The sequence below is a fragment of the Bidens hawaiensis genome, unplaced genomic scaffold, assembly GCF_021521415.1.
Source record: "Bidens hawaiensis isolate Kalapana, Puna unplaced genomic scaffold, B.hawaiensis_p1.1 tig00005796_1, whole genome shotgun sequence".
NCBI lineage: Eukaryota > Viridiplantae > Streptophyta > Magnoliopsida > Asterales > Asteraceae > Bidens > Bidens hawaiensis.
The window spans coordinates 1,103,223-1,175,311 of NW_027491380.1; the positions used below are offsets into that span (position 1 = coordinate 1,103,223).

Here is a 72,089-nt window from a genome sequence, read left to right on the forward strand (position 1 = left end):
CGAGAACAGTCAGGATGTACAGACCCATGATGTGCTCTAAAACGTGGTTCCCATTTGGCAAATCACTGAAATTCATCATACGCGGACATTTCGAATGTGATCCAATTTTCGCATCAAGATGTAACATTTGTTGCATGAATACATTTTGAGAAGCCAAAGCATAATAACCAACCATTTTAAGTAAATAAAAGTTCAACCTTAACAAATTCAAACTTAAGGGTTTTAAATGAAAATTCAGTAACGAATAAGAATGAGAATTGTTAGTACACGGTTTTGCGTCTCGAGTCTTTGTAATTATCGTTTTGTATTTATCGTTTATTAATGTAAAAGTTATTTATATTAAGTTAAGTTAGTTCGTTAGAAGAACAGTCTAATTCGTTAAGGATGTTGAACGAACTAGACCTTAAGTTATGTTTCCTCCTGATTCGTTAAGGATGCTTAACGAATCAGGGGGTGGTTCGTTATTTAATGTAATGTAACGAATTGTAAGGCTAGTTCGTTTCGGAATATGTAACAAACTAGATTCCATCGTCTATTTATAGTGGGTTCCTCCTGCGTTAATAAAAATATTGGAGTTAATGTATTGAATTGTTGTCCAAGTTTTCTCTCAATCAAAGCTTCACATCCTTAATCTATTACTTATAATATAAACACACCTAATACAAGTAATACTAATATATATAATCGATAATTGATAAGAGTAATCATGAACTAGATCCGTTAATTGTTTATTAAGCTTTAGATCTGAGATCCGAGGCTTTCAAAAGTTGTATCAGAGCTTTCGGGGATTCGATTGCTCTGGAATTGTATGTTAATTCGTTAATTTAAGGACTGATTAGTATAACTTTGGTATTATTTTATTTTCGGTTTGAGTTTGATCAAATTCATTGTGAATTTAGTGAAATATGGATTGAGTTTGGTTGATTTGTGATTCGTTAAGGTACTGGGAAGGATTGGTGGTTTGAAATTGTGAATTAGATTGGATTTGTAGACTTTTGGTTTGGATCTGAATCTTAGCCGAAACAGGGTTTTGTTTTTGTTTAAATTGGATTCGAGTTAAGGTAAATTGGTTTACGGGATGATTTGATCTGGATTCGTGTTAAGTTTCCGAGTAATTCGGTAGGTTATTTAGACGATTTTGGAAAGTATTGGACGTGTATTACAGAATTGGGATTTGGTTTGGTTTTCTTAATTTTTCCAGAAATCTGGAAAATGGTGATGAAGATTTGAAGATCTTCATCACCTGTTGAAGACTCTTCTACGTTAAACTAATTCGTTAACGAGATTTGTTAATTAGTTACTTGGTTCGTTACTTAGTTCGTTGTCTTTCTGATTCGTATTCTCCAATTCGTGAGACACGTGGTTGATTCGTTAACCTCAGATCTAACAAACTTATGCAACGTGGAAATAGTTGTTAGAGTTTGTTATAACCGTTATAACTAACTAATTCGTTATAGTTGATTCGTTATCAACTGTATCAAGTTCGTTATCTTAATTCGTTACTTTGAATCAGAGACTCGTAATTTGATTCGTTAAGTTGACATTGTGATTCGCTAAGATTTCACTTAGTGATTCGTTAAGTAAACTTAGTGATTCGCTACCTTGATTCATTACCTTGAATTTGGTTTCCTTAACCTGATTCGTTAATCTAATTCGTCAAACTGATTTGTCAATTTGACATGATTCGTTGACTCAGTTCGTGTGACACTGTTCCAGATTCGTTACAGAAACAATTTTTAATTCGTCATAACTGATTCGTTAAACAATGTTCACAATTCGTTAACCTTACTATTCCCAGTTCGTTTAAGATATTTTCAAATTCAAACCTTGAAGTTTGATTGTCTTGTTACTTATCAAAATGGCTGGTATGTATGCATTATCTTCCAAAAATATGCTTATGCTGCAAATGTTACAACTGGACACCGAGATCGGTTCACATTCAAAGTGTCCTCATTTAATGAAATTTTGTGACTTCGTTAAGTGGGAACCCCGTTTCCGTGCTCATCTATGTTTGGTTCACCCTGATTGTTCGTATTTCTTGGATGAAATATATACAGTTCCAATGATTGGAGATGAAACAACTGGCTTCACACCTAAATCCATCTCACAATACTCTCAAGAAGAAAAGAAAGCATCGGAAATTGAAACGAAAGCGTACTCAACTCTTACAATGGCATTACCTAAAAACATCTTTCATCAAGTTGGTAGCATCAAGATTTGTGCTTCGTTATTCCAACACATTCGTATGAGGAGTATGGGTAACATCGTTGAAAGCAAGAAGCTGATGTTAAAGTTTCAATTTAGAAACTTTAACTTATTTAAAGGTGAGACTGTCAAAGAGATGAAAACACGGTTTAACCATCTGATAGCCGAAATGGACAAGATGAAGTTGGAACCTACTGAGATTGATAAGATTGATACACTCAAGAGTGCATTACCTAGTTCTTATTCGACTTTCTTATGGTTTTGAAAGAAAATAACTACTTAAGTAATGAAGATCTGACTGCAACTGGGTTCATACAGAAGATCGAAGCTTGTGAATATGACTTTAGATGTCAGAAATCATCTAAGGATAGCCAAGATCCGGCTTTTTATGGTGGAAGTATGCCTCTGAGTTCGACAATTTCACCGATCACCGCATTTCTTAAACAAAATACAAGTGAAAATGCGACAACTATCTACAATGATCCACGAGCATGTTTCTTCACTGCTGGAATTCTAGGGGTATGATTACACAATAAGGTGAAGTTTCAAATGGGCATATCACGTATTGTGATAAAGTTGATCATAACTTATTGAGTGTGTCGCAAATCTGTGACAAGAAGTACACAACATATTTACTGATAAAGAATGTCTGATATTAAAACCGGGATACGTCATTCCCGTGGACATGGTTGTCATGCGATCCTCTGGATCGAATGATATTTATGTCTTAATATGTCTTCAAAGGCGTCAACGTGTGTGGAAACGTGTTTCGTTTCTAAAGCAACTAAAAAAGACTCTATTCTATGGCATCGTAAGATGGGTCATATTCATGTGAGGAAGATGAACTATTTAATGGCAAATGACTTCGTCGAAGGTGTTTCTTTGAAGAATCTTAAATTATCCGACCACTGTGTTGCTTGCAAGAAAGGCAAACAGAAGAAAAAGTCACATCTGGCTAAGTTATTGAAATCCATTGATACTCCTCTTGAACGACTTCATATGGATCTTTTTGGTCTTGTGAATCGTGCTAGTATCGCTGGAGATTGGTATTGTTTTATAGTTACCAATGACTATTCAAGATATCATGGGGTTTATTTATGAGTTCAAAAGATCAAACGCCTGTTCTGGTACAAAATTTAATCACTAAGATCGATCACTACACAAGCAAAGAGTGAGGAGAATTCGAAGTGATAATGGTACTGAATTTAAAAACACTATATTGGATTTCTTTTGTGTTCAAAAAGGAATTCACTGAGAATATAGTGCCCCTTATGTACCACAACAGAACAATGTTGCTGAAAGGAAAAACATAACTTTGATTGAAGCAGCTAGAGCTATGCTAGCCGATTCTATGCTTCCGGTCCAATTTTGGAACAAGGCTGTGAATACTGCTTATTATATGCTTAATAGAGTTCTAACTTTTAAGAAACTCCAAAAGACTAGTTATGAGCTTTTGAACAAACGGAAACCTAATTTAAAGTACTTGGAACCATTTGGGTGTCCCTGTACGATGTTGAAAAGAGATGTGGGTAAATTTGAAGAAAAAGTCGTTGAGGGTTATTTCTTAGGACACGCATCTCCAAAGAAAAGGGTATTTAAGGTTATTTCTGGTTGTGTGGAGGAATGGTACCATGTGGATTGTCAAAAGTACACCACGCCTCCTCAAGGAAAAGGTCCCGACTGGAATTTTGATTATAATGGTTTTTAACTCGTTTACTCCATCAACTGAGCAACCAGATGAAGACCTGGTTCGTGCATATTTTGAAGATCAATTGGTAATTCTGAGGTTTTCAAGTTCTAATGATGTTGAAGCTCCAGCTGAAGATCCATGTGATGATCCTCCAGCTTCTTTTGATAATGTGTCTACTTCTTCTGATGATACCTTGTGATGTTGCTGATGCAGTTGAAAGTGATGATTCATATCATCTAGGAGAACATTACACTAATTTATTCGACAATGTTGTTGTTCCTGAGAATCCCACTCTTAAGATTCATAATTATCATCTAACGGAAAATATCATCGGGGAACATGATGTGGGAGTACAAACGCATCATCAAGTTGCCTCTTCGAGTGAAGATAATGTATTGCGCACTTATGCGGATTTACATTCATCCGAAATCGTAAATCATGCCTAAGACACTTGCTTTCTATCCCAAGTTGAGCCGAAAACTCTTCGTAAGGCACTTGAAGATCTTTCTTGGGTAGAGGCAATGCAAGAGGATTTACAACAGATTAACAGACTGGGTGTGTGGGATCTTATTGATAAACCTGCTAGAGTCAAGAAGCCTATTCCCGCTAAGTGGGTATTTAAATGTAAAAAGGACGATCGTGGTGTGATAGTAAGAAACAAAGCACGGCTAGTGGTGCAAGGTTTCCATCAGCAAGAGGGTATAGACTACACTGAGGTATATGCTCTGGTTGCAAGACTGGAAGCTATACGAATCTTTCTGGCTTATACAGCGTACAAGAATATCAAAGTCTATCAAATAGATGTGAAAAGTGTTTTTCTCAATGGTAAATTACACCAGGAAGTGTTTGATTTACAGCTCCTGGCTTTGAAGATCCTAATTATCCGGACCGAGTTACCGTTTAAACAAGGCCTTGTATGGTCTACATCATGACCCGAGAGCTTCGTATGGCACGTGCCGACCATCTGATTGATAACGGCTTCAAGCTAGGGACTGTCGACTGCACTTTATTTTATAAGAATATTGGTGATGATCTTCTCCCCGTTCAGATATATGTTGGTGACATTATCTTTGAGTCAACAAACGACACGTTATGTAAGGAATTCGAGAAGTCTATGCAAACAAAGTTCTAGATAAGCTCGATGGGAGAGATGAACTTCTTTCTAGGGTTGCAAGTACACCAGTCTGCAAAAGGAATTTTTATTCATCAGACTAAGTATGTGAACGATGTCTTGAGCCGATTCAAGATATTTGCCAGCAAAATCCCTTCAACTCCTCTCCCTGTGGGTCACAATTTAACACCGGATGAATTGGAGGACACCGTCGATCCTACCCTCTATCGTGCTATGATTGGATCTTTGATGTTTCTTACTATTTCTCGACTTGACATTATGTTTGCTGTTTGTTTATGTGCTAGGTACCAAGCTAGTCCCCGAGTGGAAGTCCAAACATCGTGTTATGGTACCCCAAGGACGATAACTTTTAACTTACCCCTTTTCTGACTCTAAGTACAGAGGGTGCAAGATTAATTTCAAATCGACTACGACAGGGTGTTAATTCTTAGGAAACCGGCAGTGTAAGAAGCAGACGATGGTCTCTAGTTCAACCGCTGAGGAAGAATATGTTGCAGCCTCGAGTTGCTGTTCCCTGGTTTTGTGGATCCAACAACATCTGCGCGACAACGGTTTGAAGTTTCTTACTACTTCAATTTTAATTGATAACTCTGCTGCCATTAGCATCAACAAAAATCCCGTACAACACTCTAAAACGAAACATATCGAAATTCGATATCATTTCATATGGGATTGTTTTGAAAAGAAATTAACTGACCTCGAGAAAGTACATACCGATATTCGAAAAGCCGATCTATTTACCAAAGCCTTTGACAAAACTAGATTTAAATTTTTTGCTTGGTTTAAATGGATTGAAGACCCTAGCTGATATCCTGAAACAAAGATAACTATCTTTATTTTCGATTTAATTTTTTAAAATTTTATTTTGGTTTTGGATTTTAGGGGGTGAAAAATAGAAAATACAAAAAGATTGTGCTTTCAGTTTATATAGATAAAACCCAAAACTATAGAAAATTTTGAAAAATCAAAAATATTGTGTTTTCTTGTTTTTAATGTCTTTAAAAATTATTTTGAAAATTCAAAAACAGTTTAAAATCTTGAAAAACCAAAAATATTGTGTTTTCAGTTTCTATAGAAAAATCAGAAAATCCAAAAAGATTGTGAAGTTTTTATGTTTATAAGAAAATTGAAAAAGACAAAAATATTGTATTAAGTATGTAAAGAGAAAAACCAAAAAAGTAATAATAATTTTTGCATACGTTCGCTGAAAAGTATGTCAATTACTCATATTTGAAGGACATATACTTGTATATGTTCGGTCCTGAGATTTACCTATAAATGTTCTGGATAGCCATTTACCTGACAATGGAAAGCAGTTGGGGAGTTTGTTACGCGTTTTACTTTATTTTCTCACTGAAAATTATGTCGGTTATTTAAGTTTGTGGAGCATGCTTGCATGTCTTGGTCCTATTATTCTCTTGTGAATTGATAGAATAGCCATTAATCTATAGACTGAATGTAACTGGTGAAATTAAATTCATTTTGTTTTTTGCTCCTCAAAATTTTGTGTTTTTGAAGCAAAATAAGAAAATGATAGTACATTGATCATTTGACCCCATATCCAGCAAGAAATAAGCTTAAAAGACTGTGTGCTTAATTGCATTGGTGCATTGGTAGATTTTAAACAAGCAGTTAGAGTAAAGTATGTGATATAAACTTAAAGAAATGCCAAACTGAAAGATGTGTTAGTCTCTAACCAAAATCTCGGTGAGGATGGCAGAAATGTATTAACCTGTCATACTCAACCCTTATATTTGTTTGATCACCAAAAATAAAATAAAGCAAATAACAAGCGTGAGGTTCTGGACACTATGAGTCTTTATGCGGCTTAATCATCTGGGTATTCATATGCATGAATATTTCATCCGCTTTTAGAGTAAACCCGAAGTCATTAAACTTGATCACTGTTATACATTTGTTCCTCCCTTGCGCGCGTCTAATTACCAGTAAGAAACTGAAGGGGATACAGTGTATGTAATCCAACTGATGGATTCGTGCATACTCACTCATAGTAAAGGAAAATCAATGCATTGCTCATAAATTTTATAAAATTCAAATTTTAATCAGCAATATAATGGTTTAAGTCAAGTTGGGGTGATACGGCAAAAATCAAATTAAGTTTGAACAGAGATTAGAGGCTGATAATTTCTGATATTTTGTGCTCTAATTGAACAATTAATCATATCACAAAAAAGCTTGAAAGTTTGTTATATGATTTAAGTGGACAACAATATCAATGACTGACTTAACGCCAGTCACAATATCGCTGAAATATAAAACTGTGATGGAAGGGAAATTTGGTCAATATGATTCTCTACTCAAACTCAACAAAAAATCCAAAAATATGTACTGCTTTTGAATACTCTTACAAAAACACAAAAATATTTTCCTGCTTTACATTTTAATTTTCGGATATTTTTCTGGCAAATATTTTTCCTTAAAAAAAATACAAAAAATAATAATTCAAAATACCAAAAAGATTTTGCCTTTTCATTTACATATTATTTAATTTTTTTTAGTGTTTTCAGCATGAAACACGTTAACGTATTTGATCATCGAGATGCGGGATTTCGTTGATTGGCTTATTTACAATAATTGGTATCAATATTTAATTATTATTTTTAATTGATTTAATTTTAATTAATAAATTTAATTATTTAATTTAAAATTACATAAAGGTAATTAGTTATGTATTACGAATTAGGTCATTCTTAACGAATTGCATTCTAATTCGTTAATTTAATTCGCTTCCGCCACTCTGTAATGAATGACTTCTAATTCATTGAACATAACTTAACGAATTAAACACGAATTTCAGCTAATTGTTATTGTTCTCCATTTGTATGAAAATCAAATGTCTGCTGACCGAATGATTCAAGAACGTATGATGGAGAACCAAAAGAAACTGGTGAGTTATGTCTCTTTCTGCCAAAAAGAGACCAAAGCCCTCCGTGAGATTGTTCAGTCTCAGGGAGTGAAAATAAAAGAACAAGAGAATCTTATCTTGCAGCTAAGATGCAAGGACAATGCACTTAAGAAGCTTAAAAACGATGCTGAAGATCCAGATGCTTCGGGTACTGGAGGAAGTGATCCTAAACAAACTCACGGCTCTTCTTCTGGTGCTGGTACAAGTGCATTTGGTGATTCGGGAAAGCAGATAATTGTTCATCATGATTATACAGCTGCTAAACCCATTGAGATGATCAAGGCTAATGCCGTTATCTTTGTTGATGGCACGAGGTTGGTTAAAAGTATTGTTAATGTAGATGAGATTGAAGTGGGACAGTTTGTTGAGGGGTCCCTAACACGAGAGCAGATTTCTATACTGCTAGGTTTGAATGATGATGAGTTAACCGTGTTAGAGGCTGAGGACGATGTGGAGGTCGAGAACTATGAAGAGATCTTAAATGATCCAACTATTCAGATGAATACATAGTTTATTTATAAAGATGAGGAGGTGGAGATTAAGGATGTCACGGCTGAGGAATACCCTGATATGTTTCAACGAACAAATGTTGATCAGGGTGCTCCTATATTTACAGAATAAAACGTTAAAGCTGTTGAAGACCATCTGGATAAATATCAAAGGGCAAGAATGTTGTTGATACAAGATTTGATTCAAAGACTGATCCGTCTGTTGAAGATATTCGAAGCTGGTTCGCTTACATAGATAAGAAAGCTCGTAAAATTATTGATGCTTTCAGATACGTTGATCAAGAATTGAAAGTGGAAGCCATTGCACGTGCCAAAGCCAATCAGATGACTTCTTTCAAGGCCATGTCTAAAGTTAGAGGTGATATTATTTCGTGGCTTTTCGATTATGAATTAAAATTTTTTATTATCAAATGGGAGAACGGTGTTCAGTGTTACGAAAGGATGACTAATGTTCTCTCATTGCCAAGATGGGATGTACGTACTCTTGCGTATCGTCCGTTTATTAACCGTGGTGGGGATCACCGAGCAAGTTGGTTTCACCAACATATGTTGTTCGAGGTGAACCACGGATTTAAATACTTTAAGCCGCAGATCCCAATCCGTAAGTGTATTGATGAGATCGATCCAAGGATGGGATGGAGAAAGCTGGTGCTTAAGGTAAAGCCTCCAAAGACAATGAAGTGTACCGGTCAAGACGTTGAATCAGCATATGTATTTATCTTTCAACCGCTGGTATTGTGTTGGGTAAACGCTTAAAGACCGAGCTAATAAAGATTATTGATCCGATGTGGCTCGTGAACTTGACAGAGACCGAAAATAACGTGCTGTTCAAGAATAAGATATTAATAGAGTGTCGTGAAGACTATGACCGAGGAATGCAATTTCAACGCGTTGTTCGTGTGTGTCATGAACATGATATTCACAGCTGCAGAGACTGGCAGACCAAATGCTTCAAGTAATTTAAAGACAAAGAGCTCAAGACGAGGGGGTGTCTGTTAGTACACAGTTTTGCGTCTCGAGTCTTTGGTAATTATCGTTGTGTATTTATAGTTTATTAATATAAAAGATATTTATATTAAGTTAAGTTAGTTCATTACAAGAACAGTCTAGTTCGTTAAGGATGTTGAACTAACTAGACCTTAAGTTAATTTTCCTCCTGATTTGTGAAGGATGTTTAACGAATCAGGGGGTGGTTCGTTATTTAATGTAATGTAACGAATTGGAAGGCTAGTTCGTTACGAAATGTATAACGAACTAGATTCCATCGTCTATTTATAGTGGGTTCCTCCTCTGTTAGTAAAAAGTTTTGGAGTTAATGTATTGAATTGTTGTCCAAGTTTTCTCTCAAACAAAACTTCACATCCTTAATCTATTACTTATAATATATACACACCTAATACAACTAATACTAATATATATAATAGATAATTGATAAGAGTAATCATGAACTAGAACCGTTAATTGTTATTTAAGCTTTAGATATGAGATCCGAGGCTTTCACAAGAATGAAGATGATAGTTAACGAATGAAGAATAGTAACTTAACGAATGTCATGTCATCAGTGACGAATGACAAACACGAACATCTTAACGAATGAAGTAGTGGATGGATGACGAATGAGTATACGAATGAAGTAGTGTATAGATAACGAATGAGTGAACGAATAAGTGAACCATTGAGTTGATGAATGAGGTGATGAATGAGTTGACGAATGAGTAACAAATGGTTGACGAATGAGGAAGAAGAATTGTTGACGAATGATTAACGAATGGTTGACGAATGAACTTATAACGAATTAACTACAGTGACGAATGAGTTTGTTATTCTGTTCTAACAAACTTAACTCCTGTCACGTATTAGTTAAGGCTCGATAGCGAATGAATATCACATGTGTAATGAATGAGTGAATTCAATATAACGAATGAACTATGTATCTTTAAATCTTCAAGTTATGATTTCTAGATCTGGAAATTTTCTATATCCAAACTATGATTCGGACGAACACAAATCAACGGATTAAACACTCGATTCTCAACCAAATCCAGCAAATTAATAATCAAATCATTCGTCTTAGTCTCACGGACAAACCCAAATCAATACGAACATATAATTTCAAACCAAACCCACAAATATCAACCAAAATCAATCCTCTATTTCCACACCATAAAAACTCAATCCAAAATCATATCCAACAATCCCAATAACTCAATTACTCAATCACAACGAGCACAAACTCAATTCCGAATCCAATTCCACTCAGATCAGCCTCCAATTAACATCTCAGCAGGTTAATTCATCTAAATTCGATAAACATAAACTCAGATCTAAAATTAACTATTACTCTGTGTGCTATCAATCAAATCATACGAATTACCTGAACACATACAATATCTAACCTCTGAGCTCTAATACCATGTGTAAATACGATCTGATAGAGCATTGATTACTAATTGATCATAACTAACCAATAGGATCTAGTTTTCTGACATGTATATGTGTGTAATAGATTAAGAGGACACAATGGTTGAGTAAATAATTCAGCAGAGTAATGGCTTGGAGAAAAATACTTTTAGAACTACTAAATTAAGTAAGATATGAACAACCTTATATAGAAAACGAGATGCCATTCTACACATCCTCTAACGAATGACCTTCATTCGTCTTCCTTTACATACGTAATTTCTATGGTATAGCGAATTACTCATTCTCTATACTCCATTAGTCAACATTCCATGATGAATGGGTCTAATACTTAATGACTCAGGTCCATTCATTAAACATTCTTAACGAATGAACATACCTATAATGATTAAGGTTCATTCGTTAAACATCCTTAATGAATGAACCATAATTAACAACGAATGTGCTCATTCGTTAAACATACCTAACGAATGAGACATAACTAGCGAATGGGTCATAATTACATAAATGCCCTTTTACATTAAATTAATAAAAAAAAGTACACAAGACTATTAAAAGACTCGATACGACAAAACCATGCATTAACATCAAGCTTGTATACCCTTCAAGCTTCCAACAAACACCCTTGTTATGCTAGGACTTTCACTCAACAACACCCACTTGTTCTTGCTTCCCTTGGCCGATATTAAAGAGAGGATGAACAGAGAGTATTTATTTCTTGTTTGTGTGAGACAGAAAGAAGAACGCAACCAATGCACCTCTCAAGTTAGCCAAGTAAAAAAGTGATGAGAGAGAAGGGGAAAAGGGGGGGGGGGGGGGGGGGGGGAAGGAATTCCCACCCAAGCTTTTCAAACTTAAAACTTTATATTTACCACTTATGTTATAATATAACATAATATAATGCAAGAATAATGAAAATACAATATGTTTTGCATGTTGAGATTTAACCAACTTAAATAACATAGTACATGCAAAATTCAAATTGCAGTAAGTCTTGCGTATTGTTATTTAACCAACTTAAATATCATTACAAGTAGCATGCAAAATGCTAAATCTCTCATAACATAAATTATCCATATACTTTATTTATTTCACAAGTGCAAATATTTAGAAACCCAATTTCCAAATATTTTAAGTGATGATATTTATTTGTTAGATCATATCTCAAATATATATCATGGTGTTTGTCTAGCTTGTTATTTGGTATGGTACGACTTAGATCATAACGTACTAGCCACATCAATTATTATATGTGTCTTGGGCTGACCGAGTCCAACAATTTCCCACTTTCACAAGATACATAGAAGATTGATGCAAGTAGCAAATACCGCCTAACAACGGTTTACTACCCCAAATACGTATAACGGAGTGCCATTCAATAACATCATCCCCTTTAAGTACCTCACTTGAAAATGATTTAAGTGAATCTATCATTTATCCTTTTGTCTCAGATGTCATATAAAATCAGAGACATAAACTGATCATTCTCTGTTGATTTAACTTAGCAGGCCTTAGACATCTTACTCTCAACGAATAAGAGGGACAAATTCCCTTTTGACTACATACGTCTCTCACAATCACCTCGTACCATACCTGATCTTATACTATGTACCATCATGTTTCATAACAACGAAGAACTGAGTTAAAGCATAATATTTGGTGAATATCAAGACTCAGTATGTATCTTAGGTCGGAGGATACTATGATATTCGCCTTTACCCAAATTTACTTATGATCAATCAAAAGGATTTCATGTAGTTCATAATAGTCTTACCTTCATATATGTTCCCACAAATATGAACGACTACGAACATTTAGAATAATTAACTTATTCAAGGATTTAATCATGCTAAAATGGAACGTAACTCAAAATGTCATAATCATAAACCATAATCATATGAATGAGTCAAAATAACAATTGTTCCGATATCCAAATACAAAATTGATCAAATAAATTAACTTCATGCTTCGGCCTATGACCCTCATGCTTCGGCCTTTCAAAGAGCTTCATGAGTGGATCCGCAATGTTATTCATCCGTTATGTTGTTGAATCTCCGCTTAATGTGCCTCATCTTTTGATGTGCACGGGGTTCCTTGATTTGAGCAATCGCTCCCTTGTTGTCACAAAAGATCTCTAGAGGGCCCTTAATGGTATGGACTACCCCTAGTTCAGAAATGAACTTTCTTATCGATGCAGCTTCTTGAGCTGCCAATGAGTAGGCGATGTATTCGGATTCAGTGGTGGACACTGCTACCACATCTTGTTTTGCGCTCTTCCAAGAGACTTCCCTACCATTCATTATCGAGAATCATCTAGATCAGTTTGGAAACTTGCATCCGTGTAACCCTTTACGACGAGTTCTTCCTCACTAGAATCGTATATTAGAAACATTTCCTTAGTCCTTATTAGGTATTTCAATATATTCTTAACAACCATCCAATGGCTATTCCTGGATTTTGTTGGAATCTACTTGATGAAGCGTATGGGATTCCTTTCATTTTCTTTTGCTCATCCTTTGAGGTTGGACATTTAGTCACACTCAATACCATTCCTCTTTGAATATATACCAAACCTTTCGTAGAGTTCTCCATCTTGAACCATTTCAAGATTTTATTGATGTATGCACTTTGGTTTAAACCTATCAACCGCCTTGATCTATCCCTATAGATCTTTATTCCCAAAATATAGGCGGCTTCACTAAGATCCTTGATGGAAAAACAACTCCCAAGCCAGGCTTTTACACCTTCCATGGTTGGAATGTCATTTCCAAATAGTAGTATGTCGTCAACATATAATACCAAGAAAGTAATGTTGCTCCCACTAGCTTTCTTATACACACAAGCCTCAGCAGCATTCTTGATCAATCCAAATTTCTTAACCTCTTCATCAAAATGGTGATTCCAACTCCTAGATGTTTGTTTCAATACATAGATTGATTTCTTTAACTTTAGTAGGATGTTGTGGATTAACAAAACCCTCGGGCTGAACCATATAGACATCTTCCTCAAGATCTCCATTTAGAAAAGCGGTTTTGACATCCATTTGCCAAATCTCATAGTCATAATATGCGGCTATGGCAAATAATATCCTAATAGACTTTAGCATTGCCACCGAAGAAAAGTTTCATCATAATCAACCCCTTGAGTTTGAGTAAAACCTTTTGCTACAAGTCATGCTTTATAAGTATCCAATTTTCCATGTATGTCGGTTTTCTTCTTGGAAACCACTTACTTCCAACCGGTTTGATGTTAGGAGGTGGTACAACCAAATCCCATACTTGGTTGTGATGTATGGATTGCATCTCAACGTTCATGGCTTCAAGCCATTTGTCCCGATCGGATTGTGACATTGCATCGTGGTATGTGGTGGGTTCATCCGAATCTACTAATTCTACCAGATTTCCATCCATCTGATCCATATCTTTCGGATGGATTACTAATTCTACCATATTTGCGACCATTTTCTGTGTCTTTATCAACCATTTGATCATTCTCAACAACCTCTTGTTGATTGCTAGTATCAACCAAATGTGTATCGGCTTGTGGTTCTCGATCCTCCTCGAGTTCCACCATTCTACTAGTTACTTCCATAAGGAAATTACTTTCCAAGAACTTGGCCTTTCGAGCAATAAACACCTTTTGCTCGGTTGGGTTGTTGGAATAATATCCCATAGAGTCTTTAGGATATCTTACAAAGACACACTAAGTGGATAGGCTTTCAAGTTTGTTTTGGGTGTTGTGCTTAACATAAGCCTCACAACCCCATACCTTTAAATATGATAATGATGGAACTCTTCCATGCCATATTGTTGGGATAAGGATATGACAAAGGAATATTGGAATCTTCTCAACCTCCTCAGAAAATGGCTAAGTACGGAAACCGAGCAAACTTAGACATTCAAGCAAGCTTAAAGTTAGTCAAGCAAGGTATTTTGATTTACGAGCAAGGTTATCTTTTTGAAATCTTCAAAGTGTTAGTTCGAGCAAACTACACTTAATCAAGCAAGGTTGTTCTTCAAGTCAAGCAAGATTGGTTTCAGAGCAAATCCTTGACTAAACAAAGCGAAAACCAAGCAATTTGGTGGATCAAGCAAGGTTTGTTAATAAACAGTGGTCCAAGCAAACGTGAAAGAATTTATTGAAGAAATTACTCTAAACGAGCAAAGTTCAACCTCGAGCAAGCTACAGTGTCACTAGAACACTTGAACTTGTTCAAATAAGTTAACTAACAAAAGGTTGAAGGGACCCAAGAAGAACAACTTTGCTCGTAGGATATATATCGAGTAAGCTTTGATTTTATCATGAAGATTGAAGTCTGCTTGATGAATATTTTCTTAGGAAAATATTCTAAGTAAAGCTTACTCGGATAATTGTTCCAAGCACACTTAATGGTTACCAGGTCTGCTCGACAAGGACAAAAGCTTACAAGCTTAATCGAAGACCTGTTTACACTTGTAATATTTTGTAATATGTTTGAATATGTTAAGAATCAATCATTAGGGTTCCTAGAAGATGTCAGGGCAGGCCTATTTACAGAAATTTTAGGGCACGCCTAAGACAACAGACATAGAATGAATATCGTGTTTTAACGACTGTCGCTTTCTTGAAAAGAATATCTTTGTACGGAAAAGCTGCCACAAACACATACATTCAACCTAGAAACCCTAATTGATTTTCATATTATCATTAACAATATAAATGGAAATATTTTGAGTTACTTTGTGTGTTTGTTACATTTCTGTCCATTAAAAAACAATTTAAGTATTATTGATTCCCCCTATAATATTCATTGGTTTTTCACAAAAGCAGAATTTCGTAACCACCTTGTCAACACGTTTTGTGTTGGTTAAGAGACTGATTATTGTGTGTCTAAGTGATCTAATTGGGACCCGCCAAGTGGTATCAAAGCTGTGTCTCAGCATTTCAGAAGAATTATTGCTGAGTTGTTGCTTAAACCTTTTGATTTTGAAGATGAAGAATGACGTCAGCTGACAAATGTTCCATTAATTTGTGACGTCAGCTGTCCTGTTTTTCATTTTTCTAAGACCTACTATTTTATTGAGGTTTAAAAGTGCTCTTTACTTAGATTTACTTAGATTTATTTCCTTTTGTGTCTAGATCTTGTTATTATCCATCTAGAATCATCAGATCTAAGGATTTATTTCACAGATCTGATTATTTTTCAAAGTTTATTAAATTTTAAGTAATTATTCATTTTAAAAATCTTTCAAAATACCAAAAACATGTCTGGAGTAGTGCGTGAACAAGAGGTGTCAACTAACAAAACTTCAAGATTGTTTGGACAGGAAAACAATAGTAGGTGTAAAGTTTTTTTTGAGGCTGATGTGTGCTAAAATGATGTGGAAATGTGGAATTCAATCAAAAATGGACCATGTGTCCCTGATGGCACAAACAACAATCAAACTGTTGAAAGACAAATGAAGAAGAAAGATGATAAAAAATGCACTGTCTATGCTGAAACTTGGTCTGTTTTGAGAGATTTTGACTAGTGTGGCTCATCACACTACTGCAAAGGCTATGTTTGATGCCATTGTGTAAATCTTTGAGGGAAACACTAAACTTAAAGTCATCAAGAAAGACAGATTGAAGCAACAGCTGGATAGATTCAAGTTCAAGGATGGAGAAATCTTCGAATCTATTTTGCAGAGGTTTGTTGATATTTTCAATAAAATCAGAACCACTGACCTTGCAATAATAGATTTTGATCTAAACAAGAAGCTATTGCCATCTTTGTCTGGAGAATGATACACTACAAGCAAGTTCATCAAGGAAAAAGCTAATTCCCAACTTTTAAGCTTGATGATAAGATCCACTTTTTGCAACCTGCTGAGCATGAAATGATTGAGAATAACATGATTAGAGAAGACAAACCAAGCTTCCAAGTGGCTAATGCTCTTATTGCACCAATGGGGAATCCGTCAACGAAGAACCAACAACAATTACCTATAATTGAAGAACCCAGTGAGTAAGGTGCTGAAACACCAAGAGTGTTTGTTGCTGGTCAGCACAGCAATAAAGGTGGGCAGTCAAGATTCAGTGTTCAATTGATAGATGATAGTGATACATCATTAATGGCCAGTGGACAAGCACCTTATGTTGCGGGAAATGTTAGTCATGGAAATGAATATCAAGCTCTTTTATCTATGTTCAATGGGTCTTACAATTCATGCTGATGATTTGAAAGATATGATTCACTCAAGTGTAGTGCAAGAAGACCTTGAACATATTGATGCTGATGATTTGGAAGATATGGATATGAAGTTGCAGGCTGCAATGCTAACTGTGAGGAGTAAAAGGTTGTATAATAGAACTGGTAGGTTATTGGTTTCAGGACCAAATGATAGAATTGGATTTCACAAATCCAAGGCTATTTGCTACAATTTCCAATTACCAGGTCATTTTGCAAGAGAATGTAATCAACCAAGTCAATTCCAGAACAACAATCAACAAAGAAATCAGTTCCAATATCAAAATCAGAATCAAGGTAAACAAAATCATTACAACAACAACAACTTTCAACAACAGAATCATCAAAAAGTGATCCCACAACAACAACCTTTTTAAGAGAAACCAGCAAGTCCCTCCACATGTTCCTGCAAATTAAAATAGAAATAATGTGAATCAGCCAAGAAATCAAGGAAATGTTGCTTCAGCTCAACCACCGCAATATGGTGTGTTTGACTGGAGTAACCATGCTGAAGAAATAGAGAAGGTAAATGTGGCATTTATGGCAAAATTGGAAATGAAGCTGAGTCCTCTTCATATCGGGTACATTTAAATCCCACAAATCATAAATTACTTGAAATGAATGATTCGTTGAGAAAGAAAATTGGTAATTTGCAAAGTGAATGTTTTGAAAAACAAAGCATGATAAATGAGTATGAAAGGAGTGAGTTGATCTATGAGAGTCAAATTGAAAGTTTAGAACATGACTGTAGGGACAATCACAACACTCAGTCAAGATACACCACTGAAATTGAAGAATTGAAGAAAATGTATCTTGATGAGAAGTTGAAGAATACTCAACTTCAAGTTGAGGTGTATTTTTTTAAAGAATTCGTTGTCAACTAAAATATTAGTGGTAAGTTGAAGAATATCAAGGAAGAATACAAGTATAAAGTTGTTCCTCCACCTTTTAATGATAATTACTCATTGAAAGTGGATAAGGAAAAGATAAGTGCTTACTTTGCCCAATTCAGAGAGGTATTTAAAGATAGAAAGAAGTTTATTGAAAATTACAAGTTGGTTGAAGTTGATGACAGATGTATATAAAATTATACATCTTTTAAGCAGCAAATAACCTCTAAAAACTGCAACTTCTATCAAATAATATGTAATTCCAGGTAAACCCATGCCTCAAACGAAGAAACAAGAGAAAAAAGATGAAGAAAAACGGAAGAAAACACAATAAAAACAAGAAACATGCCCCCATGCCTCAAGAAACACGCCCCCATGCTTCTGGAAAAAAGAAAAGACAAAAATCTACTAGGATTTAAGCACATGTCAACAAAAGCACGGGGCCCTGCCTCTTTGTCCACGGGGCCGTGGTCACCTCCAGATAAAGAAAAAAAAGAATAGAAGCACATATCAATAATAGCACGGGGGTGTGCCTCTGAAAACACACCCCCGTGGTGAGTCAGCATGTACGATCTGATAACATGCAACTGGGACACGTGGACACGAGGTCGTGCTTAATAAAGCACGAGGCCGTGCTTCAACCTCCAGACAACCTATAAATAGAGGCTCTTGTGGCATTGAGAAGGGTGCTTGAAAAAGAATTCTCAACGGTTTTCACTTATAAAACACCCACATTACACTAATATTGAAGATCTTGTGAGGATTTTGAAGTCTTGGAGGTTATCATCATCGTCCATCATCATCAACACCATCATAATCCATCATTAAGAGAGGAGATTCATCCACATTTGGTTATATTGTTCTAAGTTTAATCATGTTTTTGTTATCATCTCTTCTTAAGTTCCTAACAATGCTCATCATGAGCTAAACGCCTATTACCATCTATAATCTATTAAGAAGCTTTGTTTTACTTGATGATTATATGAAACATGTGCTTTAGTTTGGTAAAGTACATGGTTATTTTGCAATTATCCATTGATGAAGAAATGTTTTATCACTTTAATCCAATATATCAAGGTTGATGATTTATAATCATTCATGGTAATTCATGTTCTTGGAAACTAGAAATGGTAAAAAGAATACTTTGATACTTTATTTAAGATAAAACATGGATCCTTATGTTGTACTTAGAAATGATGAGACATAAGTTATGATCTATTTCTCTAGTTTTGATCGTTCTGAAATAACATTGTTAACCCGATTGCTTAGGTTATCATGCTAGTTAAAGAAATCATATGTTGATGGAATGTGTAATTATAACCTAATCTAATCATCCAATGGGAGGTTGTGTGAATTAACTACAAACACTCGAATTAGTTAGGATTGGTATTTGAGATATCGAAGTCAGTCATAATCGTTCTAATTTACCAACTGCTTGTCTACTTAAATTGACATTCTTGGGGTAGTATGCTATTAAGCTTAGGAGGGACATGAAAATATGCATACCATTCACCATTATGTCATAGAATGTGTTCACTCAAAAATGAGGAACATAGTCTATCATAAATTATTAGGGCAAGTTTCTCATATGTTTTACTATTAATCATCAAAGAATAATGGAGTAGATTCTTGATATTAGATGGTAAACCTTCATATAATTGAATTAATCATTTAGAATTTCTCTTCTTGTCACCTATATATATATATATATATATATATACATTTTATAAAAAGTTTGAAAATCAACCCCAAAATGATTAAAACCTCCGATTAAAGTAAAACGTCGATTCATTATTAGAAACATGTGTGTCCACGGATCGATACTTGGTTCTTACTAATACTATTCTACATATACGATAGGTACACTTGCCTATTTTGTGTGTGTTTAGTCTTAGTATAAATAACTTTTATAATTTAAACCACAATCTTGTGCAAAAGCTTAAAATCTCCCATCCTTTATATTTAACCGCAACGCACACATAGCATCAGGTTTTTGGCGCCGTTGCCGGGACACGGTACGTTTCTAAGAACGATCCAAGTTTTAATTTAATCATTTTTTATAATTGTTTATGTTTTTAACTTTTATTTTTTTACTTTTTTACTAACTATTAAACTATATAATTTTACGGCTAGCCTAAATTTAACCTTTATTTACCTAACCTCTACTTTAGCTTAATTAACTTATACCTTAGTGTAGTTTTAATTTAGCTTAGACTAACTTTTAGATTAACCTTAGCCTAACCTTTAGTTTAATCTAAATAGTTTAAATTTTGATTTATTCCTATGTATGTCCTTACATTCGGACCTGAGCTTGTTTCTCCTAATTCTGAACCGGAACGACTCTTTCGTCGACGAACGCGTAAACATATGATGTGCGAAAATATATATATATATATATATATATATATATATATATATATATATATATATATATATATATATATAAATAAAACACGAATCGCAACTAAGCTTTAAAAACCAAACAATCTATCCTAGTTCACACAAACGGCAAGTGTACCGGTCGCGTATAGCAAAGATCAGGAAAGTCCGGATATCAAACTCGAAGACACGTGAGAACGGCTCAGATTATAAACCCTAATCCGAGTCCTACCATAGAATATTTAATTGATTTTATTATTATTTTTTATTTTATTTTAATTAACTAACTTGCTTAACTTAACGAAAATAACGAGAAAACTTAACGGCACTTACGGAGCTTTTAACAAATATGGAGAAACGACTACCTATGCAAGAATCTTATTGACAGTTCAACGGTTAACGGAATTAACTAATCACACGACATCGGGATCTTAAAATAATCAACTAAGACCTATTAAAGTTCGCTAGATCACCTCTCGGTCTCACCAACTAACCCTCACAAATCTAAGAAAATGAAATAAATGCCCCGGTAAAAAGATTACTGTAGTACCCTAATGACGCATCTCCTCTTGGAGTCAACGACACAAAACCGGCTTAAAATTGGTAGTAGCAATTATAGGGATAAAGGGGTAACAATATTTAACATGATCTAACACACATATATGCACGCAAAACCAAATCGGATAAGACCAAAACTCGCTCTCGCGCAATTATAACCTAACCGAGACGCGAGACAAACCGACTCCCTATTACCTCTCGGTCGCAAGGAAGGTGAAACTATTGAATTTTAATAATTAATCATACTCAAAATTCCTATGGCCCCGCTAACAACAAACAGATCAAAAACACCAAGTCTAAGACCTAAACGTAGAACCCTAACCGAACGACACACAATCAATCAATCAAAGTAATACGCGGAATCAATAAGCAATAACTATATAAAAACAACATTTAACACATCAAAGATTAAATTATATAAAGATTTCAATAATAATACGTCATGTAATTAATTAAAACCAAATAAACCGTCAAACAAAATCAATATTCATCTCAACCTAGGTAGTCCAAATAGTTTAGCCAATAATCATATTAATGAAATAAAAATCTAAATCATAAGATAACACAGAAAAGAGTATCATATATAAATACTATTAAATCAAACCACAAAGATGAGAATGCCAATCTTTAAATATGTTAACTAGAAATGTACCCCTTCTATGCACCTTTGCTGGCTATTGTTTCTTTGCTACTGCCGAATGCTACTGTTCTCAAAAAAAAAAGGAGAGTTTAATGATTAATTGGTTTTCTCTCACTTACTGCTCCACGTGAGCTTTTTCCAAGAAAGCAGAATTATATTCTTCTTTTTTGATTGCTACCAACTCCACCAAATAAAACTCTTGCTAGCCGACCAATTTTCACACACACCACAATTCGATTTTTTCCCTAGTATTAATTATGTCGATCGGAAAAAAAAAATAGCTGCTAGGGTCTTGTTATTTTTTAATGTTATAATATATAATAACATGTAAGGGTTTCCACTAGTGGGCGTGGGTCAGGCTTCAACTTGGTTCTTCAAGATTTGATCATAAAGGCCTCCAATGTCTTCAAAAACCCGAACTTTTTCTCCTTTAAAACTCGTAACCTACACAAAATAATAAACTTTGTAATATCCAGTTAAAACGAGTTAAAATCATTATTTATTATATAAATAAGTAACAAAAAAGATGATTAAATGGTACGGAAAATAAGTGTGTTTTACAACACATCAAAAATCCCCACACTTAAGACTTTTTCGTCCCTGAAAAGAAAATCTACGCAGGATCATAACCAAGTGAAAAACAACAAACTCCCATATTATTTATTATTAAAACACAAGAAGCAGCTCGACATATTGACCGCGATTGCCGATATTGTTGTCTACTTAAACCCAGCCACCAGCCAATCAAGCCCCCCTTTTGCATTAAATGTTTTAAGTCTAAAAATTAAGGCTACACCTACCCCGTCTCAGACAAAGAGAACTAGAAGACTAGAGTCGAGGCAAACTGGTTCGACAAATCACCATAAGCCAAGGAATTGTTGATGGTACTAATTATATGAACTCGGTGAAATTTTGATGGATGAATGGTCATGTGGAGGTCATACGAGCTATTCCTAAATATTATTGGACTTTTTCCTATAAATTCCTAATTTGATATTTATTGACTAAGAACCTTCGAGCCACAATAGTGTATCCTCAGAGTCACCATCCCCAATGTGACACATAAACTCTAAGTCCCGTCTAGTATGTGCATCTTTGGCCTCTTTTTTTAACTTTAAACAATGCTTCTTTGGCATTTTACAATACATAACTTTCTTCACAAGCATTTTTCTTTTCTTGAACAACTTTGGATAATACAATACATAACAAACTTTCAAAATACACCATTTTTTTCTTTTTTTCTTTTTTCTTTTTTTCTTTCCTTTTTTTTTCTATCTTTTATATCACCCAAAAATATATAACTATTTCCAAGCTCGTAGAAAGATGGACATGTGGTGTGTGCTGGTTTGAGTGCATCTAAGTATAACCATCTCAAAGTTTTTAGATTATGGTAATCCTCCCAAAGAATCGAAATTCGGTTTCACCGTTTTTCAAATTATTATATATATAAAAACTGCTAAAGAGGACTATCAAAGCTAGTTGGGGCTACCGACACATCCCAAATCAGATATGCAAACGATCCCTTTTTTATAATTATATTATATTTTTCAAAAGTTCCGATAGTTCGTTAGCACATTGGTAATAATATCATTTCCTGCTTAACTTAGAAGAAAAAGCATTTTCAAGGGACATTTTTCTTTAAACCTTTTGTTTTATTTTTTTTTATTTAAAACATTTTTTTTTCAAGTTCAGTCGCCCTAGCTACTTTCAGTTGGCGGGTGAATGGCTATCCCGTACATCTACAATTAGAAAATGGGACCAAACATATACAAGTATATGTGCTCGAACTTGAGTAACCGACATATTTTTCAGCGAAAGAACAGAACAATTTTTTATTTTTTTATTTTTTTCATAATAATTTTTTTTAATTAATATTTTTTCCTACAACTAAGTAAAATAAATCCCCATCCCTACACTTAGAAATGAAATCGTCCTCGATGAGAACAAGGAACAGAAATAAAATAAAATAAAAATAAAACTTAAAGTAATCAAAATTGAAACAGAGAATGGGTTACTCCCCTGGTTTATATGCAGAATCTTCATCAGCTGTGTATCAATCGAGCGACCATATAGCATTTCATTCGCGGCCGCAACCCCGGGAGAACCAGTTCCAAAATGCCATCAGAGCTACCATACGAATAATAATACCTGCAATAACTCAAACTCGCTCGCATGTAGCGGCGTACAAAACATAAAGAAAAAACAAAAGAAATAAACATGTTTTTGTGTTTTTGATTTTTTGATTTTTTTATTTTTTTTCATTTTGATTATTTAACTAACAAAAATAAAATAAATAAAACAGATAATAGAGAAAATCATAATACACACTCTACAACTAGGGCTGTTTCCCGAGTGATGCATCCAACACGTCTACACCTCGGTGAGTGAGTCAAGGTAGAGCACCTCGACTGTCAGATCTGCAACTGGCTCGCCTATGTAGTTCTTCAACCTCTGACCGTTCACCTTAAACTTCCCACTTTCGTCTTCAATCTCAATTGTGCCATACGGGAATACCTCAGTAATGGTGAACGGGCCTGACCATCAGGAATTCAGCTTTCCTGGAGATAACCGTAATCTGGAATTATATAGGAAACCCCAATCCCCACACTTGAACTGTTTATCACATCTCAACTCTCTATCATGCAACTCTTTAGTCTTCAGTTTATAATTGTACGAGTGTGCATAAGCATGATCGCGAAGTTCCTCTAACTCATGTATCTGATGGAAACGATTCTTGCACGCGGATGAAAGATCGAGGTTAACTGTTTGAAGCGCCCAAGAAGCACGGTGCTCCAACTCAACAGGTAGATGGCAGGATTTCCCACATATCATCCGAAACGGTGTGGAACCGGTCGGAATTTTGTACGCTATACGGAAAGCCCACAAAGCATCATCTAATTTTTCGGACCAATCCTTTCGGTTTAGCCCAACCGTCTTCTCAAGAATGCGTTTAATGCCCTGGTTACTCACCTCCATCTATCCACTGGTCTGTGGATGGTAGGCAGTCACAAGCCTATGGGTGACCCTATAGCGTTGCAATGCCTTCTCCATATGCGCGTTGCAGAAGTGAGTACCTCGATCGCTGATCAAGGGTTTCAGTACACCAAAACGAGAGAAAAGATTTTTCAGAAATCTCACTACAACTCGGGCGTCGTTAGTGGGCAAGGCTCTAGCCTCGACCCACTTGGAGACGTAATCAACTGCCACAAGTATGTACTTGTTACCTCTAGACGACGAGAACGGGCCCATAAAATCAATACTCCAAATGTCAAAAACCTCGCAAACCTGAATAGCATTATGGGGCATCTCATTTTGGGATGAGATGTTACCGACACACTAGCATCGGTCACAGCTTTTAACGAACGCATAAGTATCTTTGAAAATTGATGGTCAATAGAATCCTGAATCGAAGACCTTCTTAGCAGTAAGAACAACACCATGGTGACCTCCTGTCGGTCCCTAATGACAGTGGCTCAGAATTCGCCACCCTTCTTCAACATCCACACATCTCCTCACAAGCTGATCAGCACCTATACGAAAAAGAAATCGGTCGTCCCAGATGTAGAACTTTACGTCAGCAAAGAATTTATTCTCTTGTTGGTGAGACATCCTCCTAGGGAGGAAACCATCGACGAGGAAGTTCGCGATTTCAGAAAACCACAGGTAGCCGTCATCCTAGGCTTTGATAAACATAAGATTCTCTACTGGGAAACGGTCATTGATGAAGACCCCAGCATCTCCAATCTCGGCTCTCTCAAGACATGACAAGTGATCGGCCGCTACATTCTCGGACCCTTTTTTATCACGGATTTCGATATCAAACTCCTGAAGCAGCAAGATCCATCGGATAAAACGAGGCTTAGCGTCCTGCTTGCTGAAAACATAACGAATGGCAGCATGATCTGTGTAGACGACTGTTTTGGACAGGACAAGATAGGACCTAAACTTATCAAATTCAAACACCACAGCTAATAACTCTTTCTCGGTGGTAGTGTAATTCTTCTGAGCACTGTTTAGGGTCCGACTAGCATAGTAGCTCGGGTGGAAGTGCTTCTCCTTCCGCTGTCCAATCACTGCTCCAACGGCATAGTCGCTCGCGTCGCACATTAATTCGAATGGCATATACCAGTCCGGAGCAATCATGATCGGGGCGTTAACGAGTTTGTCTTTTAGAATATCAAACGCCTCGATACACTGTTCAGAGAAGACAAATGGAGCGTCTTTCTCTAGTAGCTTGGTCATCGGTCTCACAATTTTCGAGAAATCTTTAATGAATCAGCGATAGAAACCAGCATGACCTAAGAAGTTACGGATGGATCTCACAGAAGTGGACGGGGAAAGATTAGAAATGATTTCAATTTTAGCTCGATCGACCTCAATCCCAGCACTCGAGATCCTATGTCCTAGAACAATGCCCTCGCGTACCATGAAGTGACACTTCTCCCAGTTGAGGACTAGGTTGGTGTTGATACAACAACCCATCATCCTATCTAGGTTGGAGAGATAAAGATCGAAAGAATTCCCAAGGACTGAAAAATCATCCTTGAAGACCTCCATGGAATCCTCGATCATGTCATGAAAGATCGCCACCATACATCGATGGAAAGTAGCTGGAGCGTTACAAAGTCCAAAGGGCATGCGTTTATAGGCAAACTTGCCGTAGGGGCAGGTGAATGTGGTTTTCTCCTTATCATCGGGAGAGACTGGGATTTGGAAATAACCAGAGAAACCATCCAGAAAATAGTAGTACTGCTGACCCGCCAAACGCTCAAGCATCTGATCAACGAAGGGTAGAGGAAAGTGATCTTTCCTAGTGGCGTCGTTCAGTCTGCGGTAGTCGATGCAGACTCTCCAACCGGTCACGGTCCTAGTGGGAATAAGCTCGTTCCTTTCATTGGTGACGACAGTCATGCCACCCTTCTTGGGAACCACTTGGACCGGACCCACCCATGCGCTATCAGAGATGGGAAATATGATTCCCGAATCAACGTGATAGATGATTTCTTTCTTAACGACCTCTAGCATTTTCAGATTAAGCCTCCGTTGAGGCTGAACGAAGGATTTGAAATTATCCTCCATGAGGATCTTATGAGTGAAGAATGAGGGATTAATCCCTTTGATGTCGATAGTCTTCCATGCTATCGCCTCCTTGTGCGCTTTCAGCACCTTCAACAACTTCAACTTCTCGACCTCCGTCAAGACAGACGCGATGATGACGGGTAGCTTCCTCTCTTCATCCAGAAATGCATACTCCAAATGATCAGGTAGATCCTTAAGTTCTAAGAAGGAGTAGGGCTCTCAACGGAGGGTCGGTTCCTCGGATCGTCTCGCACGATCTCAACAGCTGACTCTGAATCTAGGGATGGTGACACGGTGTCATCCATCAATGGTTGAGTGGTCATGGCAACCATCTCGACCTCTGAAATCTCCTTATCGAGAATCTGTGGGTCCAAGGGAGGTCCTCCACATATGTCAGTGAAAAACTCTCGCACATGCGATACGATGGTGTCAACGAAATACCGGGAGTCGTCCGCCTTCTTGGGATGATTGAGTGACTGTCTTATGTTAAATGTGACGTTATCATCCCCAACATTCAGAATCAATTTTCCCTCACGGACGTCGATCAACTCCTGTGTGGTGGCAAGGAATGGTCGGCCTAAAATGAGCGGGATACTATCATCCTCATTCATATCCAAAATGACAAAGTTCACCGGGAAGATGAACATGTTGATACGAACAAGCATGTTCTCGATCACCCCTCGCGGATACTTTACAGAATGATCAACAAGTTGGATACTCATTCAGGTTTTCCTCGGTTCGCCAAGTCCCAACTTACTGAACATAGAATACGGCATAAGATTGATGTTGGCCCCAAGTCGGCCAAAGCATGTCGAACTGTATCGTCGCCTAAGATGCAGTGAATTGTGAAACTCCCAGGATCGGCCATCTTTTCAGGCAACTTGCTCTGCAAAACTACAGAGCACCCATCACTCAACGGATTAGGAGAGACATCAGCTAGCTTCTTCTTATTAGAAAGAATGTCCTTGAGTAATTTAGCATATTTAGGCATTTGAGTAAGCGCCTCAAGGAAAGGAATGTTCAGGTGAAGTTGTTTGAGAAATTCAAGGAAATTGGAGTTTTGCTCCTCCTCTCTGTCCGATCGGAGTCATTACAGGACAGTCAATGATTGCTACCCAGGTTAACAGGACAGTCAATGGTGTCGTGACCCCCTCGGCAAACCTCACACTTCGTGACGCTCTTAACGGTAAGATCTCTAATGAATTTGTTTAAAACATCAATCTGCGCCAGCATGCTAGTGCTTGCATCGACCTGAAGTACTCCTCTCGATAACGTGGAAGAATTTATGCCCCCGTGCGTCTCGTAGCTCGCTGCTAGATCATCGAAAACGACGACACACTCCTCGGGATCTTAGTTATTAAGGAGGTTCCCGTTAGCAGTTTGGTTCAACATCTCTCTCATTTGCTAAGTGGCTCCATTGTAGAATTTCATGATGAGCATCCACTTATCTAAACCATGATGAGGACAACTAAGAAGGAGATCCTTGAATCTTTCCCAAACTTCCCCGAAAAACTCATCGGACCTCATGCGGAAGGAACAAATCTCCTCACGGAGTCGAGCGGATTTAGCTGGCGGAAAGAATTTGGTCATGAATTTCTCTTGAAGGCCCGCCCAAGTGGTGATTGATCCTTCAGGTAGTGACTTAAGCCATTTGTAGGCTTTGCCGATAAGTGAGAAGGGGAAAAGACGGATATAGATGGCTTCATCGTTCATGTTTCCGATATTGAAAGTTTCGCTGATTTGAACAAACATGTCGATGTGGTTTGAAGGATCTTCGCTCTCTAGCCCTTCGAATTGGAGTGCGGTTTTGATGAGTTGCATGACGTGGGCAGTAATGGACCACTTGCCAGCGGCGGCACCGTTCGGTAAAGTGTTGCTTGAATGGGGATTCGTTGTCGGCCTACCATAAACAGCTACTACTCTCCTAGGCGGTTGGTTACCCATGTTCCTATCCCTAGAAGATGCAGAAGAAATATAAGTAGAAGAAGAATCAGAATCTGTCGGTGAAACATAACGCTCTCTCTCTCGGGCTGGACTTTCTCGGTGTCATCAGACGTTTCAAGCTGCAGTGGTCATTGTGAGCGGGTATGACGCATACGACTATAAAGAAAAACTAAAATTAACTAAGCTAAAAGTAAACTAAAAACAAATAAAAACAAAAATAAGCAAGCAAAACGAAAACAGGTAAGTCCCCAAACTCGGGTCGTTCTCTAATCGCCTCATACCGTGTCCCCGGAAACGGCGTCAAAAACTTGATGTGCGAAAATATATATATAAATAAAACACGAATCGCAACTAAGCTTTAAAAACCAAACAATCTATCCTAGTTCACACAAACGGCAAGTGTATCGGTCGCGTATAGCAAAGATCAGGAAAGTCCGGATATCAAACTCGAAGACACGTGAGAACGGCTCAGATTATAAACCCTAATCCAAGTCCTACCTTAGAATATTTAATTGATTTTATTATTATTTTTTATTTTATTTTAATTAACTAACTTGCTTAACTTAACGAAACGAACGAGAAAACTTAACGGCACTTACGGAGCTTTTAACAAATATGGAGAAACGACTACCTAGGCAAGAATCTTATTGACAGTTCAACGGTTAACGGAATTAACTAATCACACGACACCGGGATCTTAAACTAATCAACTAAGGCTTATTAAAGTTCGCTAGATCACCTCTCGGTGTCACCAACTAACCCTCACAAATCTAAGAAAATGAAATAAATGCACCGCTAAAAAGATTACTAAAGTACCCTAATGACGCATCTCCTCTCGGACTCAACGACACAAAACCCGCTTAAAATTGGTTCTAGCAATTATAGGGATAAAGGGGTAACAATATTTAACTTGATCTAAGACACATATTTGCACGCAAAACAAAACCGGATAAGACCAAAACTCGCTCTCGCGCAATTCTATGGCCAACTCCCTATTACCTCTCGGTCGCAAAGGTAAAACTATTGAATTTTAATAATTAATCACACTTAAAATTCCTATGGCCGCGCTAACCACAAACAGATCAAAAACACCAAGTCTAAGACCTAAACGTAGAACCCTAACCGAACGACACACAATAAATCAATCAAAGTAATACGCAGAATCAATAAGCAATAATTATATAAAACAATATTTAACACATCAAAGATTAAATTATATAAAGCTTTCAAATAATAATACGTCATGTAATTTTAAAACCAAATAAACCGTAAAACAAAATCAATATTCATCACAACCTAGGTAGTCGAAATAGTTTAGCCAATAATCATATTAATGAAATAAAAATCTAAATCATAAGCTAACACTATAAAGAGTATCATATTTAAAAACTATTAAATCAAACCACAAAGATGAGAATGCCAATCTTTATATATGTTAACTAGAAGTGTATCCCTTCTATGCACCTTTGCTGGCTATTGTTTCTTTGCTAAGTTTAATGATTAATTTGTTTGTTCTCACTTACTGCTCCACGTGAGCTTTTTCCAAGAAAGCAGAATTATATTCTTCTTTTTTGATTGCTACTAACTCCACCAAATAAAACTTTTGCTAGCCGACCAATTTTCACACACCACATATCGATTTTTTTCCCTTGTATTAATTCTGCCGATCGAAAAAAAAATAGCTGGTAGGGTCTTGTTATTTTTTAATGTTATAATATATAATAACATGTAAGGGTTTCTATTAGTGGGCTTGGGTCGGGCTTCAACTTGGTTCTTCAAGATTTGATCATAAAGGCCTCCAATGTCTTCAAAAACCTGAACATTTTCTCCTTTAATACTCGTAACCTACACAAAAAAATAAACTTTGTAATATCAAGTTAAAACGAGTTAAAATCATTATTTATTATATAAATAAGTAACTAAAAAGATGATAAAATGGTACGGAAAATAAGTGTGTTTTACAACACATCAATTGACAACAGAAACCGCTGAAACAATCAGAGACGAGTCAGTAGACACCCCCACATCAGGAAAAAATCAAACCGAATAAATGATGGCGTTCCAAAACAACGAACTAAACATGAGCCAGTATGCCAAGCCAACTCTCGATGGCTACGACAATGGAGTGGCTCCACCCGATATCACCGAATATTTCGAAATCAAATCAAGCACCATTCGTATGGTGGAGAATTCAGTTCAATTTCATGGTCTACTCGACGAAGACCCTCTTTCACATATATCTCGATTCCTACGAATTTACGGAACCTTTAAAATCCAAAACTATTTAGAAGATCAAATCAAACTCAAACTATTTCCTTTCTCTCTAATGGGTCAAGCCTTAGAATGGATAGAATCTCTTTCCTCTGGTTCCATTACTACTTGTGACCAGATGGTTGAACAGTTTCTCCTCAAATATTTTTCACCTGATAAAACCGCCAAAATACCGAGCCAGTATTACCGAATTCCGGACCGATGATGATGAGTCGTTACACGCAGCATGGGAGAGATATAAAAGTCTTCACAGAAAATACCCACATCATGGACTGAGCGTATGGTTACAAGTACAAACCTTCTTTGACGCACAATCCAGTCATAACAAACAGGCCATCGACCAAATCGTCGGTGGAGTCCTGGGATCCAAATCACCTAATGAAGCATTTGAAGTCCTTGAGAAGGCAGCAAAGAAAAGTTTCGCTTACAACCCACCAAGATCTACACCAACCAATAAAATAATACACCACGTCGATTCCAATACTCTTTTCACCGCACAACTTCAATCCTTTTCTAAGAAATTCGAACAACTTCAAGCCGAATTATTAAAAACCAAGATCACCTGTGACACATGTGGAGGAACTCATAAGACAACTGACTGCAAACATGTCATTATGGCCATGGAAGAAGTTGACTTCATCGCACGGAAGAACAACGCTTTCAGCAACAACTACAATCCAGGATGGAGAAACCACCCGAATTTCAGTTGGAAGGATGGAGGTAACACTCAACCCCTACCCGGATTCGAAAACTGACCGATGAATCAAACCATCCAGCCTAAACCACAATTTCAATATCAAAGTTCCAGTAGCCATCAAAATCCAAGCTACTAAAAAATTGAAGAAATGTTAATCCAAATCATAACCAAAACAAATGAAGGAGAAAAGATGGCCGACTCAAGAGCCGTTGATATCAGTGGAGTATTGCTGAAACATGAAGCTGACCTAAAAAGTCAACAAGCATCACTACAGAATCTAGAAACTCAGATGTAACAAATTTCCCGAAAATTATACGAAAGACCACCCGACACTCTTCCAAGCAACACAATAATTAACCCAAATGCGAAAGCTAGCGCTATTACACTCAAAAGTGGTACAACCATTGTTGCCTCACCAACTTCAGAACCAGTTATGGAGAAGGAATACCCTGACAAAACGTAGGAAAGACTGATCCCAACAGGCACCGTACAACCTAAGGAACCAGTCCGAACTTATGTTCCACCTATTTCATTCCCAGGATGGCTGAAACAGGAAAGATTGGAAGCGCAACACATGAAGTTTTTAGAACTCTTCAAAGAACTTCACATCAACTTCCCTTTTATTGAAGCCATTGCTCAAATGCCAAAATATGCTAAGTTTCTCAAAGAAGTGCTGACAAAAAAGAGGAAGCTGGAGGAGCTCTCGCATGTCACCCTAAGTAGAAAATGTTCAGCGGTCCTCCAAAACAAGCTGCCACCAAAAATGACAGATCTAGAGAGCTTTTACTTTCCCTTGTCTCATAGGAAATTTGCCTGTTAACAATGCCCTGGCCGACCTAGGAGCTAGTATTAATTTAATACCTTATGCGGTTTTTTCAAAACTAGGGATAAGAGAACCAAAGCCCACGCGCATAAGCATTCAGTTAGCTGACCGATCCGTTAAATATCCTCGGGGCATTTTTGAAAACATGCTTGTCAAAAATGACAAATTTGTTTTCCCAGTAGATTTTGTAATTCTAGATATGGGAGAAGACAAAAGTTTACCTCTGATTTTAGGAAGACCCTTTCTAGCCACTGCAAAGGCTATCATTGATGTTTGCACAGGCAAACTCACTCTCAGGATCAATGGCGAGGCTATCACTTTTGACATAAAAAAATCTATGCAACATCCGTAACATCACGATGACACATTGTACTGTGCAGACATCATCGATTCTATCGTAAGTTGCTATGTGCGAAAATCATCCAACAACACACAATTAGAAACACAAATCTTAATTGATATAGACACTAAACTTTTTAGTATGTGAGATCACTAAATGTAATGAAAAATTGAAACCATCTATTGAAGAACCACCAGCCTTAGAGTTAAAAGAATTCCCGAACCATCTTGAATATGCCTTTCGTGAAAAGACTCTCAACTCCCAGTAATTATTTCATCTCACTTTTCTGAAGAAGAGAACGACGAACTTCTTAAGTTTCTAAAGAACCATAGGAAGGCCATCGCATGGAAGATCATGGATATCTAGGGCATCAATCCTTCCATTTGTACTTACAAAATTCTCATAGAGGAAGAATACAAGCCCGTAGTCCAAAATCAAAGAAGTCTCAATCTCAACTTGAAAGAAGTGGTGAAAAAGGAAGTAATCAAACTACTTAATGCCAGATTAATCTACCCCATCTCAGATTCACCTTTGGTTAGTCCAGTTCAAGTAGTACCCAAGAAGGGAGGAATGACAGTTGCAAGGAACGAGAAGGACGAGCTAATACTGATGAGAATCATCACAGGCTGGCGAGTTTGCATTGACTACCAGAAGCTTAATGACGCAACAAGAAAAGATCATTTTCCACTTCCTTTTATCGATCAAATGCTGGAACGTCTATCTGGAAAAATGTTCTACTGTTTTCTTGATGGATTCTCCAGATACTTGCAAATTCCCATAGCTCATCAAGATCAGGAGAAAACCACTTTTACATGCCCGTATGGAACCTTCTCCTACCGAAGAATGCCATTTGGACTATGTAATGCTCCAACCACCTTCCAAAGTTGTATGGTGGCCATCATTCATGAAATGATCAAAAATTCTATGGAAGTATTCATGGACGGCTTCTCAGTCTTTGGGGACTCCTTTGATCATTGTTTAAAAAACCTAGACAAAATGTTGACTAGGTGCGAAAAGGTGAATTTAGTACTTAATTGGGAAAAATGCCACTTTATGGTTAAAGAGGGCATTATTCTCGGTCACCAGATATCTCAAGAAGGACTAAAAGTTGATAAGGGAAAAATAAAAACCATCTCTAAATTTCCGCCACCAACTTCAGTCAAAGCCATTAGAAGTTTTTTAGGTTACGCTGGATATTACCATCGTTTCATAAATGACTTCTCCAAAATTGCTAGACCTATGACCAAACTTCTAGAAAAATACGCACCATTCGTTTTCTCTAAAGAATGTGTTGAATCATTCAATATATTAAAAGACAATCTTGTCAACGCACCAATCATTACTACACCCGATTGGACCCTTCCATTCGAAATCATGTGGGATGCAAGTGACATTGCAGTTGAAGTCGTACTTGGACAATGCAAAGAGAAACATTTTCACCCAATTTACTATGCTAGTAAAACTCTTAATGATGCACAAGAAAATTACACCACAACGGAAAAAGAGTTATTAGTAGTAGTGTTCCCCTTTGAAAAGTTTATATTGTACCTAGTTCTTTCCAAAACCATAGTTTACACTGACCATGCAGCCATTCGATACCTCTTCAAAAGCAGTATGCCAAACCTAGACTTATCTGATGGATTCTCTTACTCCAAGAATTCGACATAGAAGTCATGGACAAGAAAGGAGCAGAAAATGTAGCCGCAGACCATCTCTCTCGCTTAGAATGCCCAGCTTCAGAAGAACATCACGAGGATATTATCAATGATAATTTTCCATATGATGTTGTCATGCATATCCATGCAATCATGCAAGAGGAAGATGAGAGTCCTTGGTTTGCCGATTTCACAAACAATTTAGCTTGTAAAATCTTAAGAAAAGGGCTAACTCATCAGCAACGGAAGAAATTCTATTTGGACCTTAAGTTTTATTTCTGGGAAGATCCATACTTGTTTAGGATAGGTGCCGATCAGGTTGTCTGCATGTGTGTGTCAGAAAAGGAAGCCCTGGATATCCTCAAACATTGTCATGAAGGACTAAATGGCGGACACCACAGTACCGCCACTACGGTCAGAAAAGTATTTGATGCAAGATTCTTCTGGCCCACCATATATAAAGACACACATACTTTGATCCAAGCATGCGATGCTTATCAAAGAGCCGGGAACATCTCAGCAAAAAAATAGATGGCTCAAAAAGGCATTCAAATTTGGGAAATCTTTGATGTATGGGGAATAGATTTCATGGGCCCGTTTCCCAACTCATTCGGAAACAAATACATCCTTGTAGTAGTCGACTACTTATCTAAATGGGTAGAAGCACAAGCTCTTCCCACTAATGATGCTCGAGTAGTTGTACGATTTCTGAAAAAGGTTATTTTCACGATTTGGTACCCCAAAAGCCTTAATTAGCGACAGAGGAACTCAATTATGTAGCGCTTTGATGGACAATGTCTTAGCACGATATGGAGTTCACCACCGACTCACAAAACCTTATCACCCTCAGACCAGTGGGCACGTAGAAGTCTCGAATCGGGGAATTAAAAGGATTTTAGAAAGAACTATATGTATGAATCGCAAAAATTAGGCGAAAAAGTTAGATGACGCTTTGTGGGACCCTAGGACAGCCTACAAAACCCCCATAGGAATAACACCTTTCAAATTCGTTTATGGAAAAGCATGTCATCTACCCGTAGAACTTAAACACAAAGCCTACTGGGCTCTAAGAGCGGTGGATTACTATCAAATGTCCGCTGGCAAAAACTGGGAAGATCAAATTCACGAACTCGAAGAGCTAAGAACATTAGCCTATGAAAACTCCTGGTCTTACAAAAAGAAGACTAAACGTCTACATGTTGGGTATTATATTTTAGATCGACGCATCTAATCGTTACTCTTTTAAAATAAGAAATCAAAGAAAGACAACAAGATATTATAACAAGTAATTGAAGCATTTGACAGGTGAAATATTATATTATATTTTATTCCTTTGGTCTTATCCAAGTGGCGATGGAGTGCAGACCAAGGCACAAGACTAGTATAAATAAATGATTTAGGTCATGTGTTCATTGTGAAATATTTTGTACTGAGAGTTTGCCCCTGGGGAAGAGCTCTCCCCGGGTGGCCGTTTCTTTATGATTATGTATTAATGAATGTATGTATGAGGGTTCTTGATGAGAATCATTCGGTTAATGAAAATCATACTTCTACATCTATCTTTTGTGTTTTGATTACAATTGTTCAACCTATTATTGATTGTTAATCAAATAGAACTCTCCACATTTGTCCATTATTATCATTCAAGAGTGAATACGAGTGCGATTCGATCCTAACCCGGATCCGAGCTCCACCGTTAATACCAATTATTCACGCTTCCGCACCGGGGCTTGGTAGGTTACCGAATCATTCAGACTAACCGCTGAACTAGATTCAATTCGCTATTGAATCCACCAGGGACGTTAAACAATGAAGTTTGTTGAAGTTTTTGTGGGTTTTTGATGGATTTGGATGAACTTTGATGATTGAAGGATGATATATGTGGATTGATGATTAGTTTCGAGATTCAACATCAACTTCACGTTTATATGTTCAGTTTCGTCCAGATCTACAGTTTTTGGTTCGTTTTAGGTCGAACCCACTTGTATTTGATATTCTAGATCCGATTATTTGATGAAATGATGACAGATTGGTGTTAGAATGATGATTTCGTGATGATATGGACTGATTTCTATGATTAATTTCATGTATCAAGTGTTCAATTTCAGATCTAAAATTTAGTGTTCTTATGTTCAAAGTTTGGGGAAAATCAAAATCGATGTTACTAAGGAATATTGTTGACTGATTCTGATTTGTATGACTATTATCGTGTATTTGGAGATAGTTTGGATGATTAATTTCTTGATTTGGAGATTTGTTTTAGCCCTACACGAGCCGTTACTAAATATGTGTTCAAACAGATATGGTTTGTTATTTCCGAGTACTTAACTAAAGATATATACGGGTTTAAATTCAAATCAAATTTGCTGCTATATGATGTTAGCAGCTGATGTGTTTTTGCTGAAATGAACCGAAATAGGGCTGAAACTGCTGTTAACGAGTTGTTTTGGTGCTGATTTTTGTTGAAAGGTATTGAAACGAGCTTTAACGGGCTGTAACTGAGATGAATTTAATGATTTTTCTGCTGTCCACTGATAAGTGAGGTGTTAATGAGCTGATACGTGCTAAAACGGGCCAAAAACAAGCTGAAATTGCTTATTAGTTGCTGAAAAAGTGCTGATTCGTGCTGAAAAGTGCTGAAACGCACTCTTTAAGTGCTGAAAACTGCTGAAACGTGTTTAAACGAGCTGAAACAAACTGTTTTATTGCTGAAATGTGCTGAAAGTTGTTGTAACGAACTGATTTGTTGTTGTTTTTGCTGATATACGAGCTGAACGTGCTGATTTTGCTACTGAAACGGGCCAAAAATGCACTGAAATTTGCTGATTTATTGCTGTTAAAATGTGTTGTGAACGAGTTGATTGTTTGCTAATTATCACATGTTGTTAAGGAGTTGTTAACGTGTTGTTAACGTGCTGATATTGTCGGTAAAACGCGCTGAACTCGCTGTTAAATGTTGCTAAAAATGTTGTTAAAAGGTGCTGTTAACAGGCCGATTATTTGCAAGGGTATTTCAGTCTTTTTATAGATGGTACATGTTCTAAAACCGAAGATACGAGGATTATATGCTCGAAATGTTAAGTGATTCAAGCCTAAGCACAAAAAGATAAGTTCTTAAGGCTTCGAGCACATAACTTTGACCACAAGCACTTTATTTTTCTTTCGAGTACATAAGTGTTTATTCGAGCATGTAATGTTTTAAGTCTCGAGCACATCGTGTTTTATTGACCATATCAATATTCATCTCGAGCACATCTTGTGTGCGCGAGGATATCATGAGTTTTGATGGAAAATCTTCTAAGTATGGAGGCTCGAGCACACTTTTTGGTCACGAGCATGCTTTTTGCTCGTAAAGAATACCTTCATGAATTCAATGCATCTTTTTACTCTCAAGCACATTGTGTGCTCGTGAACAGAAAGTTTGTGTTTATGAAATATTTCAATTTTTTGGAAGAAATTTTTGGATATTAATGCAGTTGACTTTCAAAGTCAAACGAGACAAGATGAAGAAAGGAATGTATACTCGCTTTTCCGTTTTCTTTTTGATTATGTGTTCTTAATGAAAAATGTTCGCCCAAGTATGAGTGACTGTGTGGAAGTGACTTTTCTTGTCAACTCAGCCTTTGACTGTATCAGGTCAACGAGGGGTATTTTGGTCATTTTTGAAGATTTTTGAACAAAATTTGGGCAAAAATAACAAAAATTTTACAACTTCAACAAGGTGCTTACAAAAACAAGATGGTTGATTTATCCGGATCATTTTAAGAGTTGACCATGTCAAATGTCAACTTTCAACCACAAATGGTATTTTATTTAGTTTGTTTATTTCGAATTTTATCAACAATTTTTGATAGGGATGGTCAAGATTGTTTGAATTGAAGATGTTCACCCGCACTTGATTTAAAGACAAATTCGTTTATGACATTGCAACGATATTGGGGGAGAAAAATTATTTGGAATTTCATTGAAAATTTTGGTCGAATCAAGTGAAAGACTCACTTTAAAGAAAATTTGAGTTTATTTCCTTTTGCGGGTTCTGATTAACTCATAGTTGATCATTGAAGTTTGAATCCTCGATCTTATGCCTATACAACTATATCCGAAAGTGATAAAGAGAAGATGATTTGAAATGAAAAATGGGAGACGCTTATTGTGAGGGGGAGAATTTCTACCAAAGCCATCGGGTTATGAGTTGATCGTGAAAGTGATTCGATGGAATCGGTCTAAGGGGAGATTGTTGGGCATTATATTTTAGACCGACGCATTGAATCATTACTCGTTTACAATAAGAAATTAAAGAAAGACAACAAGATATTATAACGAGTAATTGAAGCATCTGACGGGTGAAATATTATATTATATTTTATTCCTTTGTCTTATCCAAGTGGCGGTGGAGTGAAGAACAAGACACAAGACTAGTATAAATAGATGATTTAGGTCATTTGTTTAGGTCATGTGTGCATTGTGAGATATTTTGTATTGAGAGTTTTCCACCGGGGAAGAGCTGCTCTCCCCGGGTAGCCGTTTCTTTATGATTATGTATGTATGAATATATGTATGAGGGTTCTTGAAGAGAATCATTCATAACGAAAATCATACTTCTACTACTATCTTTCGTGTTTTGATTACAATTGTTCATCCTATTTTTGATTGTTAACCAAATCGAACTCTCCACATCCGTCCATTAATATCATTCAAGAGTGAATACGAGTCTGATTCGATCCTAACCCGGATCCGAGCTCCACCGTTAATATCGATTATTCACGCTTCCGCACCGGGGCTCGGTTCTCACACTACACAACTCCCATTTTAAAGAAAACAAAGAGTTTCAAGTAGGCGATCGAGTACTGTTATACAACACACGTTTACGTCTTTTCCTTGAAACATTGAAATCTCGCTGGACAGGTCCATACATAGTTGAATCAATTTTTGATTATGGAACGGTAGAGATTTCAAATTCTAATGGCCACAAGTTCAACGTTAAGGGGCATCGATAAAAACCATATATCGATGGGCCATTTGAAAATGTCTCGGAGGTAATAGTCTTCCAACCAACTAAATAAACATACCAGGAACAAGGTCTGGCCAAGACCTTTTTAAACTAGGCCTTGTAAATAGTTTAAAAAAAATTACTAAAAACACGGTGGCATGCTTTCTAAAAGCACGGACCCGTGCCAAAAAGTGCGGGCCAGAATCTTCGCTGCAAAAATCTCAGTCAGACTGGTTTGTAACAGAATTGTCAGACCAAAAACACGGGAGCGCGCATCCAAAAGCACGAGGTCGTGCTTGGCAACTGTTTGGCTATAAAGGCATCCTTTGCTTATTTCTTTCTTGCACCAACCCAAACAAAAACCACTCTCTTCTGAGATTTAAACATGCCTAGTAAGATGAGTGAAGCGATTCCCGTTCCTCGACGACCGAGAAACGAAACCCGACACGTATCCAAAACCGAACTTCTTTTAAAAGTTCAGGAACTAGTCAAAGAACTCACCAAGATGAATCTCGTTGCAAAAATGCGTCTCGTTCAATTCACCGAATCGGTGGAGATCATGAAACTGGAACTTCGAGACATTAACGAACAACTGCAGTTTCAAGTTCTCGGTTTCACGTAATTTTCACCACCAGGACCATTCAGCGGATGAGAACCCTTTGGAGAGATCTAGGAAACTTAATTCTCTATTTTTCAAGTGTAAACAAGTGCACTAAGCACATCGTGCTAGGATCTTCGGGCTTAACCCGAGTAATTTTATGTTTCTGGGAAAACTTGGCTTATCCCATATTTGTTTTAGGACTTTTTAGTTTTATTAAAAGTAATTTTTAGGATGATCAAACTCTCGAAATAACATACTAAACATCATTCAAAAAATTCCGTCTCTCATGTTTGGCTGAAAAACCAAAGAAAACTTCAGCGACAAAGAGCACGGGGCCGTGATCACCGTAGAATCTTCAGCACGATACGCGCTGACTCCGTACAAATCTCTGAATCAGAAACATTTATTCCCCTAGCAGCATGAGGCCGTGCTCGACTTTCCAGTCTCTATATAATGCATGCAAAAACTCACTATTCCATTCACACAAACACAAGTTTACTGAAATGGAGACCAGTAAGGAAGGGCAAGCAATGGATTCTTCCTCAAACCTTGAGGAAGAAATCATGAGGCTCCAATGCATTATGAGAGACCAAGTCAAAAATAACATCCAAACTGAGGCTCGCTTAAGCGAGCTGATGAACAAAGTCGAACTACTATGATTTGAGAATTTCCATGTTGTGGATAGACACAACAAGATGTGGCTTTCAAGCTCAACTATCTTAACCGGGATATCGCAAAGCTCGATAAAAAACTTTTCGAGCTCTTGGAAGCTAAACGAGCCCCACCACACATTCAAGACCTGTTAGGGAATGGTGGTCGTTGAAATTCAGACTTTGTCTTGTTAAGAAGTTACTCTTTCTAGTGTTATGTTTCATGATTCGGGATTGTTGTTGTACTTTTCTTTCCACTATGTTTAACTATGTTTTATGTTTTAATGAAAATTAGAACTTTTAATTTCTATCTTAACATTAATCCTCAAAGAAAATCCGTTAAAAAACAACCCAGGCCCGACAAATAAACAACAAAACAAAAGAATCGTTCTGCCTCATGCAGCACGGGGCCGTGCTTCCAAAGCACAGGGCCATGCCTTTGTGTCTAGTACAGTTACGAGTTTTATATTAATAAAAATAAGTTTTTGCATTCACCCTCTTCGTTATAACACCGAAAACCACCAACGGTACACCTATTCTGCAAGTCTCTTCCTAAAATCAACCAATTCCAACCAAAGGTATGTTAAATAAACAAATCTCTTGTTCGATTTTATCTTTCTAAGTCTAAATTAATCCCTAAATATCATTAATTGATTAAATCTGGTTTAAACCGGAAACATAGATGGGTTATTCAGTTAGATCTAAGATAATGATTTGTTAGATAGGTTTTATGCTAAGATTGGTTGGAAGAAATCACGGGTTCAGATCTTGGGTAAAGTATTTAACAAATTAAAACCTAATTGAAACAACCGGGTAGAAACACATGTTCGAATCTTGATAAGTTTGAAATTAGGATTAAAAACACGGACCATGCTTTAAGTAACACGAGTCTTGGTCACCTTTTGGTCAAACAAAAGTCAAAATTGGTAAAACTGACGAACATCAGCAGCACGGGGCCGTGCTTCTGAAAGCACGACACCGTGGGCTTGTCTATGTTCCAGCATTTTAGGAACTTTCGCAAGATTTTAACCAATTTGGATACAAAATGCCTATGGCCGAATATGGGGATGACGTACATGCATTCCTAGTCTTTTCAGGATGCGATGCAAGGGACTGAAGAGCTTAAGCTAGAATGACCTACCTAGACCGACGCCTGCTAATCAGTAGAATAGGTACAAGTCCATTGTCAAAGGACCATGGAAACGAGTTTTTAATCAGAGTGGGGCAGCTGTCACAGAATTAACAAAGGAATTCCTAGCCTCTTTCTCTTTTAAGGCAAAGAATTTAGACGCGTGGGATGAAAAAGAAATCGAGTTTAGATATGGGGGTGAGTGGTATACAACATCGATCACCCATATGGGGGTAGATTTGGGTATTTACACGAGTGAGGTAATAGAATGTGAAATCTGGTACGCAACATCAACAACATTCGCGGATGAATATGCTTATGAAAACACAAAGGTTGGATACGCACGGGTACAAGCATGGGAACAACTAAACTACAGGGATGAAACCTACATTGCAATCAGCTCAAAGAGCACGACATTACACGACCCACTTATGAGATACTTTCACCGCTTGCTAAGCCACACTGTCATTGCTCGTGGTCAAAGTGAAGGGGTTGTGAACTTGAGGGATATATGGGCCCTGTATTGCCTGAACACCGACACACCATGCAACATCACTTATTTGTTCTACAAACTATTCACCACAGATACAAATTCAAAGAGCCGAAACACCCCAATCTTTGGTGGCCCGTGGATCTATAACCTTTATGGAGCTTACGATGTAGACAGAGAAGGAACCCATAGCCCAGACCCGGTTGCTCTTAACCCTGGATTTTGTATCAGTATGAAGATGGCACAGCAGATCGGAAAAGACCTGAAAGTGTAGAGATTTCATGATGCACTGAACCACATTTGGGATCCTAAGGACCCGGCCTAGATGATGATCCAGGACGTGCCCGAGAGGGCAGGAGGATCACCGCCCAGATAGACCCTCCGCCGCACCTACCATCAGCAGGGAGGACTATCTCCATCAAGGGCCGGTCCTAGCTTGTCACATGACAAACGATATTCATTCGAGGGCCTATATGGCCTAATTGACCACATCTCAGCAAACACTGCTGCCTCATTTGACAGGATCACAGAACAGATGGCTGCCTCCGATGCACAGCGGGTATCTGAGTATGCAGAAACAAGGCGGGTGATTGACCGTCTAGGATATCGCATGGACAGGAAGTGGGGACCGTTTAACCCGGACACGGGCAACTGATGAGCAAAGGCAATGGTAGGTCGGTTATGGGCATGGATGGGCTGGTACTGTTTTCATGACATTATTATTATGCTTGTTTAAACAATTTACATTCTATCGTTTGTTTGTTTATTTGTTTGGATAGAAACTTTTATGGCCGTGGGTGCCAAGACATCATAGCTGGTACTTATTTAGCCCTTATGGGCAGGGTATGGATGAGTCCATACCCAATTTTCAGTAGAATTATGCTTGGTTGTTTGTGGTTGTTTGCAGTTTTACATTGTACAGGTCGAAATTTCGTTAACCCGTTGGGAAGTTGATATAATGCTAAATGTTTATGTTTCCCTTGTATATTTTAATTAATATTTTAGTAGTTTTTATTCGTTTTTAGTCGAGATTTGTATACTACTAACATTTTTATGTTTCGTAGGTTCCGGGATTTGATCGTGATTAAAAAGGACGAAAAACGAGCTAAAACGAGCCGAAACGGAGATCCGGAACGCGTTAGGAAGCAGTCAGAACAGAGGACTGATCAGACCGACCGGCCCCCTTGGTGGAGCACGCCGCTCCGCGTGACCTGGGAGGCCAAGGCCCGTCGCGCGGCGCCTAGGAGGAGCTGGGTAGACTTTAATTCGTTTTTGTTATATTTTGGGCCTTTTTTGGGTATTTAAACATGTTTATCTTAAACCTAAACGTAACCTGAAGCCACCAGCTGATTTTGAGAGTTCTTGGAGAATATTTTCGAGATTTGTGATGATTTTGAAGGCAAGAGGACAGCCGGTGAAGACCTATACGTTCGTGTTTGGAGATTACGGGTTTTATCGCCTTTAATCTTTCGTTTATTAGATTTTCACCATGTTTTCAGTATTACTTGTTTTGTTTGATTTAGACTTTATGATGCTAGGCTAAATTCCATAAACTACCTAGGTCGTGATGAACCATTGTTCAGGTTGATTTTGTTTGGATTTCATTTCTGTTAGTGCACGGTTTTGCGTCTGGGGTCTTTGTATTTATCGTTAATGTTTATTTGATAATTTAATGTAATATTTAATGTTTATATTTGACTAGTTTGTTAAGAGAAGTCTAGTTCGCTAGGAATGTTAGCGAACTAAGACTAGTTCGTTAAGTTAAGTCTAGTTCGCTAGGGATGTTAGCGAACTAAGACATTATAATGTATTCCCTCCTGATTCGTTAGGGGATGTTAACGAATCAGGGGGCGGTTCGTTATGTTAAATTATGTAACGAAGGGAAAGCTGGTTCGCTAGGGGATGTTAGCGAACCAGGTCGCCTTCTATATATAGTGAACTACTGTTCACTTTAATTAAAGTTTTGAGAGAAAGTTTTGAAAGGCTTGGCTGTCCAGATCTCTCTCAAGCTTCACCTAATATTATACAAACATTATTGATAACTTATTGATAATATATACACATATATACAACACTAGATCGATGTTAATTATGTGCTAGATCCTTACTCGTATTAATCTTATATACACATATCTGAGATCTGTTTATTGTTATTGATTGTTGATACGGGATCCAACAGTTTCGTTATGGATTTTATGTTCTAAGTAAACTGTTGAGTTTTGATTTTATTAATGCGTATGATTGCTTGGTTTTGTTTACTTGGATTTATTGTTTCACATTCCCCTTATTTATTGTTTCATAGGATAGGGTTTTGTTAGGTCATTTACTGTGTGTTCTTGACTATTTTATGATTAATATCGATTAAAATCATAGAAACAATAAAATCAATTAAATAAATAAAAGTGAGCTGCTGGTATAAAAAGTTGTAAGGTGATAGGCTGTTGATAGATCTTTGCTTGTCGGGATTGCTAGATTTAGTTTTTCGTAAGGAGTCCGTCTAGGTTTGATTGTCAGCTTAGTCTATTAAGTTAATTGAGTCTGCTTTGCTATCTTTGAATTCCGCGCTGTAAGGTAGATTTTCGTCATAAAAGATACTTAGACATAAGCTATTAAATAACCATAAGGAAGTTTAATTCATAAAACTGGAGAGTCTTAAAACTTGTTAGAAATCCATAGGCGTCATCTTGAAGTTCAAGGGTCCTATTCGGATTTTCTGTCAAGGGTCTATTTTATGATCCTAGCTCCATAACTTAAGTTTTCCATTTAATTAATAACCGTAACTTTGGAGATTCTAGCCTAGGTAGTTATCTTCATCATCCTAGTTAATCTAATTTTTTAATTGTTTAATTAGTTAAAGTAATTAGGTTAAGGTTTTATTATTAAATTAATTAGTAATGATTATGTTTTATTATTATTTTATTAATTAGGTTTAGGGTTTTGCTATTTTATTATTAGTGTTATTATTGAGTAATTAAAGTAATCATTAGTTAGTTATTATTAAGTTTTAATTATTAGTATTAAATTCCCCCTCAAATTTCGTAATTTAAAGAGTCTCGTGGGTTCGATATCTGGACTTACTTAGCTGTACTAGAGTCAACCGGTTCACTTGCTGGTTAGTAGTTTAAGTTAAGTTAAAGGGTCTAGAGTATTACTTAGTGTCTAGATTAGTATAATTTTAGTTATTTATTATTTGACTACTTTTAGCACATCAAGTTTTTGGCTCCGTTGCCGGGGACTCTTAGCGATTGCGTTATTTGATTTAATTGGACTTATTTTCTACATACGTGCTATTTGTTTTATTTTCGTTTGATTCGTAGGAGTCTAATTAAATTTTAGTTTATTTTTGTTTCAGTTTTTATTTTTTTAGTCTACTTACTTAGTCTGTTGCGTTTTTCAGGTTTATGCCACGTCTTCGTTGGCAAGGACCACCGCTGGAAAACATGGAATATTCTCCGTTGAAGACCGAGGCTAGCTCGTTAGCAGATAAGAAACTGTCATAAGCCAGTTCTACACCAAGGTCTTCCCCAACCAGGTCACCACCTGAAAGTCCTGGAATTTAAGTTCAAATGGCCGACGAAAGGACAATTGTTGCTCAAGCCTTCGATGGCTTAACCGGGAACCGGTCACACATCGTTGTTCCCCAGATCGACAACCCCAACTCGAGGTAGATTCCGTCATACATCATGAACAACATCGTTTAAACTAATCGATTTTGATGGGAACGATGACGAGGATGCACCAGCCCACATTAACCGACTTTACCGCGTTTTGAAAACTTTTAATTTGCAAGGTGCTACTGAAGATGCAATTTTCTTACATCTTTTTCCTTTTTCACTTGCAGGTAAAGCAGCTCTTTGGCTCGACACTCAGCCGCCTGGCACGTTCACCACATGGGAAGCACTACGTTCTTCTTTTGTCAAGAGATACTTCCCACCAGCTAAAGCGGCTATTCTTCATGATCAGATTCACTCGTTTCACATGGAGCCAGATGAAAAATATTGCCATGCTTAGGAGCATTTTCAGAATTTACTTGCCCGTTGTTCACAGAATGGTCTTACCCCATGGGCTCTCATGGAAAACGTTTGCAACGGGCTGACATATGAAACTCAAGTTCTTTTTGACATTGCTGCTGGAGGTAACTTACTGGCAAGGATGAATGTCACGAATGTAACGAGATGTTTGAAAGCTTTGCTCAATCAGACCTCGCCAAAGGGCCACGACGCAGGAATTCCACTCTCATTAGCTGTACATCCTCATCTTCTCGAAGTGTACACCAGGTTAATCTGGATATTACTGTGGCTTCTGCTTTAGAATCATTGACCTGAGAGGTGAAGGAACTTAAAACTAAGGTGGACAAGTAGAGGTGGACATGGCACTTTGGAGTGCCCTGTGATGAATCAGCAAGTTCGATTTTGTTGGTGGTCAGAATAGGTTTCCCAACAACAACTTCAACAACAATCAGAATTGGAACACCTACAAGAACCCAAATCCGAATAACTCCAACTGGCGTCCGTTAGGCGCACCATCCGGCTATCAAAATTCTTACAATCAAGGACAAGGTCAGTATAATAATAGTAATAATAATAATAATAATAATAATATTAATAATAATAATAATGTTCAAAATAATGTGCAGGATTCTACTGGAGGAATGGGACGTCTAGAAGATATGATGAAGCAAATCTTGGAGAGGGATCAAATTACACAGAAAAAGTTTGTCGAACACGATTTGCTCTTCAAAAATCATCAATCTTCTTTGCTTGACCTTCAAATGTCCGTTGGTGATATCGCTCGTCGTCTCGATGAAAGGCCTCAAGGATAGTTTCCAGGTTCTACTCAGCTGAATCCGGCCGCTCAATTAAAAGCAATTACTACTCGTAGCGGAATGGTTTTTGGTCCTGAGGTAGTTAAAGAAAGGGGTGGAGTTGAAGAAGAGGAAGTGGTTGATGAAGAGATTGAGATGGAGGCTCCGGGTAAGTCACAGGTTAAAACACCAGTTATTGAGCCGCAAGTTGAGAAGAAGCCGGTTGAATTCCGGCTACCACCCGAAATTAATATTGCCCATGTTCCTTATACCTCTCGTCTCAAGAATCAAAAGTACACGAGGGAATACGGGCACTTTCTAGATATGTTCCGACAATATTAATCTTCTGTTTGTTGAAACTCTACAAAACATGCCAAAGTATGCGAAATTTTTGAAAGACTTGTTCACGAGAAAAGATCGGTTGCGAGAGGTTTCGTCTATTCCACTTAGTGGAGATTGTTAGGTGGTAGTGTTGAACCGGGTCCCGGAAAAGTTATCGGATCCGGGTGTGTTTACAATCACATGTACGTTCGGAAGTGATATGATGAGTCAAGCGTTGGGGGATTTGGGTGCGAGTATTAATCTTATGCAGTATTCGTTGTTTGAGTAGTTGGAGTTGGGTGAGCTTACACTGACTCGTATGTCGTTGTCGTTGGCGGATCGTTCGGTTAAGTATCTGCGAGGTATTATTGAAAATTTTTTAGTGAAAGTTGACAAGTTTGTATTTCCGGTTGATCTTGTGGTACTTGAAATGGAGGCCGACGAGAAGGTCCCCATTATTCTCGGCCGGCCGTTTTTTAGAACGGCTAAAGCTCTTATTGATGTGTAGGAGGGGCGGATCACACTTCGGGTTGGTGATGAGAATGTTACTTATGATATTGCAAAATCGATGAAGAATCCGAGTAACAATTATGATGTTAGTGGTCCATGCCATTCGGTATATTTTCTTAATTCTTTATTCCGGGTTATGATAAGTGTCTTGATTATATATGTGCGACCGATTTGGTTGGGATGGATATGGATGACGAGTTGACAGAAAATATGGAGGATGGTGAGGAAGAATTTGTAGATGACGTTTCTTGTTCTGAGGAGATCATGGAGGTTAGTGATATTATTTGTGAAAAAGAGGCGGAAAAAACCCGCTCCGTTGGAGTTAAAAGTTCTTCTGTCACATTTAGAGTATGTGTATCTTGAAGAGGGCTCTGATTTTCCCGTTAATGTTTCTTCTAAGTTTAGTGAGGAAGAAAAGTCAAAGTTGATAGAAGTGTTGAAGATGAATAAGGGCGATTGCATGGAGACTTTCGGATATTCAAGGTATTAACCCTGCTTATTGTACCCGCCAGATTTTGATGGAAGATGAGTATAAACCGGTGGTTCAACCCCAAAGGTGTTTAAATCCGAATATGCCAGAGGTTGTCAAGAAAGAGGTTCTTAAGTTCTTGGATGCCAGGGTGATTTATCCGATTTCAGATTCTCAATGAGTAAGTCTGACTCAGGTTGTTCCAAAGAAAGGAGGGATGACGGTACCGGTTGGAGGGTTTGTATTCATTACCGGAGGTCGATTGATGCTACTCGAAAAGGCCACTTCCCGTTGCCGTTTATTGATCAAATGTTTGAGCGTCTCGCAGGTCATCAATTTTATTGTTTTCTTGATGGTTTTTCAGGTTATTTTCAGATTCCAATCGCAGCGGAAGACCAAGAGAAGACGACTTTTACGTGTCTGTATGGTACATATGTGTATCGTTGCATGCCGTTTGGGTTGTATAATGCTGCTGCTACCTTTCAGCGTTGTACGGTGGCAATTTTTCAGGATATGATAGAGACATCCATGGAGGTTTTGTTGGATGATTTTTCAGTATACGGTAATTCTTTCTATCAGTGTTTGGATAATTTTGAGAGAATGTTGAAGAGGTCCATCGAGACGAAGTTGATGTTGAATTGGGAAAAGTGTCACTTTATGGTGACGGAAGGGATAGTTTTGGGTCATAAAATTTCTAGAGATGGTATAGAGGTGTATCGGGCATAGATCCCCACGATTAGTAGGCTTCCTCCACCAACAAATGTCAAAGCAATAAGAAGTTTTCTTGGTCATGCGGGTTTCTACAGGCGGTTTATTGAAGGCTTTTCAAAGATTACCCGCCCGATGACCCGATTATTGGAGAAAGATATCCCTTTTGTGTTCGATAAAGAGTGTTTGAAGGTGTTCAAGTTTCTAAAGAATCAACTCGTAAGTGCTCCTATTCTCGTGTCACCGGATTGGAAGTTACCTTTGGAGCTCATGTGTGATGCGAGCGATTATGCGGTTGGAGCGGTTTTGGGGCAAAGGCGTGAGAAACATTTTCACCCTATATATTATGCGGACAAGACTTTGAATGATGCCCAAGAGAACTACACCACCACCGAAAAGGAACTTTTAGCCGTTGTGATTGCATTTGACAAGTTCCGGTGTTATCTTGTACTTTCAAAGACCACCGTTTTTAACGATCATGCAGCTTTGCGTTTTCTCTTTCACAAGAAAGACGCGAAGCCCCATCTCATACGGTGGATTCTTTTACTCTCCGAGTTTGATATAGAGATTAAAGACAAGAAGGGGGCGGAGAACGTTGCGGCGGATCATCTTTCTCGTTTAGAAGATCCGAAGAGAGAAGAGATTCGCGAGGAAGAAATTGGTGATAGATTCCTTGATATGGTCTAAAATATATATAATTTGTATAAATGTTTCACACACTTTTAAGTTGTTTTGAGTTGGTTTTTATTGAATATTACTAATTTCTAGTTCATATTTAAAATTTATAGGTTTAAAGTGGCAACAAATAAAGATGAATATTTTTACTAAATTTGAGACAAATAAGTGAAAAGTTAAATAGTTTTTCTCACTAGCATCATTGTTATTATTATTATTATTATTATTATTATTATTATTATTATTATAATTCTTGAATAAAAAAAACATCACGTAATAAATTATTTATATGCTAGCTAGAAAACAATTATTTTAATATGAATATATATGACTCATAAATATGCAATGCCTCTTTGTTTTGTACAGTGAACAATAAGAAAATGGATTGGAGTAATGGGCTCCACCGAAATAAAAGAATCAAGTTGGATGAAATAAGTATCATTAGCCCATGAGAAATTTCTTTGTAAAGCCCTATACACAAAAGAGGGGGGTTTTTTGGTTGTTGGCAGCTAGGTTTCTAGATTATTAATATTATTATAACTTGAAGCTGCGAGGAAGCTGATTAAGCAGATCGAGAGGGAGTCAAACACACAGAGAGGGGGGGCCACCCTTATTGGCGCCGTGAAGAAGTTGCACAAGAAAATCAACGCCATATCTCCAAAAGTGAATTAATAAGCAAGCAGGTAGGCTGCTCAATTAATTTAAGCTCACAGGTTAGCAGCTCAACTATATTTATTTCTTTTTCGTTGAACTGCAATAATTATTATATCTTTGTTTCGTCGAATATTATTATGGTTGGCTAAACTTTTTATACTGTCTGGGTTTGGAAGAATACTTGTTAGACTCGTTTTATTTTCAGTTTTAGATTATTATTGATTGGTTCATGTTTTTGTAAAGTTTTTATTTTATTTGGTTGTGATGCATATGCATATTTGGTATTAATTTATAATCAGTTTTTGTTCCATATGTTTCTTTGTGAATGTCTTTCATATATGGATGCATATTAGATTACTTACTGTGTATTTGTAACTAGTTTATGGTTAATAGTTAACGTATTCCATAGGAACGGTAATTGAGAGTTTAGAGATACATTTTATTCTGTCACTTGAGAGACCGGGAGGTAATTAAGTGTCGTATGTTTTGGTCTTTTGCGGGTTTGGGTAGTGATTGCACGGGAGCGAGTTACCCTAGATTCCTTTAGATTCTTACAGATACGAATTATAACCGAATTAAATAAAAATACCCCTTTACTCCTTAGGGTGTTTTGTGATTAGAGAGACCGAGAGGTGATTTAATCTTTGGGTACCTTAGCATAGTTAGCTAAGGTGAGACTGGGAGGAGATCCGAACCATCAAACCGTTGATCATACATGTTATTTAGGGTTCTTAAGTGTTGTTGGTTAGACCGGGAGGTGATCTAGTAAACTTTAGTTATTCCTTAAGTTTCATATTTTTAGAATACGGTACCAATCATAAATCCAATTCCGAGAGTTTACAAGTTAACTAGTAGGATTCCTTACCTAGGTAGTTGTTTCACCCTATTTGAGTTCTAGTTCTATTTGTCCGTTTCTAGTTTAGTGTAAGTATTATTTATTTTATATTATTTTATATTTAATGATTAAAAAAACACAAAAATAAATTAAATATATATTTATTTAAGTTATTAGTCAGAGTCAAGTTTAAGTGTCGCTGGTGTCCTTTGGGTTCGATATCCGGACTTCGTTAGGCTTTACTACAGTCGATGGGTACACTTGCCTGTCTAGTGGTCTAGCATTAGGAGAGTCTAGATTTATAAATTTTAAACTAGAGTGTATAGATTAGGTTAATATTTTTAGTAGACCGTTTTGCACATCAAGTTTTTGGCACCGTTTTCGAGGACACTTAGGCGATAGCGAAATTAGCTTTGATTGAACTTAATTGATTAATTGGTCTTTTTGTGTCTTGATTTGTGGTATGTCTTGTGAGTTCGTGTCTTAGATTTAGCGCGTCTAGTCGTCTTTAGGATAATTTAGTTTGTGTTTTATTTTAGCGAGTCTAGTTAATTTGTTTATTAGATCGAGTCAGTTTAGGAGTATTTTATATAGAAGATGTTGGAAAGAGATGATGTTGGAAAGAGCTGAACAAGAGGAACGTGACAGATTCCAAAAGATTAAGGCAATAGAGGTCAGGCTTGATAAGTTGATCGAAAGAGAAATTCTTCGTAAGATAGAGGAACTCGAAGATAGGTTAGAAGATATAAGTGCTAGAATTCAAAATGAGAGTTTTTCTTACAAGGAGCAGGAAGCCTTATATGAAACAGATGATGACTTCTGGAATAATGATGATGAGGGCGTGATAGAAGAGATGGAGTTGGAGCTACCTGGTTACACGGAGTTGAGAGAAGATGTCGTTGAAGAGCCACTTGACCAGATGGAAGATGACGAAGAGAAGGAGCATGAACCATCTTAGGAGGATGAGTTTGGTGATGAGTTATTGGGGTTACCAGTTTTTGAAGAACATGAAGAATTTAACCCTGTTGGCGATCTTATATATTTAGAAACACTAATCATGGGGAAGCCAACAATGGAGATCAAGTGTGTACCAAACGAAAAAGAAGTGGAAGTGGCAAAGGAGGAGGATCCAAATATGGCGGTAGTTGAGTCGCCACATCATAGGAATGTTAGTAGGTTTGTGGAGGAACTAGATAGTGGATCGCCACCGAAATCGACAAAGCCGCAGAAGAGGGTGAGAAAATGCTTGGATCATCATATTTTGAGGGTTCATAAATGGAACATTAAGAGTTATAGGGCAACACTAAAATGTAAGAATAACCATTTTCCTCATTATATGTCACATATTAGATTTGGTCCAGGTAAGTTTAAATATTGGTTGTCCGACCCGTTTGAATGTTTTAAATTGCTTTTTAGTTTCACTATGTGCCATTTGTTTAAATATGTTGGACGGGTGGAATTAAATGAGTTAAACCGGGGTTGGATAAAAGAAAAGCCTCCCGATTGAAATTTCGGGAGCGAGTCTGGCTGAAGACTCTTCTGTAGACTTAGCGCTTCCCGAGAGGCAACCCGGTAGTATGTTTTTATTTTATTTTATTTTATTTTTATTTATTGTGCTTCTTGCTTTCTTGTGCTGGCTGTTTCTTGGTTTGCTTTCAGGATGTTTCAGAGACGCTATTGGATGATTGAAGATACATGGTTTGATTCAAGTATGGGGAGGTTATTTGATTAATGATTTCCGCTTTCGTTCGTAAGTTATAGCTTGGTAGAGGGCACTGGAGTGTGAGACTTTCGTTCGAATTGGAGGGCATGGGACACGACTCGCGAAGAAATATCGTCATATTTACCAGGGGAGTCTGTTCCACTTTACTTATATTTGAATGTGCTTTAATTTTTGTCTTTTTCCTGTCTCATTGAGAACAATGTGACATTTAAGTGTGGGGATGGGAAACTGACGTTTTTATATATAAAAAAATTCAAAAATTAAAAAAATATATAATAAAAAAAAAGTTTAAAAAAGATAATAAAAAAAATCAAAAAAATGTCCCGAATATTTATTGAAAATTTTTAGGGAGGATTACCATAATCTAAAAACTTTGAGATGGTAAGACTTAGATGCACTCAAACCATCACACAACCACATGTCAATCTTTTTACGAGCATAGAAATAGTTATATACTTTAGGGTGATATAAAAAAATGAAAAAAAAGGAAAAAAAAAGTATGTTATGAAAGTTACAAGTGTTCCAAAAGTTGGTCCGAAAAGCAAAAGAGTGAGAAGTTATGAATTGTAAAATGCCAAAGAAGTATTCTCAAAGTTAGTAAAAGAGGCCAAAGTTGCACATACTAGACGGGACTTAGAGTTTACGTGTTACCAAGGGGTAGTGACTCTGAGGATACACTATTGGGGCTCGAAGGGTTTTAGTCAATAAATATTTTTTTTAGGGAATATATAGGACAAAGTCTAATAATATTTAGGAATAGCTCGTACGGCCTCCACATGACCATTCATCCATCAAATTTCACCGAGTGCATCTACTTAGTACCATCAACGAGTCCTTGGCTTTTGGTGATTTGTCAAACCAGTTTGCTTTGACTCTAGTTTTTTTCTAGCTCTCTTTGTCTGAGATGGGGTAGGTGTAGTCGAGGTTTTTGCCTAAAACGCTTAATGCAATTGGGGGTTTGATAGGCTGGTGGCTGGGTTTAAGTGGATAACAATATCGGCAATCGCTGTTTTTTTGTTTATCTATACTTAAAATATAACCAATATGTTTTGAATACTAATTTCGAATTATGATTCCATTGCAAACTACTTTTACAGGGACGAAAAAGGTCATGTGTGGGGATATTTGATATGGTCGAAAATATATATAATTTGTATAAATGTTTCACACACTTTTAAGTTGTTTTGAGTTGGTTTTTATTGAATATTACTCGTTTCTAGTTCATATTTAAAATTTATAGGTTTAAAGAGGCAACAAATAAAGATGAATATTTTTTCTAAACTTGAGACAAATAAGTGAAAAGTTAAATAGTTTTTCTCACTAGCATCATTGTTATTATAATCATTATTATTATTATTTTTATAACTCTAGAATAAAAAAAACATCACGTAATAAATTATTTATATGATAGCTAGAAAACTATTATTTTAATATGAATATATTTAACTCATAAATATGCAATGCCTCTTTGTTTTATACAGTGAACAATAAGAAAATGGATGGCGGTAATGGGCTCCACCGAAATAAAAGAATCAAGTTGGATGAAATAAGTATCATTAGCCCATGAGAAATTTCTTTGTAAAGCCCTGTACACGAGTTACGAAAGTCAGAGGGTGTTTTTATGGTTGTTGGCGGCTAGGTTTCTAGATTATTAATATTATTATAAATTGAAGCTGCGAGAAGGCTGATTAGGCAGATCGAGAGGGAGTCAACCGCATAGAGAGGGGGGGCCACCCTTATTGGCGCCGTGAAGAAGTTGCACAAGAAAATCAACGCCATGTCAGGTCCCGATTTTGTATGGTCGATCCGGCTCGGATCTGTAATCAATCATGTCATAACTCACACAAAATTAATCGTGTCGACAAAAGAGTTAATGACGGGGTGCTGTATTTAGAAAGATATCCGTTTGTTAAAGGCGGAACCAATAACAAACATACGGTTGAAATGAGTATTCAAAGATCGAAGACACGCACAGGATTCACTAAAAAGATTTCCATTTATATAACGTTAATCATACAAAAGGAGTAATCGATTTAGGGTTTATAAGGAATCCTCGGACAGCCGTTACACACACAAAATATTCTCAATTAATGTGTCGTGTGTATTCTGTCTCTCTGTGTCTCTATTTTTCGGTGTCCTCTGGCGGCGTGCCCTAATTATTCTATTTATAGGCCTGCCAACCTATGACAGCTGTCATTCCTTCTAGAAACCCTATCCGATAGTACATATTCAAATTACATATTCAAAAAAAAAACTAAGTGTAAAACAAGTCATCCGGGTAGGCTTTTCATTAAACTTCAGTCTCCGAGTACGCAGTGTACTCGGACTTCCTTCAGACTTGGTAAACATAGAAGTGTACTCGGGATCAGTTTCCGGGTAGACTTTACTTAAAGAATATTTTACCAAGTAAAATATTCAACGAGTAGACTTCAATCTTCTTGGACTTATCAAACTTTGCTCGACAAATCCATACGAGCAACCTTGTTCTTCTATGATCCTGTTCGGCTCATTGTCAGTTGAACAACTTATTGATAAGGCGTACTCGGGAGTACATACCTTACTCGAAATAACTTAGACATATTCTATTAACTCATCAAGTATACTCGGACCATAATTATTAAAGAATACCTTGCCCGGTCTTCCATTGTAACGATTCCGGCAGAATCAGGTATACCCTAACCGGTATATACTATTTATGTGTTATTTAATAATGAATATATGAATTATAATGTGTTTATACGAGTATGTATGATTCACAGTACGGATTATACTCGATTATACAGTTAATCGTATTGGAAATACGATTAACCGATTAACGGTTATTGAAGCCCGAACGAATCGAGGATTACTTTATAGACGAGATATATGATATTTAGTGATGTTTACGAAGTATTAAAGCTTCGGGATAAGTGAATTAAAGCACAGAAAAGAATTTTCGATTTAATGGTACGACGATACGTTAAACGAAACCTTTAATACCAAACCAAGCAAGAGACGATCGATCAAGCCGAAAAAGATGCGCGATTATTAATAATATGATGTTCTAAGATAATAAATGCCATGGTTTAAGTTTTTAAAGTTTTTAAATCGGTTTTATATAAATTTCATTTTTTAAGCCAAAAACGACCGTTTTAACCTCGTTTTAAGCCAAATTAAACGTTTAACCGAAAAATGAACTGAACCAGATTATCCAAAACATTATCCAGATTACAGAAATCTGAATGTGTGGCTAGAAATGGAGGAGTGGGTCCCACCCCACCCTCCTTTGTGTTCCGATCGGATAAGGGAAGGGTAACCCCCTTTCCTTATTATTTTTTTTACAAAAACATTCAACAATCTTCATTTTTCTCTCAACTCCATGAACTAAAAACCGAGTTTTGTAGCAAGAACAACGAGGTAAAGATCGAGTTATATTCGTTTTCATCTTCGTTTCTCGAGTTTATTTGCAAGAAAATGAGGTTTCAAGTGAAAAAGGGTGAAAACCCGAGATGAAACCGATTCTTGCATGATCAAGTGATGTATACGGGTTATACAAGGGATCTTGGTCCAAGAAAGGAGTTAAACGAACCAAAAAAACGAATTTTTACGGTTAAATCTTTGTTTTTAAATCATAACCGAAACCATGAAAGAAATGGCTTGATTGTGGGTGTAACTTGCTTGGTGTGGTGTTATTGTGCTTGTAGGTGCTGTATCTAGTTGTTAACCAAGGCTATAAAGTGAGATCCTTGCGATTTGAAGCTAGAAACACAAGGTAGTTCGGTTTTTGTATGATATTTGTGTTTTGGACAGATTGTGACACGTTTAGAGTTAGGTCATGAAATTTTGCAGAGATGATCTAAACATGAAAATATGAGATCTGTGAAATTTTGGTAATTTTTGGACAAAGGATGAATATTTGGTGAATTTAATGCTCGGTTTTGGCTAAAAATGGTGAATAATAGTTAAATATCATGAAAAATTCTGGAAAATTGCAGATAAGCTTTTTATATCATGTAAAAGTCACACACAAAATTTTAGGTCAGTTGGAGAACTCTAAGTAGGCTTTTCTGTTAAACGAGTTCTAGGGATTTCTAGCTCGGTTTTAGTGAAAATGGCATGTAAAAAGAGATTTTGGTTCTGGAAAAATTACAGGAGACTATGGAGATTTTGGGATTTTTCTAAGATCGTTTGGTATTTACGACATATTTAGTGTTTAAATGGTGTTTAAAAATAGACAAATAAATTTTAAATATAAAAATTAATTCTGGAAATATTTTTATAAAATTCGTCACTGTCAAAAAGTGATTTGTGCAAAATTTCAAGATCCGAGATTAAACGGATAATTATTTGTGTAAAAACAAACTTTTAAAGCTTAAAACGCGTAAACCGGTAAAGTTCGCCTAAACGAACTGACTGGTATATAAAAACCCTAAAAATGATCTATTTTCATATAACTAAGTTAAATGTAAATCATCCGAAAATAATTCGGATGATTTGAGTAATTTTAACCGATTTAACAGTTTCCGGTACGCCAAAGACGGAAACGGGTCCCGCGGCCAATCGGGGCGTCTAAACTGAGCTCTAAATTCACACCTTTAATTAAATTATCAGTTAACCACTATTTTCGGGTCGTGTGTGACCAAACTCATTTTTGAAACGTAAAAACGGGTAACCGTGCTAGGCACGCAAAAAAACGGGGAAAACAAACTATTAGAAATTTTGACTGTTGAACTCTAAACGATATCACAATCTGAGTCCGGAGAAGTGTTTCTGGGTTACCATTGCCCCCGGAACGGGTACAGTACTGGGTTAACAGTGTCCCCAGATGTACCGGTTAACACGGTTAAAGTTATATTAATAATGATTGTATAGTAACGGACTTAGGGATCGTATTACAGATCCGGACTAGTAGCTGGCGTACTGTGTTACTTAATTGCTTACGATAAGGTGAGTTTCACGAGCCCCTTTTTCTGAATTGTTTTTAAATATTTTCCCGGGGCGGAAAACATGTTACTATTAAAATGTTTAAGTACATACTGAACGCATGGATTTGCGTGTATTTATAAATATTTGATTGTACGGGAATCGTACGGAATGGGTACAGTACTGGGTTAACAGTGTCCCCAGATGTCCCTAGAAGTGTTTCTGGGTTAACATTGCCCCCGGAATGGGTACTGTACTGGGTTAACAGTGTCCCCAGATGTCCCTAGAAGTGTTTCTGGGTTAACATTGCCCCCGGAATGGGTACTGTACTGGGTTAACAGTGTCCCCAGATGTCCCTAGAAGTGTTTCTGGGTTAACATTGCCCCCGGAACGGGTACAGTACTGGGTTAACAGAGGTTTCACTTGTGGGCTCAGCATAATTACATCGCTAATATATGATTATTATAATGATTTGTCACAGTTGTTTAAATTAGTGAAACTCACCAACTATTCGTAGTTGACCCGTTTTCTTTACATGCTTTCTAGGTACTCCCAAACTGGAATAAGTGCTACATGCTTGACGATGCGTGCTTTTTGTGGAAGCTTAATGATCTTTTTGTATTAAATATGTTAATGTATTGTTGGTAAAACTTATGTGTTAACGCCTAGATGGTAACTAAACTCGGAACAATGTAATATGATGTAAATTAATGTAGTGGTGTTTTCTTTATAAGCAATGCTGTTGATATCAGACGTGTCTGTTGCATCCTTTACGTTTCCACTGCGGTTACGGGGTGTTACAGAATTTGGTATCAGAGCCATTGGTTATAAAGAATTAGGATGTCTTTAAAAGATACCTAAAATATAACCAGTAGCTCAAGTATTATAGGATCTAAATATCAACTAATAATTTATAGTGACGAGATCTGGATGAACTTGGATGGACAAGTGAGTTATTATGGTCCGGAACATAATAACAGACTTGTCCGCACGAGGGAATTCAGGGGAAGTCACGGGGAACATTAATAGGTAAAATTGGCAACATATGTGTAAATATATGATAATATTTTTATGTGGCAAAGTTGTATAAGTATGTGTATATTAATCATGATTTACATTATGGAAGAAACTATATGTTTGCTAACTTGTGTTAAGGTAGGGATGTCGAGATCACGAAGTCCGTCGGTGGAAGAGGACCCGGAGGAGGTCAGTTCCGGGAACTCCAGGAGCTTACGCCTAGCGTCCAGCACTGAGCCTAGTGAGACTAGCCGTAGGAGTGCTAGCTTGTCCTCCCCCACTAGGGTTGCCAGATCCCCCACCCCACCCGCACCACAGGCCACCCCTACCCCTCCCAGACCCGGTCCCCGCCTCACGGCGTGGATCAGTGTCCCTTATGTCCCACCTACCTCTACCCCACCCAGACCCACTTACCACAGGGGCGAGTCCTCCCACCCCCAGCCCGAGCCTGTGCCTCCACCTGTGTGGGGTACCCCTAGGCTGGAGAGGGATGAGCGTCCCTCCTTCGAGGCTGCATGGCTCCGAGTGCTCCACGAGCAGGTAGTTGAGCACACAATCGCCTTGACGGTGGGGATCCAGAGGAGGAGACACCTGGCGGACTGCGTACTGGACAGCCAGTAAGCGATTGGCCAGCTGAGGAGGGAGGGCGCATACTCCCAGTGGATGATTGACCGGGTGGAGACACGGATCCGGGGTTTGCTAGTGGTGTTGGTGGTGATGGTGGCAGTGTTGGTGTGGTTGGTATACCACCATGCTTAGATTATGTTAGGGTGGTAGTAGTTAGGGTCCGCTTTTTGATACTCTGTGTAAGCAGTTAGTGGCGATGCTAACATAGAGTGAATCTTGGGTAGTTATAGTACAGCCACTAGCCCATAGGGGGTCTTTTTTTTGGGAATATCATTGTAGATACTTTTGGTGTATCATTCAAGCACTGACCCATAGCGGGTTATGTCGAAATGATGCCGATGTAGGACTGATGTATGAAAACTTAATCTATGGGCTGATGTTTATGTAATGTGTACTGATATTTATGTAATATGTACTGATGTTTATTAATGAATGGAATGTGTGTTGTGTATCGATATTGGAATTTGTATTAATTATGTGTATTTCTCTTAATGTTGTGTAGAATGGCACCAAAATAGTCAGCTCGAATGTCAGAAGTGGATGTGGATAGTCTGATTGCTCATCAGTTAGAGGCGGCGATACCGGATATAGTATCGCGCATCGCCGTCAGTATTAAAAATACGACCAATCCAGCCCCTGCGAGCAATCAAACGACCACCAATAATGATGGGGAACAAAATGTGAACCCTCCACCGAATGGTAACCCGATTCCGAGTAATGACGCACCGCCTAGGGTGGTCGTTACAGACAGTAATGGCCCTGTACCTAGTGTAGAAACGAACCACACTGAACCGACTCCTACAACAAAGGGATGTTCAATTAAAGATTTTATGTTGTGCAAGCCCCTAGAATTTAGCGGGTGTGAGGGACCAAATGGGTTGGTTAAGTGGATTGAGAAAATAGAGTCTGTTGTGAACATCAGCAACTGCCCTGAGGATTACGTTGTTAAGTATGCTACCTGCACGTTCACGGACCATGCCTTGACATGGTGGAACACAATAGTGCAAACTCGCGGTCAGGCAGCGACAAACCGTATGACCTGGGCAGAGCTCAAGGCCCTTTTACTAGAACATTTCTGCCCGAAAAACGAACTGCAGAAATTAGAAAACGAATTGTGGAACCTGGAGATGCAGGGGGCAGACCACTTGGGTTATACAAACCGATTTAATGAATTGTCGCGATTGGTGCCATGGTTGGTCACCCCAGAGTCAAAGAGGGTTGAGCGTTATATATGGGGACTAACTCCAGTAGTAAGGAGTATAGTCACCTCTGGGGGACACAAGACGTTTGAGGGTGCGGTGACGCAAGCGGGTATCGTCACATACGATTTCGTGAGGAGTGGGACACTGAAGGTGGCAGGAGAGTCTACTCGGGGAAAGCGAGGTATGTATGACAATAGGATCCAGGAGAAGCAGCAAAATAAACGTGCTAGGCCCGCTGCCCAGAACTACGCCATGACTAGTTCAGGCGGAAGGCAGGAATCGCAGAAAGGGACGTTCCCTAAGTGTGGGAAATGCGGTTACCAGCATGGTGGCGAGTGCAAGGGGGTAGTGTGCCACCGGTGTGGCAGGATTGGGCACTACGCACCGAGTTGTAGGACAAACCTGAACAATCTGAACCGACAACCGCAACCTATCCGTGCGCAGCCATTTAGGACCCAACCAGCCCGACAACAAAACCCACAAGGAAACCAAATGATGACCACCAGCCGTGTGCTTGCTTTGAATGCGGCAGCACAGATCACTTCAAGAGAAACTGTCCGAAACTGAACCAGGGAGGAAATGGGAGGCAAACCGTGGGTCAGGCATCGTCGTCCAATCCGGCGAGAGGCCGAGCATTCGTGATGGGGGCGAACGAAGCACGCCAGGACCCCAGCGTAGTGACAGGTACATTCCTCGTCTCTGATCATTACGCTTCTGTATTATTTGATACAGACGCCGATAGAAGTTTTGTCTCTGTTAAGTTCCTATCGATAGCAAACCTTCCGATTAGTGAAACCATAGAACCTTACACCGTAGAAGTCGCTAACGGGAAAACCATGATAGTTAATCAGATAGTTCGGAATTGCCCTTTTATTCTGAACGATCAATCCTTCCTGATTGACTTATTACCGGTAGAATTAGGTAGTTTTGACGTGATAGTGGGAATGGATTGGTTAGCACGTAACAAAGTGGAAATAAACTGTGAAAAGAAAATCGTCAAGATCCGGGTGTCGGATGACGAAGAGGTGTTAGTGCAAGGAGAGAAGTCTGGCACAATGATACCATTTATATCCCACCTCAAGGTGTTAAAATATATACGCCAGGGATGCGTGGCGTATCTAGCGAGCTTGACGGCCACAGATTCTGAGGAGAAAAGGGTGGAAGATATCCCGGTGGTACGCGAATTTCCACAAGTTTTCCCAGAAGAACTTCCTGGATTACCGCCAACCCGACAGGTCAAATTCAGAATCGATTTAATACCTCAAGCTGGCCCTGTTGCTAAAGCACCCTACCGACTTGCACCGTCCGAGATGCAAGAATTATCCAATCAGTTGCAAGAATTGTTGGATAAAGGATTCATACGTCCTAGTCATTCCCCGTGGGGTGCACCTGTATTATTCGTGAAAAAGAAGGACGGGAGCCTTAGAATGTGCATTGATTACAGGGAGTTGAACAAGTTAACAATCAAAAATAGGTACCCTCTTCCCCGAATTGATGATCTGTTTGACCAGCTGCAAGGTGCGAGCTATTTCTCAAAAATCGATCTTAGATCGGGATACCATCAGGTTAGAATTCAGGAGGAAGATATCCCAAAAACCGCATTCCGGACTCGCTACGGCCATTACGAGTTCTTAGTTATGCCTTTCGGGCTAACAAATGCGCCGGCAGTGTTCATGGACCTCATGAATCGAGTCTGTAAACCCTACCTCGACAAATTCGTCATCGTGTTTATTGACGATATTTTGATTTACTCGAAAAGTAAAGAAGAGCACGAGCAACACTTAAGAATAATTTTAGAGCTTCTGAATCAGGAAAAGTTGTATGCAAAATTCTCCAAGTGTAACTTCTGGTTACAAGAAGTGCAATTCCTCGGTCACGTTGTAAACCATCAAGGAATACACGTTGATCCGAGTAAGGTTGAAGCAATTAAGAATTGGCAAGCGCCTAAATCGCCAAAGGAAATCCGCCAATTCTTCGGCTTAGCTGGATATTATCGTCGATTTATAGAGAACTTTTCCAGCATCGCCCAAACTTTAACTCTCCTGACTCAAAAGGATCGAAAGTATGAGTGGGGAGAAGAGCAGGAAACGGCGTTTCAAACGTTAAAGCAAAAATTGTGCCAAGCGCCGATTCTAAGTCTCCCCGATGGAGACGATGGTTTTGTCGCATATTGTGACGCATCGCGTAGAGGGTTAGGATGCGTGTTGATGCAGAATAATAAGGTTATAGCCTATGCTTCCCGACAGTTAAAAGTACACGAGAAAAATTACACTACTCACGACTTAGAACTGGGAGCGGTTATCTTCGCACTTAAAATCTGGAGACATTATCTCTACGGTACGAAGTGTACCATCTTCACCGATCATAAAAGTTTGCAGCACATATTCGACCAGAAAGAACTGAATATGAGGCAACGAAGATGGGTCGAGTTGTTAAGCGACTATGACTGTGACATCCGTTATCACCCCGGCAAGGCTAACGTCGTAGCCGATGCCTTGAGTAGGAAAGATCGGGTTAAGCCATTGCGAGTGCGAGCACTGGGGATGATAGTCCAGTCTAACCTTTCGGACCTGATTCGAGTCGCTCAACGTGAGGCGTTGAAAGAGGAACAGTTGGAAAAGGAGGGACTTTACGGCAATGAGAAGAATTTCGAACAGCGCGTGGACGAAATTCTCTATTTCAAAAATCGGATTTGGATCCCGACCCTCCATGACCTTCGTGAATTAATCATGGACGAAGCATAGATCGAAATATTCCATACATTCGGGATCGGATAAGATGTACAAGGATGTGAAGGAGTTCTACTGGTGGCCGGGTATGAAAAAGGATATCGCAACGTATGTCGGTAAGTGTACGACTTGTGCGAGAGTTAAGGCGGAGCACCAGAAACCCTCGGGGATGTTACAACAACCAGAAATTCCCGAATGGAAGTGGGAGAAAATCACGATGGATTTTGTGACACATCTTCCTAAAACGTCCCGAGGACATGATACAATTTGGGTAATCGTGGATCGATTAACCAAATCGGCACATTTTATCCCGATTAGAAATAATTATAACACTGAGAGACTAGCGCAGATTTATATAAATGAAATTGTGTCTCGTCATGGGATACCCATCTCAATCATCTCCGATCGGGATAGCCATTTCACCTCCAAACTTTGGCAAGCTGTGCAAGAAGCGTTGGGAACGCGTATTGATCTAAGCACAGCTTACCACCCTCAGACCGATGGTCAGTCTGAGAGGACCATCCAAACTCTGGAAGATTTGCTTTGTGCATGCGTACTGGATTTTAAGGGAAATTGGGATCAACATCTCCCACTCGTTGAATTTTCCTATAATAACAGTTACCATAGCAGTATAAAGGCAGCGCCTTACGAAGCATTGTATGGTCGGAAGTGCCGATCACCACTCTGCTGGGCTGAAGTGGGCGACACTCAGATTATTAGATCAGACCTGGTCCAGGAAACGACCAGCAAAATCCTTGAAATTAGGAACAATCTGAAGGCCGCGCGGGATCGGAAGAAGAGTTATGCCGACACCCGTAGAAAACCGTTGTCGTTTGAGAAAGGTGATAAAGTGTATTTGAAGGTATCACCTTGGAAGGGTGTAGTCAGATTTGGAAAGGCGGGGAAGTTAGCCCCGAGATATATTGGACCATTTAATATTACTGCAAAAATCGGTCCCGTAGCATACCGATTAGAACTACCCGTTGAACTGAGTGCAGTTCACAACGTGTTTCACGTATCGAACTTGAAAAGATGTCTGGCGGATGAGACATCAGTGTTACCTCTAGAGGGTGTCCAAATAAGTGATAAGCTCAATTTCGTAGAGGAACCCGTAGAAATAGTAGACGGGAAAATCAAGCAACTTAGACACAATAAGATTTCGTTGGTCAAAGTTAGATGGAATTCGCAACGAGGCCCAGAATATACATGGGAACGAAAGGACGAATTCCGGAAGAAATACCCCTGTCTATTTCCTCAAAAGGAAGTAGTCGACGCGTAAAAATTTCGAGGACGAAATTTCTTTTACGGGGGGAGAATGTAACGATTCCGGCAGAATCAGGTATACCTTAACCGGTATATACTATTTATGTGTTATTTAATAATGAATATATGAGTTATAATGTGTTTATACGAGTATGTATGATTCACAGTACGTATTATACTCGATTATACAGTTAATCGTATTGGAAATACGATTAACCGATTAACGGTTATTGAAGCCCGAACGAATCGAGGATTACATTATAGACGAGATATATGATATTTAGTGATGTTTACGAAGTATTAAAGCTTCGGGATAAGTGAATTAAAGCACAGAAAAGAATTTTCGATTTAATGGTACGACGATACGTTAAACGAAACCTTTAATACCAAACCAAGCAAGAGACGATCGATCAAGCCGAAAAAGATGCGCGATTATTAATAATATGATGTTCTAAGATAATAAATGCCATGGTTTAAGTTTTTAAAGTTTTTAAATCGGTTTTATATAAATTTCATTTTTTAAGCCAAAAACGACCGTTTTAACATCGTTTTAAGCCAAATTAAACGTTTAACCAAAAAACGAACTGAACCAGATTATCCAAAACATTATCCAGATTATAGAAATCTGAATGTGTGGCTAGAAATGGAGGAGTGGGTCCCACCCCACCCTCCTTTGTGTTCCGATCGGATAAGGGAAGGATAACCCCCTTTCCTTATTATTATTTTTACAAAAGCATTCAACAATCTTCATTTTTCTCTCAACTCCATGAACTAAAAACCGAGTTTTGTAGCAAGAACAACGAGGTAAAGATCGAGTTATATTCGTTTTCATCTTCGTTTCTCGAGTTTATTTGCAAGAAAATGAGGTTTCAAGTGAAAAAGGGTGAAAACCCGAGATGAAACCGATTCTTGCATGATCAAGTGATGTATACGAGTTATACAAGGGATCTTGGTCCAAGAAAGGAGTTAAACGAACCAAAAAAACGAATTTTTATGGTTAAATCTTTGTTTTTAAATCATAACCGAAACCATGAAAGAAATGGCTTGATTGTGGGTGTAACTTGCTTGGTGTGGTGTTATTGTGCTTGTAGATGCTGTATCTAGTTGTTAACCAAGGCTAGAAAGCGAGATCCTTGCGATTTGAAGCTAGTTCGGTTTTTGTATGATGTTTGTGTTTTGGACAGATTGTGACACGTTTAGAGTTGTGTCATAAAATTTTACAGAGATGATCTACACATGAAAATAAGAGATCTGTGAAATTTTGGTAATTTTTGGACAAAGGATGAATATTTGGTGAATTTAATGCTCGGTTTTGGCTAAAAATGGTGCAAAATAGCTAAATATCATGAAAAATTCTGGAAAATTGTAGATAAGCTTTTTATATCATGTATAAGTCACACACAAAATTTTAGGTCAGTTGGAGAAGTCTAAGTAGGCTTTTCGGTTAAACGAGTTCTAGGGTTTTCTAGCTCGATTTTAGTGAAAATGGCATGTAAAAAGAGATTTTGGTTCTGCAAAAATTACAAGAGACTATGGGGATGGCAGGGGTCATCCAGGAAAAATTTGGGATTTTTCTAAGATCGTTTGGTATTTACGACATATTTAGTGTTTAAATGGTGTTTAAAAATAGACAAATAAATTTTAAATATAAAAATTAATTCTGGAAATATGTTTATAAAATTCGTCACTGTCAAAAAGTGATTTGTGCAAAATTTCAAGATCCGAGATTAAACGGATAATTATTTGTATAAAAACAAACTTTTAAAGCTTAAAACGCGTAAACCGGTAAAGTTCGCCTAAACGAACTGACTGGTGTATAAAAACCCTAAAAATGAACTATTTTCATATAAATAAGTTAAATGTAAATCATCCGAAAATAATTCGGATGATTTGAGTAATTTTAACCGATTTAACAGTTTCCGGTACGCCAAAGACGGAAACGGGTCCCGCAGCCAATCGGGGCGTCTAAACTGAGCTCTAAATTCACACCTTTAATTAAATTATCAGTCAACCACTATTTTCGGGTCGTGTGTGACCAAACTCATTTTTGAAACGTAAAAACGGGTAACCGTGCTAGACACGCAAAACGGGGAAAACAAACTATTAGAAATTTTGACTGTTGAACTCTAAACGATATCACAATCTGAGTCCGGAGAAGTGTTTCTGGGTTAACATTGCCCCCGGAACGGGTACAGTACTGGGTTAACAGTGTCCCCAGATGTACCGGTTAACACGGTTAAAGTTATATTAATAATGATTGTATAGTAACGGACTTAGGGATCGTATTACAGATCCGGACTAGTAGCTGGCGTACTGTGTTACTTAATTGCTTACGATAAGGTGAGTTTCACGAGCCCCTTTTTCTGAATTGTTTTTAAATATTTTCTCGGGGCGGAAAGCATGTTACTATTAAAATGTTTAAGTACATACTGAACGCATGGATTTGCGTGTATTTATAAATATTTGATTGTACGGGAATCGTACGGAATGGGTACAGTACTGGGTTAACAGTGTCCCCAGATGTCCCTAGAAGTGTTTCTGGGTTAACATTGCCCCCGGAACGGGTACAGTACTGGGTTAACAGAGGTTTCACTTGTGGGCTCAGCATAATTACATCGCTAATATATGATTATTATAATGATTTGTCACAGTTGTTTAAATTAGTGAAACTCACCAACTATTCGTAGTTGACCCGTTTTCTTTACATGCTTTCTAGGTACTCCCAAACTGGAATAAGTGCTACATGCTTGACGATGCGTGCTTTTTGTGGAAGCTTAATGATCTTTTTGTATTAAATATGTTAATGTATTGTTGGTAAAACTTATGTGTTAACGCCTAGATGGTAAGTAAACTCGGAACAATGTAATATGATGTAAATTAATGTAGTGGTGTTTTCTTTATAAGCAATGCTGTTGATATCAGACGTGTCTGTTGCATCCCGTTTACGTTTCCGCTGCGGTTACGGGGTGTTACATCCATTCACTTGGCTTCATGGACTTGGTTGACCAATCCTTACTCGGAAAAGTAAAATACTTGGTCTTGAAGAACAACCCTGCTTGACAAAGTGAACCTTACTCGGATATGCTAAATCAATGATCCTTACTCGGAAATCACTAAAAAGCATACCTTGCTCAGATATCTACTTAAGAAGACTATTTGAAGTAAACCTTGCTCGGGAGGCAAAATCTCGTACTCGGCTAAGTAAAAGCTTACTCGAAGGTCCAAGGTGTGCTCGGATTCAATACTTAGCAGTTTCTGAGGAGGTTGAGAAGTTTCCAATCTTCCATATTCTTCGTTTTCGGTCAAATCTCCTCATTTGGGTCAAATTCTTGACCCAACAATCTCCCCCTAGATTGGAACACCTCAGCTGACCCAAAACACTCTGTGGTTACATACACTTAGCAAAATACACATCAAATTAAAAGTCAAATTTCATAATCAAATTACATAAGCAAAAATTACATAAGCACAAGCTGTCCGAAGACATTACAAAGCAAAGCCTATTCTATCTCTTTTGTCTTTTCCTTTCATTGTAGGCTGCTTGTCTTATCAGCTGGATTACAGATGCTGCTCTTTCTATGAAGATATTGAGCACTTCGTAGTGAGTGTGTCATTCTGGTATCACCAAGTCTCTTATATCTGTAAGATCATCATTGTGTAAGCATGTCAGATTTGCATCCTTTTTGATTGTTGCCAAGGCCTTTCCATCAGAGTTCCTCAGCATATAGTAACCAGTGTCTTCTTTGTATTCAACTTCAGTGATGACACCGTTCTTCTACATTGTATAGTTTGGCCTTCTCATTCTTCTTCCCACTCTTATACACGTATCCATGTTGGACAGTGGATTCTGGTCATCTCGGACACTTATTTGGTAGTTCAATTCAGCTCTGTCCATTTTCTTCAGCTTTTCTGACCTTTTTGATCTGTGAAGTTGAATCATTCTCCAACTTCTTTTTTCTTTTAAAAACTTGAATCCCTTATCAGCTTCTTCATGTAGATACTTTGACAAGTCATTCATCTGTCTTCCTGCTGATCTGTCCCTGTTTCTGTAGTCATACAAGTGAAGAGACTCCATTCTTCTTAGCTGTTCTTCATTATAATCCCTGAAGTCACTTCTAACCACAATCTCTTTCAATATCCTGCTCTCCATGATCACTTTAAGAGAATCAGTGACTGAATCATAATACAACTCTCTGGGTAGATCCCCATCAGATTGTGGTCTTGTTCTTTGTTGTACTGAGCTGCTTGATTCTCCTCTTTCTTCTTGGCCTCTTCCTCTTGGGAATCTTTGATGGAATGGAGGTCTGATTGGGATGGATTTCCTAGGCTTTTCAGAACCCAAATTGAATACTTTTCTGTATGCACCTTCTACCATTTCAACTGGCCAATTCTCCATGTCTTTGATATTCTCCCCAGCTTTGTGAAGGTCATTCAGCATTTTGGCCATTTCTACAGTGTTTGCAAACCTAGCTGGCACAAACCTGCCATCTGAAAAATATCTTGGGTTTTCACCCTCCCTTAATACTTTCATCCATTCCTCCTTCTGGTAGTAAAACAGATTTCTCAAGTCAATCTTTTCCAGTGCATTAAAATCAGCCTCAGTCATCCCCCTTTCATTTATCATTATGTTCCTCAATATCCCAATCATCTCTTCATTTTCCCATGGCACAATCTCTTCATTATCAGGTTTAACCTCAGGCTGTTCTGGCTGAGGGATTGGAGGTTGATCAGTTGTCTTTTCTTGTTCCATCTCCTTTTCCCTCACAGTCCTGAGTCTTCTTGTTCTTTTAGCAGGTGGCTCATCAGATGTTTCTTTTAAGATTGAGCTCTCAGTATAGACCCTTTTTAATTCTTTCTCTTTCCTTTTGGAATACTGGTCAAATACTGCCTCTTTACTTAGATTTCTTACAACCTCAGGCTTCATGCCTTTCCCAAGAAGGTATCCACACATACCATCATATTTCTTCTTTAACTCTTCCAATTCAACCTTATCATCCTGTTTTACAAACTTTTCTTAAACTATCTCTTTCTCACTGTTGTAAAGATCTTGAATTTGGTCAAAAGTGTATTTTTTCAAGGCAGCTTCAGGATAGCCTCTAACTTTCAAATAAGTTTTATAATGCTCAGCATTTTTCTTTCTCTTCTCAACCTTCTTTAAGACTTCCTCTGCATTGATTTCAATGTTGCCTCTTTGAATATAAATCTTTTCAGCTTGAGGGGTCTCAGCAGTGGAGCTTGTACCAACTTTCTCTCCTCCTTGATCAGGGTTGTCATCACCCTCTTCATCAGACTCCTCAGAGTCATCCTCCTCATCATCTGATAAATCAATCATGGCATCTATTTTTGGTTCATTAGAGGCAGGATGATCTGGTTCATCATTATTTTCATTTTCGTCAGAAACATTAACATCAGGGACCCCTGGTAATTTTTCTCCTGATTTCAGTGTTTGTAAGGGTATTGCCCTGATTGGTTCATCATCCTCTGGGGTTTCCACATAACATTTATTCTTTTCATCCCATATACCCCTCCTATCAACTCTTTCAGCTTCAGCCTGCTCAGCAGATCTCTTCCTTCTTTGATAAGTCTTTTCAAAATTTCTTTCTGGCCAGTTACTAGTAGGGTTCTTTCTCAAGTCCTCTTTTACCTGTTCAACCCATTTCTTGGCAGCCATAGATGCAATTGACTCACCAATTTCCTCAGGTATAATCATGTAAGTATTTAGATTGGTTGATGGTTCAGCAGTCTCAGATTGTTGCTCCTGAAACTTGCTGACCACCCTTCCCAAAGAGTCATCAAACTCTTGATTTTTGTTCATATTTACCAAAATTTCAATTACCTCTTGATCTGCCACATCTTGAAATATCTCTTTTGCTACATTGGCTTCTTTGATCAATAGGTCCTGCTGTGCTAACTCTTCTTCTGTCAAGGAATGGGCAATTGCTTCCCTTTCCATTGACTCTTTAATAAGTCTTTCTTTCTCAGCAAGAGCAGCAGCAGCAGTATCTACAAAGGATACATCCTTCTCAACATACACAATAGGTTCATCATCAGTTGCTAAACCTTTTCCCTTTTCCTTCCTTTTCAGCACCTCTTCTTCATCCTCTTGCTCATCACTTCCAAACTCATCAATCTCTCTAAATAAGTTTTCCAATTTAGAGTCACGCTCTACCCTCTTCGAACTAGCTTCTTGATCATCATTTGGCTCAGTGTGTTCTAGTTCCTCAGTAGCAGCATTCACATTTACGTTCTCCACACTTATCTCCTCATCCACAATCTCAGTCAATTCTTCTGTAAGTACAACCTCTTCATCATCATTGGTTACTTCTTCTCTCACATCCATTACAGATTCATCACTATCATCATACTCATTCATGATCATCTTCAAACCATCAACATTTTCAACACTTACAGCATCAGCCATAACCACATCATTATCATCTATATTCTCTCCCTGTTTTGGGGCGGCTGAGGTCTTCTCAACCTCCTGCACCAGGGTTCGAATCATCAATTCAGCATCAGCTAACCTTTTCAATAACATTTCATTTTCACTAGTTAGCTCTTCATTCTTTCTTCTCAAATCAACATTCTCATCCCTATCCTCCTCAACTTGTCTTTTCAATTCATCATTTTCAAACATCAATTCAGCATTTCTTTGGAACATATCATCATGTGGACTTGTAGGGTTTGATGTAGTAAATGGTTCAAAGTCAGGTTGGTTGGTGGTAGGTGTTTGTGGTGTTGGTGATTGATGTGTGTATGATGTGTAGATGTTTCTGGTTGGTCTAGGGTAAGGGTTTGAGGTGGTGTTTGATGTGGTGAGATTGGTGGTGGTGAGAGTGGTAGTGTTGGAATTGGTTGTTCAAGTTCTTCTCTTTGCTCCCCCTGTACAGGTGCCATAATCTCCATCTCCAAATCATCTCCACCGTCATTGCCATCAACATCATCATCAGAGTCTCCTTTAGCACTCTCATCATCACCCCCTTCTTCCTCCTCTGAGCTCAGCTCAGGAACAGGCATTATAGCCAAATCATGGTTTAACAACCAAGGTAAAATTTCAAATGGAACATTTGCATTGAAGTTATTTGAGACACCTGGATTTTTTATTCTCTTGTATGCATCAGGATCTTGCAGTTTGTGAGTGACTCCAATTGTTGGTAAATCTTGTAATGTGTTGTTAAAATTGATCTGCAGGAATCTTGGGTACTGTAAAAATCTTTTTCTTTCTGGTTTCTTCAGATTCCCCACTAACCCCTTAAAAACCATTTTTGAAAAATTAAATGGCAGATCAAAGATTGTTCCAATTGTGGCATTTGCTAGATCAAGACTCATCAGAGTCCATGATCCCTTTCTCGGAGCAAATCCATGAATGATGTGATGAATAAGAAATCTGTATAGCATCGGAAACAGACCCTTCTGAAATTGT

The 72,089-nt window shown here is 37.9% G+C and overlaps 1 protein-coding gene and 1 non-coding gene across 2 annotated transcripts; one reads left to right on the top strand and one right to left on the bottom strand.

The window, feature by feature from the left end:
- Window positions 1-26,837: 26,837 nt before the first annotated feature.
- LOC143630744 (uncharacterized) lies at window positions 26,838-27,628 on the bottom strand. Its single transcript, XM_077099670.1, has 2 exons — window positions 27,395-27,628; window positions 26,838-27,326 (listed from the first exon to the last, which is right to left on the bottom strand). Exons 1-2 carry the CDS (start codon window positions 27,626-27,628, stop codon window positions 26,838-26,840), a joined length of 723 nt encoding a protein of 240 aa, XP_076955785.1.
- A 459-nt stretch (window positions 27,629-28,087) lies between these two features.
- LOC143630745 (small nucleolar RNA R71) lies at window positions 28,088-28,194 on the top strand. The gene has a single exon (XR_013153230.1). It is a non-coding gene; the product is annotated as a small nucleolar RNA R71 (small nucleolar RNA).
- Window positions 28,195-72,089: the final 43,895 nt, after the last annotated feature.

Bases quoted from the DNA above. Each gene is read 5' to 3' on its own strand.
- LOC143630744 (XM_077099670.1), bottom strand. From the start codon at position 27,628: ATGCCTAAATATGCTAAATTACTCAAGGACATTCTTTCTAATAAGAAG. The intron at 27,327-27,394 runs GTAAGTTGGGAC...CATTCTGTAAAG, and splicing joins TATGCCGTATTCTATGTTCA to TATCCGCGAGGGGTGATCGA.